The sequence below is a fragment of the Symphalangus syndactylus genome, chromosome 1 (genome assembly GCF_028878055.3).
Source record: "Symphalangus syndactylus isolate Jambi chromosome 1, NHGRI_mSymSyn1-v2.1_pri, whole genome shotgun sequence".
NCBI classification, from domain to species: domain Eukaryota; kingdom Metazoa; phylum Chordata; class Mammalia; order Primates; family Hylobatidae; genus Symphalangus; species Symphalangus syndactylus.
Genome location: NC_072423.2, coordinates 87,997,210 through 88,069,298, shown reverse-complemented (window position 1 = coordinate 88,069,298; position 72,089 = coordinate 87,997,210). Strand labels below are relative to the sequence as shown.

The 72,089-nt window shown below is 40.8% G+C and overlaps 1 protein-coding gene across 4 annotated transcripts; it reads left to right on the top strand.

Moving 5' to 3' along the window:
- Positions 1-25,579: 25,579 nt before the first annotated feature.
- PATL1 (PAT1 homolog 1, processing body mRNA decay factor) lies at positions 25,580-71,772 on the top strand. Of its 4 annotated transcripts, XM_055270992.2 has the most exons (19): positions 25,679-26,226; positions 28,152-28,263; positions 35,064-35,281; positions 35,592-35,672; positions 36,807-37,001; positions 37,929-38,030; positions 38,493-38,582; positions 38,798-39,015; positions 40,470-40,559; positions 41,510-41,690; positions 41,941-42,064; positions 42,876-42,973; positions 43,703-43,762; positions 44,904-45,052; positions 46,586-46,745; positions 51,121-51,276; positions 54,772-54,863; positions 54,957-55,106; positions 55,737-57,519. In XM_055270992.2, the coding sequence occupies exons 1-19, from the start codon at positions 26,212-26,214 to the stop codon at positions 55,756-55,758; spliced, it is 2,313 nt and encodes a 770-aa protein (XP_055126967.1). In that variant the 5' UTR covers positions 25,679-26,211; the 3' UTR covers positions 55,759-57,519. The 4 variants fall into 4 exon arrangements, with proteins under 4 accessions (XP_063485820.1, XP_055126967.1, XP_055126881.1 ...); XM_063629750.1 differs by lacking the exon at positions 38,493-38,582 and having other exon boundaries at positions 25,580-26,226; XM_055270906.2 differs by lacking the exons at positions 54,957-55,106; positions 55,737-57,519 and adding an exon at positions 71,504-71,772 and having other exon boundaries at positions 25,958-26,226; positions 54,772-54,905.
- The last annotated feature ends 317 nt before the right edge of the window (positions 71,773-72,089 follow it).

Below are 72,089 nucleotides of genomic sequence, written 5' to 3'. Positions count from 1 at the left end.
CATTTTATTGCTGTTACTGATTTCTAGTCTGATTCCATTGTTGTCACAAAAGACACTTAGTGCAATTTGTTATCTTCTTAAATATGTTAAGGCTTGTTTTGGGACCTAACATATACTCTATCCTGAAAAGGGTTCAATGCGTGCTTGAGAAGAATGTGTGTTATATCTTAATGAATATACATTCATACAAAAATACATACTTTTTAAAGTTTTTTTGTCGCTTAACTTTTATAGTAGAATTAAAAGAGATTTACCATCATCATTATAGTGGTAAAATATACCGTTTTTTCCAATATTTACCTTTACCAATGAGTTTCTTCCTTTTATTTCAACTTGAAAAATTCCCAATAGCATTTCTTGTAAGGCAGATATGGTGATAAACTCCCTCAGCTTTTGATTGCCTGAGGAAGTCTTTATCTTTCTTTCACTTTTGAGAGGCATATTTGCCAGATATAGTATAGTTGGTTGGTGTTTTGTTTTTTTTCTTTTACACTGTATATGTCATCCCATACTCTTCTGTCCTGCAAGGTTTTTGCTAAAATAAAATCTGCTAATAGTCTTATGGAATTCCTTTGTACATAACAAGCCACTATTCTGTCAATGCTTTCAAGATTCTCTTTGTTTTTAACTTTTGGCAATTCGATTATAATATATCTCAATGTAAGCCTTTTTTAATTCGTTATATTTGTTGTCCACTGGGCTTCCTGGATCTGAACATCTATTTTATCCCCAAGGCTTAGGAAATTTTTAGCCATTATTACTTTGAATAAGCTTACTATTTCTTTCTCTCTCACTTGTCCTTTAAGAACTTCCATAATGCATGTATTGGATTGCTTGATGGTGTCTCGTCAGTCCCTTAAGCTATCATCACTCTTTTTAATTCTTTTTTCTTTTTGCATGTCTGATTGGATGATTTCCAACTATCTGTCTTTGAGTTTGGTAATCTTTTCTTGCACATAACCTAGTCTTCCAATGAAACCCTCTATTAAAATTTTCAGTTCAGTTATTATAGTCTTCAGCTCTATGACTTCTGTTAGATATTTTTTTGTATTTCCTATCACTTTGTTGAAGTTCTTACTTTGTTCATACATAGCTCTCCTGACCTCGATACCATCTTTATGACCATTATTTTGAATTATCTGTGAGGTACATCAGATATCCTTTATTTCTGGAGACTTATTTTGGTCTTTTGTTTGGAACATATTTCCCTGTTTCTTCATTTTCCTTGATTCTCTGTGTTGGTTTCTGTGCATTAGATAAAACAGCCACCTCTCCCAGTCTTAACAGCCTGGGAAAGTCACAACATCATGGGTGCAGTCAAGACTTTTCCAGGGAGAAATTGTAAGCTGGGTGTTTTTGCCTGCTCACTCTGCACTGAGCCAGGAAGATTAGCTGCTGAAAGTACTCACACACTCTTTTAAAACCACCTCTTTTTCTCTGGCTATGAAGGATGCATAAATCCTAAGCCCCATTAGCTCCCAGAGTTAGGGGATATAAGAGCCAGTTCTTTGGGTGAGAGCTGTGAAAGTTGTGCTCAATGTGTGCAAGAACTCCTTCCAGGGATATGTTGGACACTTAATTTTAATCCTGTAGTGAGCTGAGGAAAGAAGACTCAAAAGTGCCCTTAGCCTGGACAACATGGTGAAACCCCATCTTCACAAAAAATACAAAAATTAGCCGGGTGTGGTGGCGTGCACCTGTAGTCCCAGCTACTCAGGATGGGGAGGCTGAGGTGGGAGGATTGCTTCAGCCCAGGAGGTCGAGGCTGCAGTGAGCCAAGATTGTGCCACTGTACTCCACCCTCGGCAACAGAGAGAGGCCCTGTCTCAAAAAGAAAGAAATAAATAAAAGAAAAAAGAAAGTGGCCTTGTGACCTTTTGGGCTCCCAGAGGATAATTAATTACCTGCACTATTGGCTTTCAGGTGCATGCTAGTTAGAAACCCAACTTTCAGGCAGAAGCTAGGGAAGTGTACAGTCAAAACTCTTCCAGGAACCTGAGTAACATAGTGAGACTTCATTCCTACAAAAAAGTAAATAAAAATTGCCTGGGCATGGTGACCCATGCCTATAGTCCCAGCTACTTGGGAGGCTGAGGCAGGAGGATCACTTGAGCCAGGAAGATTGAGGCTGCAGTGACCCTGGGCAACAGAACAAGACCCTGTCTCAAAAATAAAAAATTTTTTTAAAAAGCCTCTTCCAGGGAGAAACTGGAGCTACACATTTTTGCCTACTTGTTCTGTGCTGCTATTAAAGGAAGTGCTCATGTTCTCATTTATAACTATTTTTTCTGTTCTCTCTAGTCCTCAAGGACTTTCAAATGTTGAGTTCCATCTCCTTCCAGAGCCAGATTTAACAGCCAATCCCTTGGATGGCAACCATAAAAGTTGAGATGAGGCCAGATGAAGTGACTCACACCCATAATCCCAGCACTTTGGGAAGCCGAGGTGGAAGGATCACTTGAGCCCAGGAGTTTGAGATTAGCCTGGGCAATTAGTGAGATCCTTTCTCTACAAAAAAAAAAAAAACAGTTTTTTTTTTTAATTAGTTGGGTATGGTAGCACACATCCGTGATCCTAACTACTGAGGAGGCCAAGATGATAGGATTACTTGGGCCCAGGAGGTCAAGGCTGCAGTGAGCCATGATTGTGCTACTGCATTCTAGCCTGCGTGATAGAATAAGACTCTATCTCAGAAATTAAGGAAGGAAGGAAGGAAGGAAGAGAAAGAGAGACAGAAAAGGAGAAATGGAGGAAGAGAAGGAAGGAAGGGAGGGAGGGAGGGAGGGAGACAGAGAGAGAGAGAGGAAAGAAAGAAAGAAAAAGAAAGAAAGAAAGAGAAAGAAAGAAGGAGAAAGAAAGAGAAAGAAAGAAGGAGAAAGAAAGAGAAAGAAAGAAAGAAAGAAAGAAAGAAAGAAAGAAAGAAAGGAAAAGAAAAGAAAAGAAAAGAAAAGAAAAGAAAAGAAAAGAAAAGAAAAGAAAGGAAAGAAAAGAAAGAGAGAAAGAAAGAGAGGAAGGGAGGAAGGGAAGGAAGGAAGGACGGAAGGGAAAGGAAGGAAGGAAGGAAAGAAGGAAGGAAGGAAGGAAGGAAACGAGTTGAGATATTATATGTCCTCCAGACCATTTATTCCTCAGAGAGAATCTAGGAGTTTAGGATTCATTCATAATTGCAAGGTATTGTGCCCAGGGTGAGGTTTGTGTCACAAGTGAGTTTCAACTTTTCCCACCCATTTTGATATTTCAGTTTCTCAGTGTGTAGGAGTCTCTCAACTACTTTTTTGATTTCTCTCAGAAGAAATTGATCTAGTATAGCTGTTTACTCAATGTGTCTGTGGAAAAAAGGGAAAGTCAGAATCCCCTTATTCCACCATCTCATTGACATCATGCCTATGGATTTTGATTTTGAATAACATAAGAATGACACAGAGCAAAGAAATAATATGATTAGTAATTAATATTTTAATATAGGATGAATTAAAATATGGAGAGACTTTATGACTGTATAATTATTTTTGAGGATCTACAATATAAATAGACATTGTGCTGGATGCATTAAGTGAACATTAGCATTTTTGTCCACCCAAAAGAGCTTAACTCATGTAGAAACAATTTGAGTACATCTGATATATGAAAATGGTACAAATTTGTGTGGAATACATAATAGATTAAAACAGAATATCCTCTGTAATATTCTAGATCTTCTTTTTTTTTTCTGAGACAGAGTCTCACTCTGTCTCTCTGGCTGGAGTGCCGTGGCTCGATCTTGGCTCATTGAAAACTCCGCTGCCTAGATTCAAGAGATTCTCATGCCTCAGAGTCCCAAGTAGCTGGGATTACAGGCATGCGCCACCACACCTGACTAATTTTTTATTTTTAGTAGAGACCAGTTTCACCACATTGGCCAGGCTGGTCTCAAACCACTGGCCTCAAGTAACCCACCTGCCTAGGCCTCCCAAAGTGCTGGGATTATAGGCATGAGCCACTGTGCCCAGCCTCTAGACCATTCTATAGTAAATGATGTAGTAAAATTCTCTTCTGACGATACTGAATTTTTATATCATTCAAGAGATATGCAACTATTTTAAAATTTCAACAAACTCTTATAATATTGAAGACACATTTACCAAATGTAAATATCAAGATATCATCAAATACTTAATTGAAAACTTGAGTGGCTGCCATGTCTCTAAAAACACAGTAGAGGCCATATGCAATGTTCTTCATGAAACTCCTGATGAGCTGAGTGATGTCAGCAAGAGGGCAGAATAAAAAATACCTGACTTCGTCCCTCAACAAAAAACAAATTGAAGATACCAATAAATTAAAATAGCCGTGGGAGGGCTTAAGAGCCCCATTAAGAACCAGACATAACACAGTGATGCTAGAAAAGAGAATAAAAGTGTTTCAGTTGGTAACTAGTCAGACATGAACAGGGCAGGAAAGGGCCGCCCTGCTCCCCACCAGGAATGTCAGGCGACCATCAGGTGATGGTCAGGTGGTTGTTAACTGTCTCTCTAAAATAATAATTGACACAGCTGGCACCAGAAAAAGGCAGTCTCCCAGTAGATAGGAAAAACATGAAAATGGTGATCAGTAGTTTCCCAATGAGATCTCAGAAGTTGGGTAAGTGGGCTAACACATGCTCACGAGGGGCAAAATGGTGGAGTTTAACTGGTATATCACCTCCTCTGGATATTTGGCTGGTAAGAGAAGAATACTTCAAGTGAGCATGCATACAACTCCAGTAAACACACTGGGTTCTCCCCTCCCACACACTTGTCTGTCAAGTTGCCCGGTTGGCCCTCTTCCAAGTGTAATTTCCTTGCTTTTAAGCCTTCTTTTTTTTTTTTTTTTTTTTTTTTTGAGACCGAGTTTCGTTCTTCTTGCCCAGGCTGGAGTGCAATGGTGCAATCTCAGTTCACTGCAACCTCCACCTCCCAGGTTCAAGCAATTCTCCGGCCTCAGCCTCCCAAGTAGCTGGGATTACAGGTGCCCACCACCACACCCAGGTAATTTTTTATATTTTTAGTAGAAACGGAGTTTCACTATGTTGGCGAGGCTGGTCTTGAACTCCTGACCTCAGGTGATAGGCCTGCCTCGGCCTCCCAAAGTGCTGGGATTGCAGGCGTGAGCCACCGCGCCCGACCCTAAAGCTTTTCAATAAACTTTCACTCCTGCTCTAAAACTTGCCTCAATCTCTCCTTCTGCCTCGTACCCCTCAGTTGAATTCTTTCTTCTGAGGAAAGAATTGAGGTTGCTGCAGACCCATACAGATTCACCACTGTTAACAAAGGCCCAGAAATGATTGTTGATGATATTGGCTTAGCAGAGACATCTGAAGATGGCTAGAATCAAAACGGAAGGGTAGAGATATCTGTATCAGCCATGCAGTGGGTGCCACTGTGGTCCCCTATGGCCTGCTCTCTGGGGGACCCAAGTAGACTTTGCCACCTAGGAACTCAACAGTCTCTGTGACAGCCATAGACTATATACAACTTTCATAGTTGACCCTGTAGCTATAGCCGTGTGTGTGTGTGTGTGTGTATGTGTGTGTGTGTGTGTGTGTAGTTACTGCTACCACAGATTCCTTGCACCCTAAACAGAAGGAGGTGTTGTATCATCCCAGGAACAAGGATCCCACCTTCCCTCCAACTCCACGTATGTCCCAGACCTCAGAGCTACAGCTACTCTGTGTGCCCCATACTTCAGATCCCAGCTCCATGGCCACTCCACGTATACCCATGTTCCAGACCCTGACTCTGCAGCTGTTTTATGCATACCCATGCTTCAGACCAAGCTCCATGGCTTATATCTATTTCTCTTTATTGGCATTTAGATGGCTACTAATTTTTTGCTATTATAAGTATCACTGTAATACGCATGGTAATATATAATTCACTGTATGTAACTCCTATTTTTCTTTAGGATTAAAATATTTTCAACCTCTAGATACACACTGGCAAATTGCATTAAAAAAACTTACCCTTCCTTCCTTCCTTCCTTCCTTCCTTCCTTCCTTCCTTCCTTCCTTCCTTCCTTCCTTCCTTCCTTCCTTCCTTTCTCTGTGGCCCAGGCTGCAATCTACTCGGCTCCCTGCTGCCCGCGCCGCGGACTGCCTGGGACTGCTGGCGCGCGCCACCGCTGCCTGCTTTTTCTCCTTTGCCTGCAGGCACGCGTTCGCCATCTTCGCCACGCTGCTCGCCAGCTCTGACGCCGAGTGCTCGGCCCGCCTCAGCCTCCCGAGGTACTGGGACTGCAGACGGAGTCTCGCTCACCCGGTGCTCGGTGTTACCCGGGCTGGAGTGCGGTGGCGTGGTCTGGCCTCGCGGCAGCCTCCGCCTCCCAGCCGTCTGCCTTGGCCTACCAGGGTGCTGGGATTGCAGCCCCTGCCCGGCCGCCACCCCGTCTGGGAGGTGGGGAGCGTCTCTGCCCGGCCACCCATCGTCTGGGAAGTGAGGAGCGCCTCTGCCCGGCCACCCATCGTCTGGGAAGTGAGGAGCGCCTCTGCCCGGCCACCCACCGTCTGGGAAGTGAGGAGCGCCTCTGCCCGGCCACCCATCGTCTGGGAAGTGAGGAGCGCCTCTGCCCGGCCACCCCGTCTGGGAAGCGAGGAGCGCCTCTGCCCGGCCACCCATCGTCTGGGAGGCGAGGAGCGCCTCTGCCTGGCCACCCATCGTCTGGGAGGTGAGGAGGGCCTCTGCCCGGCCGCCCCGTCCGGGAGGAAGTGAGGAGAGCCTCTGCCCGGCCGCCCCGTCCGGGAAGAAGTGAGGAGCGCCTCTGCCCGGCCGCCCCGTCCGGGAAGAAGTGAGGAGCGCCTCTGCCCGGCCGCCCCATCCGGGAAGAAGTGAGGAGCGCCTCTGCCCGGCCACCCATCGTCTGGGAGGTGAGGAGCGCCTCTGCCCAGCCACCCACCGTCTGGGAAGTGAGGAGCGCCTCTGCCCGGCCACCTATCGTCTGGGAAGAAGTGAGGAGCGTCTCTGCCTGGCCGCCCCGTCTGGGAGGTCTACCACGGAGGCCAGAAGCAATGTGGGGGCTGGACGTGGTGGCTCACGCCTGTGGTCCCGGCACTCTAGGGGGCGAGGCGGGTTGATCACTTCGGGCTAGGAGTTCGAGACCAGTCTGGCCAACTTGGCGAAACATGAAAAATACAACAGACAAACCAACCAACCAACTCAGTGACAACAAAACAGGTCTACCCTGGAGTCATACTCTAATTTTTTCTATTTTCCTCCCTTTCTGATCCTTTATCCCACTTTCTTTTTCTTCCTCTTCCTTCTCACTCTTCTTTGTCAAATAGAAGATTGAGTTATTATCACTGATATCCATATAAAGTCCCTCTCTCATTTATTTTAACTCCCACCTCCCATTTCTATTCCCCGACTTCCCATGTGCAACCTTCCTAATATGTTTGATATGCATCTTTTTGTTTGTATGTATTTTTAGAAAATGTTTATTGTTTTTGTGTGCAAAAAAAAAAAAAAACTTACTTCTATCCCCACAAGCTATTTACAAAGTGTTCACCTTAACATTGTCAACACTGAGCTGACTAGTTTGCTTTCTCTTTTTCTTTCCTTTTTTCTTTCTTCCTCTCTTCCCTCCCTCCTTCCTACTCTTTTTGTCCCTTCCTTCCTCCTTTCCTCCTTTCCTCCCTTCCTTCCCTCCTTTCCTTCCCCTCCTTCCTTTCTTTCATTTGTCAATTTGATGGTTTACAATGTCAACTGTTTATCTTGTTTACATTTATTAATTAAATTGATCTAATCACATACATTACAGCCATTTGCAATTTTTGTGTATTTTTCTAAAGTGCTTAAAGAATTTTGAGACTGATTTTGAAGTCTGTATTTCATGTTAACACTCTAAAATGTGTGTAAAAATCATTTTGAAACTTTGTTAATTATTTTTTGTGTATGTTTTATCATTATGGAATTCAGTAATCAAAATTTTGCTCTGTGACTTTTCCACACTTATCATAAATTCTAAAATTGTATCCTGAAGTCATATAAATATCCATTCATATTTTGTTCCTGCTGCTTTATGATTTAAATTTTTACATGAAACCTGTTTATTATTCTGGAATTTATTTTGTTGTATGCTATGCTACAAATCTTGAACTTTTCTGCCAGTTGCTTTAGCACAATTTTTAAAATTATGTTTCCTTTTTCCATTGAATTGAGGTATCATCTTTATCACATACTGAACACACATTTACCCTAAGGTTTGATTATTGTTGGCTGCCTTTTGTGTTCTATAAATTAGTCTGTATATTCCTACAATTGTTCCTACAATTCCACATTGTTTGCATCACTGGTATTTTATAACATGTGTATCATAATGTCATAATCTACTTTTTAGTTTTATTTTATTTTCAATTGACACATTATAATTGTATGCATTTATGGAGTACAATGTTATGTTTTGATACATGTATACAGAGTGTAATGAGCAAATCAAAGTAATTAGCATATCTATTACCTTAAACAATTATTATTTGTGGTGGAAACATTCAAAATCCTCTCTACTAGCTATTTTGAAATATACATTATTGTAAACTATAGTCACCCTACTGTGCAAAAGAACACCAGAACGTATTCCTCCTAACTGAAACCTTGTACCAATTGACCAATCTCTCCTCATCTTCCCCCACCCTACCCAGCCTCTGATAATCACTACTCTACTCACTTTCTATGAGATCAACTATTTAAAATCACTGTTCTGCTCTATTTCTATGATACCAACTTTTTAAAATCACTATTCTACTCTATTTCTATGAGATCAACTTTTTTAGAGTCCATACATGAGTAAGATAATGCAGTATTTGTCTTTCTCTGCCCGGCTTATTTCCCTTAACATAATGTCCCCAGGTTCACACGTGTTGTCACAAATGACTGGATTTTGTTTTTTATGACTGAATAATATTCCATTTTGTATATATACCATATACTCTTTATCCATTCATCGACTGATGGATGCTTAGATTGATTCCATATCTTGGCTTTTGTGAGTAGTGCTGTTAATAATCACTAGAGTACAGGTATCTCCTCAACATAGATTTCATTTCCTTTGGAAATAGAGCCAGTAGTGAAACTGCTGGATCATATGATAGTTCTATTTTTAATTGTTTGAGGAACCTCTATTCTGTTTTCCATAATGGCTATAATAATTTATATTCCCATTATGAGTGTGTAAAGTTTCCTTTTTCTCCACATCTTCATCTTTTGTTTTTTTTTAATAATAGCCACTCTAATGAGTGAGGTGATATCTCATAGTAGTTCTGATTTGCATTTCCCTGATGACTAGCGATGTCGAGCATTTTTTTCATATATCTGTTGGACATTTCTATGTCTTCTTTTGAGAAATGTCTATGCAGGTCTTTTGCCCATTTTTAAATTAGGTTTTTTTTTTCTGTTATTTAAGTTCCTTATATATCAGATGTATACTTTGGAAATATATTCTCCCATTCTGTAGGTTGTCTCTTCACCCTTGATCATTTCATTTGCTGTTTAGATGCTTTTTTCATTTGCTGTGAACCCATTTGTCTATTTTTGCTTTTGTTGCCTGTGCTTTTGAGATTTTCTTTAAAAAAAAAATTATTGCCCAGACAAAGGTCATGAAGCTTTTCCCCTAGGCCTTCTTCTAATAATTTTGTATTCTCAGGGCTGACATGGAACTCTTTAATCTATCTTGAGTTGATTTTTTTATATGGTAAGAGATAAGGGTCTAATTTCATTCTTCTACGTGTAGATATTGAGTTTTCCCAGCACCATTTATTGAAGAGACTATCCTTTTCCCAAGGTGTGTTCTTGGCACCTTTGTTGAAAATCAGTTGGCTGCAAATATGCGGATTTATTTCTGGGTCTCATTCTGTTCCATTGGTCTATATTTCTGTTTATGCCAATACCATGCCATTTTTGTTACTATAGTTTTGTAATGTATTTTAACGTCAGGCAGTATGATGCCTTCAAAACTTTGTCCTTTCTGCTCAGGGTTGCTTTGGGTATTTGGAGCCTTTTGTGGTTCCATAAAAATTTTAGAATTTTTTTTCTATTTCCATGAAGAATGTCATTGGTATTTTGATAGGAATTGCACTGAATTGGTAGATTGCTTTGGGTAGCAGAGACATTTTAACAATATTAATTCTTCTAGTACATAAAAATAAATGGAATATCTTTCCATTCATTTGTGTCTTCTTCAATTTCTTTCATCAGTGTTTCATAGTTTTCATTGTAGAGATATTTCACCTCTTTGGTTAAATTTATTCCTAAGCATTTTATTTTGTGCAGCTATTATAATTAGGACTGTTTTCTAGATTTCTATTTCAGATAGTTTTCCATTATCATACAGAAATGCTACTAATTTTTATATGTTGAGTTTGTATCCCACAACTTCACTGAGTTTGTTTATTAGTTCTAGTAGTTTTTGGTGGAGCCTCTAGGGTTTTGTATATACAAGATCACATCATCTGCAAACACGTAAAATCTAACTTCTTTATTCCCACTTTGGATGACTTTTATTTCTTTCTCTTGCCAAACTGTTCTGGCTGCAACTTCCAGTACTATGTTGAATAGAAGTGGTGAAAGTGGGCATCCTTGTCTTGTTCCACATCTTGAACGCTTTCAGCATTCCCCCATTCAGTATGATGTTAGCTGTGGGTTTGTCAAATATGGCCTTTATTGTGTTGAGTTATATTTTTTCTATACCTAATTTGTTATCAGTAAGTGATGTTGGATTTTGTTGAATCTTTTCCTGCATCTGTTGAATTGGCCATATGGATTTTATTGTTCATTTTGTTAATGTAGTATTTTACATTTATTGATTTTATACACTGAACCATCCTTGCACTCCTGGGATGTATCCCACTTGATCATAATGAATATTTTTAATGTGCTGGTGAATTTGTTTACTAGTATTTTGTTGAGGATTTTTGTATCTATTTTCATCCAGGTTATTGGCCTGTAGTTTTTTATTGCTGTGTCCTTGTCTGGTTTTGTAATTAGAGTAATGTTGGCTTCACAGAACAAATTTGAAAGAATTCCCTCCTCTTCGATTTTTTGAAATGGTTTCAGAAGAATTTTATTAATTCTTCTTTAAATGTTGGTAGAATTCAGCAGTAAGGCCATCAGGTCCTGGGCTTGTCCTTGATAGGAGACTTTTTATGACAATTCAGTCTCCTTATTCAATATTGTTCTATTCAGATTTTCTATCTTTTTATAGTTTAATCTTGGTAAGCTATATGTGCCCAGGAATGTATCCATTTTTCTAGGTTATCTAATTTATTAGCATATAATTGTTGATAATATTCTCTTATGATTCTTCGTATTCTCTGGTATCAGTTGTAATTTCTCCTTTTTCACTTTTGATTTTATTTGAATCTTTTCTCTTTTTCTTAGTCTAGAAAAAGGTTTGTCAATTTTGTTCATCTTTTCAAAAAACTTTTGTTGATCTTTTGTATTTTTTTAGTCTCTATTTCATTATTTCTGCTCTGATGTTTATTATATCCTTCATTCTATTCATTTTTTTTCCTTCTACTCATTTTTGGTTTAATTTGTTCTCTTCTAGTTCCTTGAGGTGCAACATTAGGGTTAGGCAGCATGTAGTTGGGTTTTTTAGATAGATAGATAGATAGATAGATAGATAGATAGATAGATAGATAATAGATAGATAGATAGATATTCAGCAATTTTATGTGTTTTAATTGGGGAATTTAATTCTTTTACATTCAGGTAATTATTGATAGGTAAGAACTTATTACTGTCATTTTGTTAATTGTTTTCTAGTTTGTATTGCATATCTTTTCTTTCTTCTTCTCTTACTGTCTTCCTTTGTGGTTAAGTGTTTTTCCCTGGCAGTCTCTTTTGATTCCTTTTTATTTTCAGTATATTGATTATAGGTTTTTGTTTTGTGGTTACCATAAGGTTTACAAAAACATATTCATAACGTGTTATACTGAACAGATAACTTTGATTACTGATGTCACAATTTACATAATTTTATATTGCAAATCCCTTAAAAAGTATTTTAGTTATTATTTTGAGACAAGGTCTCACTCTGTTGCCCAGGCTAGAGTGTAGTGGCATAATCTCGGCTCACTGCAACCTCTGCCTCCCAGGCTCAAGTGATCCTGCCACCTCTGCCTCCTGAGTAGCTGGGACTACAGGCGTGTGCCACCATGCCCAGCTAATTTTTACATTTATTATTTTTTAAAGTCTTATTTTTTACCCTTAATACTAAGGACATAAGTGGTCCCCCTGCCATTGCACTATCAGAATGTTCTGAATTTTACTATATACTTACTTTTACCAGCGAGTTTTGTACTTTTAGATGTTTTCATGTTACTCATTAGCATCCTTTCATTTCAGCTTGAAGAACTCCCTTTAACATTTTTTGTAAGGCAGGCCTAGTAGTGAACTTCCTCAACTTTTGTTTGTTTGGGTAAGTTTTTATTTTTCCTTCATTTCTGTAGGACAGCTTTGCTGGGTACACTATTGTCAGTTGATAGGGTTTTTTTTTTCCTTTGGTACTTTGAATGTATCATCCTACTCTCTCCTGGCCTACAAGGTTTCTGCCGAGAAGTCAGCTGCTAAGTGTACTGCAAAAGTCCCTTTTATGTTGTTATTTTTCTCTTGCTGATTTCAGCATCCTCTCTTTGACATTTACCTTTGATGATTTTATTATAATATGTCTTAGGGTGGTCTTATTTGGATTAAATTTGATTGGTGGCCTATGACTTTTTCGTACCTGGGTATTTGTATCTTTCTGTAGGTTTGGAAAGTTTTCTGCTATTATTTCTTTAAATAAGCTTTTTTCTCCTTTATCTTTCTCTACTTCCCCTTGAACTCCAGTGACCCATACATTAGCTCTTTTGATGTTATCCTATAAATCCCACAGGCTTTCTTCATTCCTTTTCATTATTTTTTCTTGTTTCTCCTATGACAGTATATTTTCTGAAGGGGTGGCCTGCCCCTCCACAACCTGTGGGTGTTTCTCATCAAGTGGGACGAGAGACTGAGAAAATAAAGAAGACACAGAGACAAAGTATAGAGAAAGAAAAGTGGGCCCAGGGGACCGGCGCTCAGCATATGGAGGACCTGCGCCGTCACTGGTCTCTGAGTTCCCTCAGTATTTATTGATTACTATCTCTACCACCTCGGAGAGGGGGATGTGGCAGGACAATAGGGTAATGGTGAGGACAGGGTCAGCAGGAAAACATGTGAGCAAAGATCTCTGTGTCATAAATAAGTTTAAGGAAAGGTGTTGTGCCTTGATGTCCACGTAGGCCAGATTTCTGTTTGACTTTACACAAACATCTCGGTGCATTAAAGATTAGTATTGCCGCCAGCATGTCTCACCTCCAGCCAGAAGGCAGTTTTCTCCTATCTCAGTAAATAGAACGTACGATTGGGTTTTACATCAAGACATTCCATTCCCAGGGACGAGCAGGAGACAGATGCCTTCCTCTTATGTCAACTGCAGAGAGGCCTTCCTCTTTTACTAATCCTCCTCAGCACAGACCCTTTACAGGTGTCGGGCTGGGGGACGTTCAGGTCTTTCCCTTCCCACGAGGCCACATCTCAGGCTATCACATGGGGAGAAACCTTGGACAATATCTGGCTTTCCTAGACAGAGGTCCCTGCGGCCTTCCACAGTGTATTGTGTCCCTGGGTACTTGAGATTAGAGAATGGTGATGACTTTTACCAAGCATACTGCCTTTAAGCACTTTTTTTTAACAAAGCACATCCTGCACAGCCCTAAATCCATTAAACCTTGAGTCAACACAGCACACGTCTCTGCAAGCACAGGGTTGGGGCTAGGGTTACAGATTAACAGTATCTCAAGGCAGAAGAATTTCTCTTAGTACAGAACAAAATAGAGTCTCTTACGTTTACTTCTTTCTACATAGACACAGTAACAGTCTGATCTCTCTTTCTTTTCCCCACATTTTCAAATAACCTATCTTCAAGTTCACAGATTCTTTCATCTGCTTGATTAATTCTGCTATTGATGCTCTCTACTAATATTTTTTAATATTCATTGTATTTTTTAGCTCCTAGATTTCTGGTTTTCTTTTTTTTTAATTGCAATATCTCTGTTAAATTTCTCTGACAAATTTTTGAATTGTTTCTCTGTGTTTTCTTGAAGTTCCCTTTAGGGTCAGTCACTAGCATCTTATTTTGTTTGGTGAAGTCAAATTTCCCTGCTTATTCTGGATGCTTGCAGATGTGTGTCGATGTCTGTGTATTAGGTATTTATTCTAGTCTTTGCATTCTGGCGTTGTTTGTGTCTGTTTTACTTCAATAGGCCTGTCTAGAAGTTCTAAGCAGCCTGACTTGTGTTTCCTAAGCCTGTGGCTGTTGCAGCCACTTTAGCACTAGAGGGGGCCCTAAGCCCAGATTCATCACAAGTTTTGCAAGGGCTTTGAGGTTGACACAGCACCCCAGCCAGGATGGACCTGAGGAAGATTGAAGGGAGGTACCTAGGCTGTATAGATAAGCTAGCCAGGGACCCAAGCCCAGAAGCCTGTCCCAGTGTCCTAGACAGACACCCCTCCCAGCAGTTCCCTGCACAGGCAGGACAATCCCCACATGTGGAAAGAGGGGCTGGAGCTGAGACTGGGCCCCCTCAAGGGCCCCCATGGAACAGAGGTCAGCAAACCCATCCCATTGGCTTAGATGGGTGTGGGGCCAGACTTGAGACTGGGTCTCAGAATCTGCTGTTGGACAGAGACTGGAAACCCCATTGCAGAGGCTCAGATGAATGGGTAACTCCTGTGAGATATGGGCAACTTTCCCTTTGGGAAGCAATTTCCCAGCAAGTAGTACTAAGCTGGGACCACAGCTGAGGAGGGGTGGAGCTGAGCCACAAGGCAACTTTCAGGTCCAAACTGCCAAGACCAATGTCAGCAGGCTGATGAGGCTTCCCTGCTAAGGCACTGGTGTGCATGATTCTTCCTGAACCCCCTGGCAGATGGTTTTGGTGGTAGCCTCAAGGCCAGTAGGGGCTGTTGCCAAGCCCCTTAGGGAATGAGGCCATTTCCCCAGGCTTGAAGCTGGGAGCACAGTTGATGGGTCTGCCAACTGGGTATGGGTCTGCACTCTCAAAATCACCCTCCTAGGTCTTAGGCTCCATCAGGCTTCCACAACCTTCTACCTGAATCCTGAGGCTTCCACAAAGAGACTCTTGTCTGGATGGGTGAAGAATTCTTATTGTTGGGGGATAAAAGCAGGTGACCTCCTATACCACCGTCTTGCTGACATCATTCCAACCCTAGAATCTATTTATCTGCCCAGAAAATTTGCCATGATTAAAAGGTCTGTTGTTCTTCTTCAAGTAGGCTGTGGTGGTTCTATAAAATATGTCCACAAATTCTTTGAAACTCCTCCCTTTACACAGTGGAGCCTAATTCCTCTCCCTTTGAGTATGGGCTATACTTAGTAACTTATTTCTAGTACATAGAAGGTGGCAGAAGTGACAGTGTGTGACTTCTGAGGGTGGGTCATAAAAGATATTGTGGCTTTAGCTTCTACCTCAGATTACTCACTGTAAAAAAAGCTACCATGTCCTGAGGACAATCAAGAAGCCCTATGGAGATGTTAATGTAGCAAGGAACTGAGATCTCCTATGAACAGCCAGGGAGGAACTGACACCTCTTGCCAACAGCCATGTAAGTGAACCATCTTGAGCACAGATTCTCCAATGCTAGTCAAGACTTCAGGTGTCTGGAGCCCCAGCCAACATTCTGACTGCAATCTCCTGAAACACTGAGCCAGAACCACCTAGCTAAGCTGCTCCCAGTTTCTGACCCCCAAAATCTTTGTGAGATAATAAATTATTTTTGTTTTAAGTGCTTGTATTAGTCCATTTTCACACTGCTATAAAGAACTGCCTGGGACTGGGTAATTTATAAAGGAAAGAGGTTCAATTGACTCACAGTTCTGCATGGCTGCGGAGGCCTCAGGAAACTTACAATCGTGGCAGAAGATGAAGGGGAAGCAAAGCACCTCCTTCACAAGGTGGTGGGAGGGAGAATGAATGCAGGAGGAACTACCAAACACATAAAACCATCAGATCTTGTGAGAACTCACTTACTATCATGAGAACAGCATGAGGGAAATCACCACCATTATTCAGTTACCTCCAGCTCTTCTCTCCCTTGACATGTGGGGATTATGGGTATTAAAATGAGATTTTGGGTGAGGATACAACCAAACCATATCACTGCTAAATTTTAGGGTAGTTTTGTATGCAGCAATATATAACTAACAGCCTGTTAGTGAACACAGCCCCAGTGGTCTTGGGAGTTACTGAAATGAACACAGAAACCATTGACATAGTTCACCTAGTGACATCTTCATTTTTCATCTCTAAGTAGCACATAAAACACAAACTTAAACCTTAAAATTTTTTCTCATTATACTGCCAGAAATCATTTTTTGTACCACAATGACTCATACATACCACATACATACCATAGGCTAAAAAATGGATCACCAAATATTTCCACGTCCGAATTCCAAGAACCTGTGAATATATTATTTTACATTGTAAAGGGGATTTGGTAGATATGATTAAATTAAGAATCCTGAGATGTGGAGATTATCCTGTATTATCCAGGTGCACACAATGTTATCACAGGATCTTTATAACAAAGGAGCAGGAGAATGGAAGAGAAAAATATGACAACAAAAGCAGAGAGACAAAGTTTGGAAGATTTATGCTGCTGACTTTGAAAATGGAGGATAGGGCTACAAGCCAAGAAATGCAAGCAGCCTCTGGAAGCTAAAAACAAACAACAACAACAAAATTCTCCCCTAGTGGCCTCAAGGAAGAAATGTAGTTCTGTAACCCATTTTAAACTTCTGACCTATAGAAATATAATTTTGTTACAGAAACAATAACAACCTAACACCTCATTTTATTACACTTCACAGATAATTGTGTTTTTTACAAATCAAAAAATTTTGGCAACCCTACATTGAGCAGGTCTATTAGCACCATTTTCCCAACAGCATGTGTTTACTTCATGTCTCTGTCTCACATTTTGGTAATTCTCATAATATTTAAAACTTTCTTATTATATCTATTATAGTGCTCTGTGATCAGTGATCTTTAATGTTACTATTTTGTTTTGGGGCACCAGGAACTGCACCCTTACAAGACAGCGAACTTACTAAGTGCTATGTATGTTCCACTGACTAGCTTTTTCCTCATCTTTCTCCCTCTCTTTAGTCCTCCCTATTCCCTGCGACACAACGATATTGAAATTAGGCCAATTAATAACCTCATAATCACCTTTAAGTGTTCAAGTGAAAGAAAGAGTCACATATCTCTCACTTTAAATTAGAAGCTAGAAATGATTAAGCTTAGTGAGGAAGGCATGCCAAAAGCAAGATGGGCCAAAAACTAGGGCTTTGGGCCAAGAAGTTAGCCAAGTTGTGAATACAAAGGAAAAGCTCTTGAAAGGATTTAAAAATGCTACTCCAGTGAACATACAAATGGTAGGAAAGTAAAACAGCATTATTGCTGTTATGGAGAAAGTTTTAGTGGTCTGGATAAAAGATCAAACTAGCCACAACATTCCCTTAAGCCAGAGCCTAATCCAGACACCCTAACTCTCTCAATTCTATGAAGGTGGAGAGAGGTGAGGAAGCTGCAGAAGAAAACTTTGAAGCTAGCAGAGCTTGGCTCATGAGGTTTAAGGAAAGAAGCCATCTCCATAACATAAAAGTACATCGTAAAGCAGCAAATGCTTGATGTAGAAGCTGCAGCAAGTCATCCAGAAGATCTAGCTTCATCACTGATTAAGGTGGCTACATCAAACAACAGATTTTCAGTGCAGACAAAATGGCCTTATATTATTGGAAGAAGATACCATCTAGGACTTTCAATGCCTAGGTTCAAAGCTTCAAAGGGCAGGCTGACTCTCTTGTCAGGGGTTAGTGCAGCTGGTGACTTTAAGTTGAAGTCAATGCTTATTTGTCATTCTAAAAAATCTTAGGGCCATTAAGAATTATGCTAAATCTACCCGGCCTGTGCTCTGTAAATGAAACAATAAAGCCTGGATAGCAATAGCACATCCATTTACAGCATAATTTATTGAATATTTAAAGCCTACTGCTGAAACCTACTACTCAAAAAAAAAAACTGAAGGGATCAAAGTATCAACATTATCATGGAAAAACTCAAACTGCATCTTTCCTCTGCTCTCACACCACAACAATCAACACAGAAGACTTCTGTGCCCAAATATATGGGGGATTTCCCCCACCAACAAGCAGTGGAGACCAGCTGGGTATCCTCCAATTCGATTCTGACACTACCTGGAGATAGTGTCAGTTCCCACCGGTTAAGGGCTCAGTCCCCAAGATTACTCCCTCCTCCCCCCAGGCACCAGTTGCAAGTCCAGGTCTCTGGAACTTCTGACCAACCAGCTTCAAGTTGAGGTTCCCATGACCCCCTCTTTGGGTTCAATAATTTGCTGGAGTAGCTCACAGAACTAAGAAAACACTTACATTTACCAGTTTATTATAAAGGATATCACGAAGGATCTGGATGAAGAGATGCATAGGGAGAGGTATGGAGGAAGGGACACAGAGCTCCCATGCCCTCCCCAGGTAGCCATTCCCCAGAAACCTCCACTTGTTCAGCTATCAGGAAGCTGTCTTCTTGGATTTTTATGGAAGCTTCATTACATCAGCATTCCTTCCCCCAGCTCATGGGTTGGGACCCTCTCTGAAATGTGTCTTATGATCCACAATTATAAAAGCAGAAGATTAGAGTCCTGCTTTGGGGTAGGTGAAAGGAAGGCAGGTAAAAGGAAGGCAAGAGAAGGTCAAAGAGATTCTGTTTCCTGTGTACTAAAACCTGTATGTATATATATTTCATAACACTACAGACATTAACAGGACTTTGGAAGAAGTTGATTCCAACCCTCATGGATGACTTTGAGAGGTTCAAGACTTCGGTGGAGGAAGTCACTGCAGGTGTGGTGGAAATACCAAGAGAACTAGAATTAAAAGTGGAGCCTGAAGATGTGACTGAATTCCTGCAATCTCATGATTAAACTTTTAACAGGTAAGGAGGTGCTTCTTATGCATGAGAAAAGAGTTTCCTTAAGATAGAATCTTCTCCTGGTGAAGATGCTGTGAACATTGCTGAAATGATAATAAAGGATTTAGAGTATTACACAAGCTTAGTTGATAAAGCAGTGTTTGAGAGAATTGCCTCCAATTTTGAAAGTTCTGCTTCGTGGGTAAAATGCCAAACAGCACTGCATGCTACAGAGAAACTTTTCCTTCATGAAAGGGAAAGTCAATCGAGGTGGCTTACTTCCTTGTCTTATTTTAAGAAATTGCCATGGCCACCCCAATCTTCAGTAACCACTGCCTTTATCAGTAAGAGCTATCAACATCGAGGCAAGACCCTCTAACAGGAAAAAGATTAAAATTCGCTAAAGGCTCAGATGATCATTAGCATTTTTAGCAATAAAGCATTTTTTAATTAAGGTATGTACATTGGGTTTTTAAAGACATAATGCTATTGCACAGTAGGCTATAATATAAACATCACTTCTCACCATTTTACATAATAGATTCTCGATAAATACGTATTGAGTTGAATCCCCTGCAAAAAAAAAAAAAAGTTCAATAGTTTGCCAAAGTAAAACTCTCAAAAAGCTAAATAAAAATTATTCTTTCAATTATATTATGAGCATGTGTCAAAATATTTATCTTATTAATGAAAAGAAACAGCAAGGTGGTGAAGCTGATTCAAAGAAAGATACAATAAACTATGAACTATACAGAGTGGGGGAAAATGCTGAATTAAGACTCAAAAGTTAAATATAAAATTGGTTAGTGTCCTGTGTGGCAATAAAACTGTCTCCTTTGAGATGATCTTTCCCACCAAAATGAAATTATCTCCACTGGACAAAAGTAATTTGCAACTTGTTAATCTTCTATAAACTAATATCTAACTTTACTGAGTCTGGGATCTCATTAATTAATAATAAACACTAAGTCAAACAAGGTTACCTCTCTGAAGAACTTTAAATGACCTTTAGGCAGGCTTGTTAGATAATGCTCTTATTACAACATTGCAAGGCACACAATAATCCTTTTTCCTTATTTCCAAGTTTCGTATAATTTTTCTAAATGGACACATTCCCACTATCTACTAGTGAGCAATAAACTACTCTAAAACTTTGTGGTTGAAATGTATATATATATATATATATATATATATATATATATCCACATGTGGTGGCACGTGCCTGAAGGCTTGGCTACTGGGGAGGCTGAGGTGGGGGAATGGCTTAAGCCTAGGAGTTTGAGGTGGCAGTGGGCTATGATTGCACCATTGCACTGCAGCCTGTCTCAAAAAACAACAAACAAACAAAACAAACAATACAATTTGTGGCTTAAAGCTACAACCATTTTATTTTATATATATATATATATATATATATAAAACACTTCTATGGGCCAGGAATTTGGGAGCAGCTTTGCCGAGTGATTCTTCTGCTCTTTATGGCATGGAATGGAGTCACAATGTTTGGTTGGTAGCTGAGCAGGTGTGAAGAGTCCAAGACAGCTTCATTCACATACCTGGTGTCTTGACTGGGATGGTTAATAAGCTAAATACAGCTGGACCCACCTTCCTCTTTATGTAATTTCAGGGTCCTTCCATGTGATCTCTTCAGCAAAGCAGCTGGGTATTTTACATGGACTTACACTGCCAATCTTCTTAAAGGTGACCCAGAACTGGCAGAGCATGTCCACTTCCATATTCCATTAGTCAAAGCAGTCATAGCCCAGTCCAGATTCAAGGAAAAGGGAACATAGATCCTACCTCCTAATGGGAGAAGTAGCAGGGTGTGCTGGTTTGCGCCTGTAATCCCAGCTATGCAGGAGACTGAGGCCAGGAGTTTGAGACCAGCCTGGGCAACATAGTGAGACCCTGTCTTTACAAAAATAAAAAATAAATAAGCTAGGTATAGTGGTGTGTGCCTGTAGCCCCAGCTATTTAGAAGGATGAGGCAGGAGAATCACTTGAACCCAGGGGTCTGAGGCTGCTGTGAACTATAATCACACCATTGCACTACAGCCTGGGCAACAGAGTGAGCCCCATCTCTGAAAAGTAAATAATAAAAACTAATAAGTTAATTATTAAATGGGAGAACTGTCAAAGAATTTGTGGCCATGTTTAGTCCATTACAAATTTTGCCTTGTAAACAGTTAGTTTCATTATATGGGTAATTCTTTTCCCCTAAGATTTGTTGCATTAAGGGTTCCCATTACTTTCTGGGAGGTTTGTCATAACTTTTTTCACTACATGAGAAATGACCCTGGGTGCAGCCCCCTACTCTTTTCTCCCTCTATAACCCTGCAAGTACTAATGGACAATGTGGGGTTTCAAAGCGTAGTCACAGAACTAGTAGCATGGGCATAATCTGGCAACTTGTTACAAATGTAAATTCTCAGGCCTGACTTCCCTCCTACTGAATGTGAAACTCTGGGGACGGGGCTCAGTAGTCTCTGTTTTAACAAGCCATCTTGGCAACTCTAAATGCATGCTAAAGTTTGGAATCAGTGTTTTAGAGATGTAAGTTACTTGATGAAAATATCTGAAACCAGTCTCACAAGAAAGTAAATTTTATGTCATTTTTTTCAACATTTAGAAAAGAAACAGGCCAGGTGTGGTGGCTCACGCCTGTAATCCCAGCACTTTCAGAGGCTGTGACAGGAGGATCGCATGAGAACAGGAGGTCGAAGCTCAGTGAGCTGTGATCATGCAACTGCACTCTAGCCCAAGTAACTTGTCTGGTTTAAAAAAAAAAAAAAAAGTAAAAAAGAAACAATGTATACTCTGTAAATACTATAACGGCTTACAGAACCTCCAGAAAGCACAGATAATGCCAAAGAAAGCTGGTGTGGTGGCTTTCTCTAATTGATGGCCTTCCTCAGCTGTCAATAACCTTTCCCATGTACTTGGCATGCAGGAGACACCTCCTTCTCCCCCCCACTCAAGGGACACTTCCCAGAAACATCATACCTTATGTCTAAAGAATCACTTGTGAAAAGAACTTGTACCTTCTCCATCTTAATAATGGGCCTATTAGCAGCTCAAATATATATATATATAAATTATTATATATGTACTATATATTATATTATATATGTATTATATATATAATATATATATTATAAAATAATATATAATACATTATATAATATATATTATATATGTACCTTCTCCATCTTAATAATGGGCCTATTAGCAGCTCAAATATATATATATAAATAAATATATATAAATATATAAAAAATATATATAAATATATAAAAAATATATAAATATATATATATATATATATATATATATATATATATATAGTTTTTTTTGAGATGGAGTCTCCCTCTGTTGCCCAGGCTGGAGTGCAGTGGTGTGATCTCAGCTCACCACAACCTCCACCTCCCGGGTTCAAGCAATTCTCCTGCCTCAGCCTCCCGAGTAGCTGGGACTACAGGTGCGTGCCACCACGCCTGGCTAATTTTTGTATTTTTAGTAGAGATGGGGTTTCACCGTGTTAATCAGGATGGTCTTGATCTCCTGACCTCGTGATCCGCCCGCCTCGGCCTCCCAAAGTGCTAGGATTACAGGCGTGAACCACCAGCGCCCGCCTAAAATTATATTATTCTTTCAAAGGGACTTTCAGTCTCCTTCACAGACAGGTGTTGTATAAGAGAAAATGGGAAATTTTGTTGATCCTGTCTATGACACCTTGTTTTCTGCTCCTTTAATTCCTGCTCTACAGCATTTCTTTCCTTGTATTTTCTTTGGGTTTATTTTATAGCTAATTTATATTCAGGCTTCCCTATTTTCGTCCTCAGTCTCCCGAGTAGCTGCTGGGACTACAGGCACAGGTGCACACCACCACCACCAGAAATAATGCAGAGCAGCTAATAAAACAACTAACCCAGCTAATTTTTGTACTTTTTGTAGAGACGCGGTTTCGCCATGTTGCGTAGGCTGGTCTCCAACTCCTGAGCTCAAGCAATCCACCCACCACAGCCTCCCAAAGTTCTGGGATTACATGCATGAGCCATCACACCCAGCCCCTATGTTCTTATATAAACTGTTTTGTCAGTGTCCTAAATGTTTTGATACATTAATACATTTATCACTCAGTTGTAAATATTTTCTGCTTTCCATTATTTAGTCAATGAATTAGAGGGGGTTTTTTGTTTTTGTTGCTGGTTTTTTTTTTTGAGATGGAGTCTTGCTCTGTCACCCAGGCTAGAGTTCAGTGGTGCAATCTCGGCTCACCTCAAGCTCCGCCTCCCGGGTTCACCCTATTCTCCCGCCTCAGCCTCCTGAGTAGCTGGGACTACAGGCGCCCGCCACCACGCCCAGCTAATTTTTTTGTGTTTTTAGTAGAGACAGGGTTTCGCCGTGTTAGTCAGGATGGTCTCGATCTCCTGACCTCGTGATCTACCTGCCTTGGCCTCCCAAAGTGCTGGGATTACAGGCATGAGCCACCGTGCCAGGACTTTTTTTTTTTTTTTAATTTCTGAAAATTTAAGACTTTTTTCCTAATCTGTTTTTTTTTTTTTTTTTTTTTTTTTTTTTTTGAGACGGAGTCTTGCTCTCTCACCCAGGCTGGAGTGCAGTGGCGCGATCTCGGCTCACTGCAAGCTCCGCCTCCCGGGTTCACGCCATTCTCCTGCCTCAGCCTCTCCGAGTAGCTGGGACTACAGGCGCCCGCCACCACGCCCGGCTAATTTTTTGTATTTTTAGTAGAGACAGGGTTTCACCGTGGTCTTGATCTCCTGACCTCATGATCCGCCCGCCTCGGCCTCCCAAAGTGCTGGGATTACAAGCGTGAGCCACTGCGCTCGGTCTTCCTAATCTGTTTTTACTACTGGTATCTTACATAACGATCAGAAAACATGATCTGCAAGATCAGGGATCAGCAAACTCTGTAAAGGGCCAAATAGTAAATATGTTACACTTTACAGGCCACAATGTATCCATTGTAACCACCCAACTCTGACTTTATAACATTAAAACAACCAAAGACAATATGTAAATAAACAAGGTTGGCTGTATTCCAATAAAGCTTGCCTTACAAAAACAGGTGGCTGGCCAGATTGGACTGTGGGCCATAGTCTGCTAACCCTTGATCTACATGGCACCAATTCTTTGGTAATTATTAAGATGTACTGCTACTTAGTTTTTTTGTTGTTGTTTTTTTGTTTTTTTTGAGACGGAGTCTCGCTCTGTCACCCAGGCTGGAGTGCAGTGGCGCGATCTCGGCTCACTGCAAGCTCTGCCTCCTGGGTTCACGCCATTCTCCTGCCTCAGCCTCCCGAGTAGCTGGGACTACAGGCGCCCACCACCACGCCCAGCTAATTTTTTGTATTTTTAGTAGAGACGGGGTTTCACCGTGTTAGCCAGGATGGTCTAGATCTCCTTGACCTTGTGATCCGCCCACTTCGGCCTCCCAAAGTGCTGGGATTACAGGCGTGAGCCACCGCGCCTGGCCTGTTACTTAGTATTTGATGTTTTATAATGTTCCATGCATGCTTGAAAACCAATAAATCATCTTATGCCTAGCCTGCTCCACTTCTTTAAAGTTCAGGCCTGGCCCATGTCAACATTTGCTTTTGTTATTTTGGCACAGTGATTAAGACACTGGGTTTTTAATAATCAGACAAATCTCAGCTGCCAACTTTGCCACTTGCCATTGTGTGGTTGGAGGCAAACTTAATGTCGCTAATCCTCAGGTTCCTCAACCATAAACTGAGAAAATAACAGTACCTACCTCATGGGGGGCACATAAGGAAGGATTCAATGAAATAATCCATTTTATAAAGAGCCTAGCAGAGTCCCAGGCAGCCTTCAATCGTTAGTAGTAGTGTTACAATCATGAGGCAGGTGTAATTATATCCATTTTACAAGAAACTAAGGCTTAGAGAGGTTTAGGTAAGTTGCCCAAAGTTTCCTAGCCAGTGGCAAAGCACGAGCTCCCACCCAGAACTTTTCTTTACAAATTCAGCGTTTCCGGTACTCAAACTGATCCAGACAGACTAACATTTAGGGGATTTACTGTATGCCATTCCGAGGGGAGGCTGCATTTTAAGACGCCCAGCGAAGAAATGGATTGTGAAACCCACAATAATTCATTCTTTGTGGTGCAAGTTTTGTCTGACAGGAAAGGGGCAAGAAGGGCATGGAACGTGCTAGAGGTAACAAACCACCCAACAGAATTCTGGAACCAGGGGGCCGAAGCTTCTAAGCTGGACACATTACTTTCTGGGTTCGATCCTCTAAGGAAGCGGCGTCACCCAGCGGCGCACCCCGGCCCGAAGACCCTGCTGCTGCGTGGCCAGCGGCCCACGGCCGTGCTGCCCTTCAAGGCTCTGCAGCTCCTCGCGCCTAATGAGCCTGGCGCCTAAAAATACCACCCTAGTTAAACCTCCCGGAACCTGTCTTCAGCATTTCAAAAAAAAAAAAAAAACACACACACGGGCGCCGTCATCACTTTGAGCCACATAAATCACAGCCCTGACCTGCTGTGGCTTCAGCAGGCGACGAGCCGCTGAAAGTGGCGACGAACTCCGCCCCTTTCGAAGACCAGCAACTTTCCATTCTTGTTTCCCTGAGCAAGGCGCAGATCGCAACGGGGAGACCCCCGAGCAGCCTGAGTGAGTCGGACGTCGGAAAAACAGCCTGGGAATCTCCATGTTTCCCAGCCCAGGCTAAGCGCAGGATTCTTCAGAGCCATATCCTGTGACAATCACAAGGGTTTTCTCCACCCCGCGGGTGACGGAGAACTCGTGACCGGCCCCTCAGCTCCGAGCCAAGCGCCTGGAGGGCGCGGAGAAAGAGGGGGCGGAGCTGCAAGCCCAGATCACCAGGCAGCCGAAGACGGGCAGCGCGTGCGCATTCTCTCGCCACGGGACCTCCTTCCCGCCGCTGAGACTAGGAAGTGGGACGCCAAATCTGTCCCTGCGCAGCCGCCGCCGCCGGGCGCCGAGCAGGGTGGCCGCCCTGCCTGAGGCGCGCCTGCGCACGTCCCCACGCACGCTCCGGCGTACGGCGGCGGCCGGGGGTCGCGAGCCGGTGGAGGACCCGCGCGCGGAGGAGCCGGGGAGTCAGCGCTTCTTCCCTCCCTCCCCCTCTCCCCTCCCCGCTCCCTGCCCCCCTCCCCAAGAATGTTCCGCTACGAGGTGAGCTGTTGCGACCGGAAGTGACCCCTCCCTCCCTCCCGCGCCCCTCTCCCTCCGTCCCGCGCCCCTCTCGCTCTCTCTCTCCGCGCGCCGGTCCCGTGTTCCTGCGGGGCAGGGGGCTGGCGGGGGGAGTCGCAGGACTTAGCTGGACGCGACTGGCCTGGGGTCGCGGGTCTAATCCTAGGGCTGGGAGCTGGCTTCAGGGGTCGAGACAGTCCCATTAGTTGCTGCTGGGGAAAGTTGGCCTCCGTTTTGGGGTGGGGAGGGCCCGTTAAGTGCTGTAACCAGACCACACCCCCGCCCCCACCCCTAGAGGAGCCGTGGAGGATAGAACACTGCATCTACCCAGGTGCTTTTCTTAAGTAGGTGTCACCCGGGAATTCCCAGAGCCGAGTTTCCCGCTCTGGACCCGGAACCACCCGCCACCCACCTCCACTCGAATTACACTGACACACACCCCATTCACACAGGCTGCCTTCAGGTGAAGGGGGCCTGGGCTTGCCGTTGGACTAGGGCCCCAGCCCGTTTACTAAAGAGGGCTCCGAGTTGGGAGGGGGGCGTGTCCTGCAGAAGTTCCTTCTGGGCTAGTGCTGGGAGACGTGGGTTTGGTGAAGGTCCCAGGAATGTAGCTAGCAACAGACAGTACTGACCCTGTCACCAACTCACTGTGTGACCTTGAGTGACTGCTAATCTCTGGACGTAAACTTTCTGGATTTGTAGCATGAAAGAACTGATGTAAATGATCCTTAAGAATTTTTAATTTAAAAAAGCAGTGATTTGGTAAAGTAGATATTTGTGATTTGGAAGGGAGTACTGCTGGAAGTTGCCTCTGATAAGGAGGCAGTGGCATGCCTATTGGCATGTGTTTGGAAGGGCTCCAGGGGGGAGAATAACGCCCTTTGACCTAGTCTTTCCTTTGTAAACAGGGTAGCTAAGAGGTAGCCAGGCGAGGTGTATCACAAATGTAGCTACTGGTAGAATATGGAATTCTGATTCTGAATTTTTGAAAATTGAGGACAGGTATACCTGATAGGAATGGTCCAAGACCAAACTGAAAGGAAAACTTGGAGAATAAATCAGTTGAGTAAAATTGAAGTAAAGGGGGAAAATAGAACACACCTAGGATGTGGTGACCTCTAGCCTTTGTTCGATAATCTGTAATCTTTGCCCACTTTGATCGTCACAACTCTCTGCCATAGTTGGTGTTGTCCCTGCATTACAATGTAAGACATTGAGCCTTACAGCCTAGCACAGAGCCTTAGACACAACAGGTCCTTAAAAGGTATTTGATGAGTTAATTAGAAATTTTCTGAGTTGCCCATGTTGACACTGATTGTAGGAATGGAGCCAGAACTTGAACTTGTCATACCACAGCTTTTCTAGAGTTCATTTTATTGTGGTTGAAGACCTTTCTGTTTTATCACTAGAGTTTAGGCCTATAGGGAAGATAAGAAAGGTGGAAAATGAAGACAAAGCTTTAAAACGGAATAATAGTTGAAAAGATGGCATGAATATAATGAGAAAGATGAGAATTTTGCTGGAAAAGATACATAAAGATACAAGAAAATAAAGAGTTCATTTTTAGTTGTCATCACTGTTCCAACCAGTGATGTAAGGGAAGTTGTGGGCTTAATTTCTTGGTTGCATGAGGAACTGCTGTTAGTGGATTCTTGATAAAATAGAGAAATGGAATGCTGTGAGGTGGGGTAAGAATTAAATAAGGAATAGGAAATAGAAAGTGAAAGAAAGATAATGAAATCTTCCAGTGTCAGGGAAATTGGGAAGTAGAAAAAAAATGCCATCTTTACAAAAAGTCATAATGAAGCAATTATGTTCTTTGAGAAGGTAAGATGAACATTTTTAGAACATTTTTAAAATGAGGGTGTGAATTTCATGAATAACTAATGTCTTTTCTCTTTTTTTAGTCTTTGGAGGATTGTCCTCTGGATGAAGATGAAGATGCGTTTCAGGGACTGGGAGAAGAAGATGAAGAGATTGATCAATTCAATGATGATACATTTGGGTCAGGTGCAGTTGGTAAGTGACATCTTTCTCTTATAATATCATCTTAGCCTCCTGCTCTTTTCAAGTGCTGTCTTTTAGAAGTCTTTATCTTGTTAGGGGTAACCTTATTCATTAACTTGGCAAGATATTCTTCTATTCCTCATCTAGAATAGTTCATTCTTCACTGGAAACAGCACCTATCCTGCTCCTCTGGGTCTCTTTTTGCCTCACCTATAAAATCAGGTATCCTGTAAGCCTTGCCCCTTCCAGCTATATGATCTATGACTACAGGTTGCCCCTATGAGGGATTCAAATGTTTAGAGAAGTAAACATTTAAGAGAGATTTAAACTAATCCTAGATGAGAGGAATTTTTATTTGTATAACATATAACTTACGGAAAACTAGTGTGCTAGTAGAAAATTCAGATTCTAGGATGTGGGTATATGTGTTTTAAAATTTAGTCTATCACTGGTATATAATTTTGCAACTTATAGTATCTTCAAAATATAAAGCTTTTTGTAGCAAGAATTTTGGGGGTCAAGAAAAGGACTCATAAGTTAGAAAAGTATGCACAGATGAAATTTTGTCCATCCCTGGATATACATACATTTTATTTATTTATCTATTTGTTTATTTATTTGTTTATTCTTTTTTGAGATGGAGTCTTGCTCTGTCACCCAGGCTGGAGTGCAGTGGCGCAATCTCGGCTCACTGCACCTCCGCCTCCCAGGTTCAAGCAGTTCTCCCGCCTCAGGCTCCCGAGTAGCTGGGATTACAGGTGCCTGCCACCACACCCAGCTAACCAGGCTGGTCTGGAACTCCTGACCTTGTGATCCGCCCATCTTGGCCTCCCTAAGTGCTGGGATTACAGGCCTGAGCCACTGCGCCTGGCCTATAGATACATATTTTAAGAGTTGGAAAAAGTTTAAAAACTGAAGAGCCAAACTAAGCTTACAGGCCATGGGGTTATAAATACCAAGATGGAAAATTTAGGAAGTAAGCTTATATGATAAAGTTTGAGAACACATGTTACTTAGAACAGGGGTAGAACAAGGGGAGTAATAAATTAAAATTTAAACTTTTAAACTATATACATATACATATATTACGAGACAGAGTCTTGCTCTGTCACCTAGACTGGAGTGCAGTAGCGTGATCTCGGCTCACTGCAGCTTCTGCCTTGCCAGTTTAAGCAGTTCTCCTGCCTCAGCCTCCCAAGTAGCTGAGAATACAGGCGCCTGGCTAATTTTTGTATTTTTAGTAGAGACAGGGTTTCTCCATGTTGGCCAGGCTGGTCATGAACTCCTGACCTCAAGTGATCCCTCCTTGGCCTCCCAAAGTGCTGGGGTTACCGGTGTGAGCCACTATGCGTGGCCAAAACTGCATATTTTTAAGGAAATGAATAGGTAAGAGTCAATGCAGATATGTTTGCTTAGACTTGGTGCTGGAAAGCAGCAATAACAGCGTTTATGTTCAAATGTATAAATGTGTATGATTCTTTTGGAGTCACAACACTTCTGTCCGTGCAACAAATACTCCAAGTTAAGTCATAAGGAAAAAGAGAAAATTTAGCAGTAGTTGGTAATCCCAAGATGTTGAATATCAAAAACAAATAAGAGGCCTTAAAGTATTATAGTGGTCACTGGTTTTGCAGTGACCTAATAAATTTATTAAAGCTTAGACTGAGTTGAATAAACTGGCAAAAATGAAGGTGTTTTAATATTATCAGTCCTTTGTAAAATTCAGTAGAGAACTAAAACTTTGTTATGATTAGAAGCAGCAAGAAAAGTGTTGAAAGTAGCAGCTAGACTCATGATGGAAAGGAATCAAAGACCTTTTGGATTATAGGCATGGGCTAGGAGATGAGATTGTCCAGGAGGATAACATGATCCTAGATGCTATTATCTCTCTCCATGGAGATCACAGGCAAAGCGATGTAGAGTGGAATTACAAAAGCAGGAAACTGATGTGAATTGCAAATTATATTTGGAAGATAGTTTAGTGATAATCAATAAGACACAATAAGCTATTTGTGGTGCCTCAAGCCCACAGCTCTCAGCACTTTGGGAGGTCAAGGCAGGAGGATCACTTGAGGCCAGGAGTTCAAGACCATCCTGGGCAACATAGTGAGACTCTTTATCCACAAAATTTTTTTGAAAAATATCCAGGCATGATGGTATGTACCACTTAGGAGGTTGAGGCTGAGGCTGGAGGATCCCTTGAACCCAGGAGTTCAGGGCTGCATCAGCTATAATGGTGCCACTGCATTCCAGCCTGGGTAACAGAGCGAGACCTTGTCTCTAAAAAGTTAATTATCAAATAATTTAAAAATAGAATACCATAGAAGCTACCAACATGTGCTTGTTTCTAGAACTGTTTTTCTATTAAAATACTGTACTGAATGTTAACCGTTTTTTCAACAAATTCTTCAGTATTAAAATGAATTAGCTAGAATTGATTTATAGACATTAAAATGAGGCAGCATTGTACCATGTTCTCAGTTTTCAACCTGGACAGAAGAGGAAGAGTCATGCCTTCTCATTGGCTTCCAGAGTGCTATGGACAGTCTTTTTTTCCTGAGTTTCTATTTTTTCTCATAAGATGGGAATAATATTGCCTTAAAAGGATGTTAGAGTGTCCAGAACGGTATTTTATATGATGGGAAAGAAGAAAAGTGCACACGTGCTAAAAAAGCCATTAGGTTTACACAGTAAAAGAACAGGTAGTACAAAGTTAAGGCAATTAAATAGCATATGATTAGCCCACTTTGTACCTTAGGGCCAAAGGGTGATTAGAAAGGATTTTTTGGCCAAGAAAGTTTATAATAATATAGAGAAAAGATTTCCAAAGATGAGCCCTTTCCCTTGAGAGTGTAATGTACTTGAATTGTAAAGTGAAGATCTTAATTCCTCTTAACAGCCTGGTGTAAATACTATAAAAAGAAAATTGTTTTCCAAGTCAACCTGTGACTTCTTTGATACTCCTCTGCAGGTTGATATAAAGCTGGTATAGAGAGTTTAAATCAAGAGGTGAAATGTCAGACCTTTGACATTTGTTTTGATTTTATGATTTTTAATTCATATAGCAGGCATCTTGAATAATACCTGCTAGTACAGTAGACATTTTAGGTCACTGGCTACAAATGGTCACCTTTCCTTAAGAAACTAGTCTTCTGCATGAAAAAATGTTTGCATCATCTTAGAGCAATAAATAGTGTTGCAGTAATCCCAACTCCTTCTCTAAAAATAAAAGCTTACTCTTAACATGGTGCTTATTATGTGCTAGGCACCATTCTAAATGTTTTACATATATTGTTAATCCTTATAACAACCTTGTGAGATAGGTGCTATTATTATCCTCATTTTAACAAATGAGGAAGAGTGACGGGTTAAGTAACTATAGACACAATTACTGCAAACTACTAGTTATGTTAAATAGTTTTTGAGGAGTCTTTGGAAATCTCCTGCCTCCACTTGGAAGGAATCACCCTCCTTCCTACCTCCCTGTTATTGATAGCTACTATAGTCTTTAGAGATTGAGATTGCCTTAAAATTAAATCACTTCTACTTCCTTTTTATTTTGTTTTCATTCAAAACTCCCTGAGACAGGCTTCAGGGGTTATTACAAGTATAAGTTTATAGAAGCAGCCAGGAATTCAGTAACCCATATCAGAGTACAGGTTAGTTCGTTATTACGGATAATCTCTTTCCCTTCATTTCTCTGTTATTCTTTTGCCTACCTTTTATCATTTTGACCAGTAATGGACTCAGGTCAAGCACTGGCATATCTAAGTAACTATATTTTTAGGTCATTTGAAAAAGATACAGGGTGAAATATTGTTTTATAGTAAGGGCACAATATCTCTAAAATACTACTTCAGATAATTTTTTACAAGAGTAAGAAAAATCTAAAATGATGATGATGGTATTTTATGGCATAGATTCCTTTGGTTACATGTTTGAAAATGTAACAATCAATTCACCAGAGATCTATTCTCACAGAATATGGCGACTTAACCAATATTTTTAAAATATTATTATTAAGGGGAAATAGATTATCCATATTTGATAGGATTTGGTAAAGTTAGCAAGCATGAATACTGGAAGTTGTGATAGAAAAGCATGCAAATTAGAACTCTACTGCATTAGAACAAATCCACTAACAAATTAACTTCTTAAATTTGGGAAGTAAATGTTTTGACAAATCCCTCAATTCAGGATGATAGATTCCCACTCTTGTGGCATTGCTAAGTTAGTAAAGTTGCAAAAAAAAAATTTATCCTGTCTCAGCTTACTATTCCTTACCAAGGAAAGCACAAATATGAATGTCACATTTGGTTTTTAATTATATTATTCTTTAATTATTTTCTTTCATATGACTAGTCATTTAAATTAACAGTGTAATTTTCATTTAAAGTGGATTTTTCCATTTTTTGGAGCACATCAGGATAGGCTTATCAGAGACCATCATCATAAAATGGCTACCTTAAATTCTTTTCTGTAAGATGACAGTTTACAGGAAGAGCGCCACCTGACTAGTCACTCAGGTAAGAGGAAGCTGTTGGGTGGGAAATACCACATAATTATAAAGAAGACCCATGTCCCGGAGGCTTAGGTAAGGATATTTTTATAGCTTTTGCCCACAGCCTTTATCCTAGTGATGGCACAGTGATCCACAACTTAAGGAATCCCTTACCACAACTAATACATAAATCTACCACAGTGCCCCCAAACTAGGCAGTGGGTCCCATGATACCAAAATTATATATCTGAAAGTCGCACTTCCCTCACTCTTTGGATCACTAGTATTATGTGATACGTCGTTGTATGATTAAAAAATATATATATATAGCAAATTTTAACTTAATATAATCTGATTCTAAAAGGAAATTAGTTTATTTAAATAGTCACATAAAATGTTAAGATATGTATGATGTTTATTACAGTATTAATTATTATACTGGAAAATTGTAAATAATCCAAATGTTTACCAGTAGGGGATAAATTACATTATAGTTTAGCAATAAAATGCAATCTTATGTAGGTGTTAAAAAGAATGAGTTAATGTCAGTAGTTATGCCTGTGTGCATGCATGAAAAGATGTCCAAGACATATTGCTTAAATAAAAAGAAACAAGTTAACTTTATAAACTTAACACAGCTTAAAACTGTTTAAAACTTAACACACCTGTGGAATTACGGGGAACTTTCACTTAAGTTACATGTGTTTGTGGTGTGTGAATTTTTTAAACACGTATTTTCTTTGAAAGCAGAAAAAAGAAAGTCTCTGTTTCTGTGTTGGTTATAACCTGTTATCCCCGTCTGTTGAATTTTATAAAATATATAAAGGATGTAACTAAAAACAGAATACCATATAACATATACAAAATAATACCTTTTGTGGGTTAGAAAGTAGTGCATATTGAGATGAGGTAAAGGAAGAAATAAAATGAAAGGATTATTTAGGAGTAGCTCCAATGAGGAGGAAGAAGTTTCGCATTTGAATACCTGAAAAGAAAGGCCGGATGCAGTGGCTCAAGCCTGTGATCCCAGCTTTTTGGAAGGCCGTTGCAGGTAGATTGCTTGAGCCCAAGAGTTCAAGACCAGTCTGGGCAACATGGGGAAACCCTGACTCTACAAAAAAAAAACCAAAAATTAGCCTGGTGTGGTGGTACAAACCTGTAGTTCCAGTTACTTGGGAGGCTCAGATAGGGGGATCACCTGAGCCCGGGAGGTCGAGACTGCAGTGAGCCAGATCACACCATTGCACTCCAACCTGGGTGACAGTGAGACCCTGTCTCAAAAAATAAAAATAAAAAAGAATACTGAAAGGAGCAAAACTATGAGTACAGCTTTCATGATGGAAGCAGAATGGAATAAGATTGGAGAGAACTGGAGTGAGATGTGATGGAAGTAAGGTCTAGCCCCAGAGCAGCTGATAGAGGGTTCTGAAGATTGTAATCTCTGCTGTAATGGGATTCCAAAACAGAAAAAATGATGCCAACATACCAAATGCAAAAACAACCTTAGTGTCAGTGCTACAGACTTTATAGTAGTGTGCAGTAATAGCAGACATAGTTAAAATAAAAGAGGAAATGTCCCTTCTTCTTCCCTAGCCTGTTTTCAGCACAGCAGCCAGAGTGATTCTTTTAAAAGTTAAGCCAAATGAAAATTTCCATTGGCTTCCCGTTTCAATCATAGTGGCCCAGAATGAGCTCCCTCCTCATGACTTCTTGACCTCATTTTCTTCTGCTCTCCCCACCCTGCTCATTCCATTCCAGACACAGTCCTCCTTGCCGTTTCTGTTTGAATTTTATTCCTGGTATAATGTTATTTGCTTTTACTTGTAAAAAGCATGCTTTATGTGTCCCTTAGTTTAAACCTTATTTCCTGTTTCTAAGTGGAAACTTAACTTTCTACCTATCTTCTGGAATTATTCATTTGGTTAGCAGAAGAATTGTGTAGGCCGGGCGTGGTGGCTCATGCTTGTAATCCCAGCACTTTGGGAGGCCAAGGTGGGTGGATCATTTGAGGTTAGGAGTTTGAGACCAGCCTGGCCAACATGGTGAAACCCCCCCTCTACTAAAAATACAAAAATTAGCCAGGTGTGGTGGTGGGCGCCTATAGTCCCAGCTACTCCAGCTACTTGGGAGGCTGACGCAGAGAGTCACTTGAACCCAGGAGGTGGAGGTTGCAGTGAGCCGAGATCACACCTCTGCACTGCAGCCTGGGTGACGGAGTGAGACTCCGTCTAAAAAAAAAAACAGAATAATTGTGTAAAACTTTTTTGTACCACTATGAACTATTTCTTACATGAACTGTGTCATCTTATAGATGATGATTGGCAGGAAGCACATGAGCGCTTGGCTGAACTGGAAGAAAAGCTACCAGTGGCAGTTAATGAACAAACAGGCAATGGAGAGAGAGATGAAATGGACTTGTTGGGTGACCATGAGGAGAATCTGGCAGAAAGGCTCAGTAAGATGGTGATTGAAAATGAACTAGAAGATCCAGCTATCATGAGGGCAGTGCAGACCAGGCCAGTTTTACAAGTAAGTAAGTTACTCTGATTTGAGAACTATAGCAGACTAAAAATTAAAGTGAAGTATTGAACTTTGCCATTTTATTTTTATCTATTCTAATGTGAGATTTACATATGCCATAGAAAATTGATAATATATTTCCTGATGATAGCAGTTCTAGAGATAAAGTTGGGGAATAGTGTATATTCTGGAGCCCTATAATTTCGTATTCTAAAGCAACTTGAGGCTCTTTTGGAACGTTGTTCCCCAACAGCAGATAAGTCACCCAGAGAGTATACAACATTTCAGACTCTGTGTGTATGTTTTCCTTTTTTGTTAGTCCCAACCAGGAAGTCTGAATTCCAGTATCTGGGATGGATCTGAAGTTCTGAGGCGAATTCGAGGACCACTGCTTGCTCAGGTATTAAATATTTTCTCTTTCTATAAAATTTATAATATCCAAAAATTTTAAGTTCCCGTTGTCATCCTTTCCTTACTGAAGGGGTTTATAGGTCTTTCATTTGCTAGAATTATGTCGACTACTGCATCCAGCACTTAGCTATGCCTTTCTTTAGCCTCCAGGGTAAAGGTTGCAAGGGAGCCGTTGGAATTTAAATTTGTTAGTGTATGACTATGATTTGAATCACTTAAAAAGTCATTTCTGAGCCAGGCATGGTGGCTCACGCATGTAATCCCAGCACTTTGAGAGGCTGAGACGGATGGATCACTTGAGGTGAGGAGTTCGAGACCAGCCTGGCCAACATGGTGAAACCCCATCTCTACTAAAAATACAAAAATTAACCAGGCATGGTGGTGGGCACCTGTAATCCCAGCTACTCAGGAGGCTGAGGCAGGAGAATCACTTGAACCTGGGAGGCGGAAGTTGTAGTAAGGCAAGATTGTGCCACTGCACTCCAGCCTGGGCGACAGAGTGAGACTCCGTCTCAAAAAAAAAAAAAAGTCATTTCTTTGCAAAACTATAGGGACAGAGAAGTCATCAGTGTTTACTAGTGGTTGGACATGGCAGGAGGGGTTAACTGCAGAGGAACAATACAATGAAATTTCTGGGGAGTGATACAACTGTTCTTGCTCTTTTTTTTTTTTTTTTTTTTTTGAGACCAGGTCTTGCTGTGTCAACCAGGCTAGAGTGCGCTGGTACAGTCATAGCTCTCTGTAACCTTGAATTTCCGGGCTCAAGTGATGCTCCCACCTCGGCCTCTTGAATAGCTGAGACTACAGGTGCATGCCACCATGCCTGGCTAAGTTTTTTTATTTTTGTATAGATGAAGTCTCGCTGTGTTGCCCCGGCTAGTCTCAAACTCCTGGCTTCAAGTGATCCTCCCACCTCACCCTCCAAGGCGTTGGGATTTCAGGCATGAGCCGCTTACTTACCAAAGTCAGAGAACCATATACCAAAAAGTGAATTTTACTATATGTGAATTAAAAATAAATAAAAAGTTAAAAAATTTCTTAAGGTATTTTTGGCATCTGTAGAAGTTACTAAAGCATATCAAGTTAGTTAATTTCTATTTTATTTTACCACTTCCTCAATTAGGAAATGCCTACAGTGTCTGTATTAGAATATGCTTTGCCTCAGAGGCCCCCCCAGGGTCCAGAAGATGATCGGGACCTTTCTGAACGTGCATTACCAAGGCGGTCAACTTCACCTATCATTGGCAGTCCTCCTGTTAGAGCTGTCCCCATAGGCACCCCACCTAAACAGATGGCTGTACCCAGCTTCACCCAACAGGTACCTCTCATTAACAAGCACACAGCCCAGGATATTGGGAATCTGGGCAAAATTATTTGGAAAATTGGTGATGTTGGGTGGAGGGTGGAAATTTTGGGTAGGCATTAGATTAGAAAGAAAAATAGCTAGTTAGAGGAGAAATTAGTACAAATTAGAGACACATTCCCTGATACCCTTTGCTGCTGCTATTGCTGCTGCCTTTTCATTGGGGGAGAAAAAAGGGTAGTTAGCCACATTTAGCACATATATCCTTTTAAAAGTGTTTTGCTGGCTGCCCAAAACATTGTCAGAGAGATAACTGAAAGCCGGGGGGAGTGGGAACACACAGCATTGTCCACATCCCTTTTTACCTTTAAGATATCCCTGCTTTCCCTAGAGCCTGTGCAGTCCTGTTCCATAGACTTTCCTCCACCTGAAACCAGCAGCTGAAAAGGAAGGCCAATTTGGAAGGTATGGGGGGAGGGTGGTGTTGGTATGGCCTAGTTAGGCTCAACATCCTATGAAATGGTGGAGTCACAATGTATCACAAAAGTGCTGAGCATGGCGGCCATATCACAGGGGCTTCAGAATAGGACTTAGTTAATCCTCCAGCTTTCTTATCATTCCTTCTCCCTCAGTGCTACCAAAATATATCCTCTTGGAGAGAATTTGCAAGTCAGACTGCTGGTATCTCCCTCAGACAGCATGGAAGGGTGGGGATAACTGGAGAATTAGCTAAATCTTCCTCAGTTAATGCTGACACTTTACTTGATTTGTGAGAGAAAGTGGCCCAAGGTTCTGTATTTGAACCTGTAGCCATAGCAATTTGCTTAGAAGTAGGGCTTTGCATTGAGTTCTGTGTCTCTACCAGTACTTGAGGGGAGGGAGTATAGGTGGAAGAAAAACTGATTTCATTGAGTGTAGTTGTATATATGTTTGTCCTGATAGATTCTGTGTCCGAAGCCTGTCCATGTTCGGCCTCCAATGCCACCTCGTTATCCTGCTCCCTATGGTGAGAGGATGTCTCCAAACCAGCTCTGCGGTGTCCCGGTATGTCACTTTAAGCCTAACAAAAATGTGCAGTATGTATTTTCTGATCACTATTTGTAAGATCACTGCCAGTATTTAGATTTGCTGACATCTCCTAAATTATACCTATTTTTTATAATCTCATTACTTAAATTGCTGCATCTAATTGTCCCCAGGTCAGAGGACAGTTGTTTCTTACATCAGCTCTTTTCTTATCTTTAAAAATCTAAACTCATTGTGATCATCTGGTTCTTGCCATTTCAGTCCCATGTTCTGCTGCTTTCTTTTTCATGTCACATGGTCATGGTGTTTTTATAATTTCTAGCATTGCTCTTTTTTTATATTCCAGAGCTTGACTCTGTAATTTGAGAGTTTTTATATCCAAGTTTATACTGCATTTCTGCTGAGTTTCCTTATATTGATGTACCCCGTTTTATAGCATATTCTTTTTTTTTTTTTTTTTTTTTTTTTTTTTTACCTTAGAACTCTTCCCTCCTGGGTCACCCTTTTCCTCCTAGTGTTCCTCCTGTTCTCAGCCCCCTCCAGAGAGCACAGCTTCTTGGAGGAGCACAGGTAAGCCTGTGATTAGCCCTACCCATAAAGAACTCTCCTACTTTCCTAAAGTTCATTAGATGATAGCCCCTTTTTTTGCTGTTAATCACTACTTTTATTTTTGCCTTTAGTTTTTCAAACAAAGTTATTGATAGAAAACTGTATTCACTTTTCTGTAGACAAAAGCAAGGGGACTTGCTGATTGTCTAAATCTAAGATCTTCTTCCTCTTTGTAGCTACAGCCTGGACGGATGTCTCCCAGCCAGTTTGCACGGGTCCCTGGATTTGTTGGTAGTCCACTTGCTGCCATGAATCCCAAGTTGCTACAAGGGCGAGTTGGGCAGATGCTTCCCCCAGCACCAGGCTTCCGTGCCTTCTTTAGTGCTCCACCCTCCGCTACACCACCTCCACAGCAGCACCCTCCTGGTCCAGGACCCCACCTGCAAAACCTAAGGTATACAAAATCAATGCCACTGTTTATCAGTTATCAGCCAAGTCTCTTGATTGTCGATGTGTAGTTTTATAAGTCTCTTGATATTTGCTAACTAATAAATTTTAAGATGTTATTGGATCCTCAAGTTGGCAAACATGGAAATGTTTGATAATCTCCAGGCTGTCTTGTGAATCACATTTTTCTCACATTACCAGAGGGTATAGAATAGAGCGACAGATGCTGAAAAGTCAGCTAATCTTCACACTAGCTAAGCTGTTTGCTTTTATCCTCTGGTTTTATAACAAAAGGGGTTCAAGTTCCTGTTTCAGTGAAGTTGTGTTTTATTACATATCATATTGTGTCAGTCAGGATTTTCAAGAGACACACAAGAACCAGTAGAGGAAAGAGAGCAAGAATGTTCATGTGAGCAGGTTTTATTTTAAGAAATTGGCTCATGTGATTGTAGAGGCTGAGAAGTTCGAAATCCATAAGACAGACCAGCAGGCAAGAAATAAAAGTAAAAGCTCAAGTTGCAGTCTTGAGTTTGAAATAAGTATAGCAGGTCAGCAGTCAAGACACTCAAGCAGGATTTCTGTGTTCCAGTTTTGAGGCAGAATTCCTTCTTCTGGGAAACTTTAGTTTTGTTCTTAAGGCCTTCAGCTGGCTGGATGAGCTCCACCCACGTTATTGAGGGTAATCTCTTTTGTAAGGTCAACTGATTATAAATGTTAATCACATCTTTACAAAATACCCTCACAGCAACATCTAAACAGTGTTTGACCAAATAACTGGGTACTAAGGCCTAGCAGTATTAACTATCACACATACATCTTTAATGACATTCCCACATAGTTGAAGCTGAGTACGTTAAACCTACTTAGAGACTTCTGTTAAACAGAAGCAAAAAGAAAAAGAATTATATTGCTTTACTCCTAATTCACTCAGATTTCATGATCACCCTTGTAGAACTTGGTCTTTGTAGAAGATATGTAAAAATATGACTGTCTTTTGCTTCTAAAAGGTCTCCTTAGAATAGACTCTTTTTTTTTTTTTTTTTTTATGTTTTTGAGACAGAGTCTCACTCTGTCTCCCAGGCTGGAGTGCAGTTACCCACGCGATCTTGGCTCACTGCAACCTCTGCCTCCCAGGCTCAAGCGATTCTACTGCCTCAGCCTCCCAAGTAGCTGGGACTACAGGCACCTGCTACCATGCCCAGCTAATTTTTGTATTTTTAGGAGAGACAGGGTTTCACCATGTTGACCAGGCTGGTCTCGAACTCCCGACATCAAGTGTTCCACCAGCCTTGGCCTCCCAAAGTGCTGGGATTACAGGCATGAGTCACCGCACCCAGCCCGAATAGACTTTTGTAGTCCCTTAAGTTAACCTGTGTGAAGTTATCCTGTACTGACAACATTCTTTAAAATTTCAAATCATCAGGATGACCAAACTGAGAACCTCTTTTCCGTTTTTCTTAGATCTCAGGCCCCAATGTTTAGACCGGACACAACTCACCTTCATCCACAGCACCGTCGACTCTTGCATCAGAGACAGCAACAGAATAGAAAGTAAGTACTCATCCGATTCCTTTATGGCTTTTTAATTTTGACAGTGTAACAACATGCTATTTAGTTGTTTTGTTTTTTAGTAAGTTTACTTCATATCCATAAACCTGGATGTACTATCAACATGTAAATATGAAAAGCATAATATTGAGTAAAGAAGCAAGGAACAGAATTATATGTACCATTTATGTAAAACTAAAAGGCACACGGAATAATACTGTGTAATATTTAAAGATAGACACACAAGTAATAAACGTACAAAAACATTTCAGGGAGGATACATACCAAGGGCATAATAGTGGTTCCTCTACGAAGGAAGAAAAGCTGGAAACTGGGTCTAGAGGGGTACAACAGGGCCTCTGTCAGTGTAACACTGTCATTTTAATATTACTTTAAAATATTTGAAGCAAATTCAACCAAATACATTTTTTTCTATTGGGTGTCTAGGTGATGGCTAAATGGATATTTATGATAGTATTTGCTGGGCTTTTTCTCTGCACTTGAAATATTTCGTGATTTTTAATGAGTTAAAACAATTTATGTAGACTTCAGAGTTAAATCGCCTGTGTTAAAATCCCTTAGTCCACCACTAGATGTATGGTTTTGGACAAGTTACTTGATCTCTCTTGGCATCGATTTGTTGTCTTAAGTGGGGAAGAGAAAACTACCTACCTCGCAGAGTTATTCTAGAGCTTATACAAAAGTCCATAGGTGAATATGCTTAGCATATGGTAAGGTACTCAGATCTTAGTTTTATTTCTTCATTATTTATCACATAGCTCTTTCCTCTTAAATTCTATTAAGACTTAGTTCTTTTTCACTCCCCTTTTAAGAAAAGCAAAGGGGAATCTTTTAAAAAAAAAAAAAAAAAAACTGGCCTGGTTTATTCCTCTGTTGTTAAAAAAGCGTAATTAATTTGCCCACTTGGAGTGAATGTGGTGTATGTTTTTCAGTCAGCATCGGAATCTCAATGGTGCCGGAGATAGAGGAAGTCACCGGAGCAGTCATCAAGATCATCTCCGAAAGGATCCGTATGCTAATCTCATGTTGCAGCGGGAAAAGGATTGGGTCTCTAAAATCCAGATGATGCAACTGCAAAGCACTGATCCCTACCTGGATGATTTTTATTACCAGGTAAATACTCTGTACTAGTTTTGAGGATAATAGTTTGGTCCCCTACACTGGTGAGGGTATTCATTTAAATATTGGTACAATTAAATATTTGTAAAATTTTCTTTTGAGGTACTTAGCCTCTTGCACTATTCACTATCAGTATATTTCTAGAGCTGAACTTGTTTTACTGTCACTGGCATAAATTATTTGATGGTAAACAACAGTCGTATTCTGTGCTTGTGTTACAACTGAAATCATCTTCTCGTGGTAGAATTACTTTGAAAAACTGGAGAAACTGTCAGCTGCTGAAGAAATACAAGGTGATGGCCCTAAGAAGGAGCGCACCAAGCTTATCACCCCTCAGGTGGCCAAACTGGAGCACGCCTATAAGCCAGGTAAGGTCCTCATAAGAAAAATGCCCATAATAAAAGAAATTTGAGAAGCTGCTGATGTGATTAAATATAGACAAGTATATATGTGGAAGGATATGCAAAGATGTTTCAAAGTGATTTTAAAAGTACCATTGTCCTAAATAAATGCAAAAATCAGCCTTTATTCAAGCCTGGACTGGACGCTTTGACGTGTGCCTTTTTAGGTCCTTTTCTACTTGAGATTTCATGATTTTTTAAATGTGTTATAATTTTCAATACCCCTAACATAAATAAGGGGGAAATACTTTAGATTTTTATTGTGATAATTATTGTAACAAAGAGAGAAAGGATAGATTTTGATAAGGGTAAGGGGTTGCTTTAAATAATACATCGAGTTTTTGTCTTTTTTTTTTTTTTTTGAGAACCTTACTCTGTTGCCCAGGCTGGAGTGCATTGGTGCCATCTCAGCTCACTGCAACCTCCACCTCCTGGGCTCAAGCGATTCTCATGTCTTACCCTCCTGAGTAGCTGGGATTACAGGCGTGTGCCACCACATCCAGCTAATTTTTGTATTTTTAGTAGAGGTGGGGTTTTGCCATGTTGGCCAGGCTGGTCTCGGACTCCTGGCCTCAAGTGATCCACCCACCTCGGCCTCCCAAAGTGCTGAGATAACAGGTGTGAGTTACCACACCCGGCCTAAATGATACATTGAGTTTTGCAGTAAGTTATTAGACTATGAGTAAGGGACAGAGGAAAGTAAAAATCTTCTTTGAACACTGCCTGCCTGCATTGCTGACTTTTTATTTTGTTGGAATTTTTTTTTTTGTCTTTGCAGTGCAATTTGAGGGGTCTTTGGGAAAGCTTACCGTTTCTAGTGTGAATAATCCCCGAAAAATGATTGATGCTGTTGTGACATCTCGGAGTGAGGATGATGTAAGTGTCAACACAATTATCTGTTTAAGAACATCTGATTTGTGACCACTTCTTTTGGGGTCACCATGGAATGAGATCAGGCATGGTAGAGGAGTTTGTAGTCTAACCCGGGGCCTCCCACCTTGTCATGCATTCTAGTTTTCCACAGATGTGCTGCAATATTAACACCTTCATTTCTAAGGCAGCCAGGCAGGGACTAGGGTGGCAGGAGTCTTTGGATTGGGTAGCTCTGGCTGCAAACAGCATGTATTTACTCTAGTTTGATGTTTAAAAAAATTATCATTTTCTATGTGTTTTAAGATTTTCAGGAAGAGGATCAGAAAAAATAATTATGGGACACTAGGCTTAGTACCTGGGTGATGAAAGAATTTGTACAACCCCCATGACACAAGTTTACTTATGTAACAAACACATGTACCCTATAACCTGCACGTGTACCATTGAACCTAAAATTAAAGTTTAAGAAAAAAAAGATTTTCATATTTCATATGATTTCCTTATCCTCTACTAAGATTACCCTTTGCCTGTCTATGAATGGAATTTAATAGTTTGTGCATTGATTCAGTCAACTTTGACCTTTGTTCATACTAGGGTTGTTTTAGATTATTAACTTTCAGAGAATCAATTATCTTCTCAAAGTATTGTCACAAATGAACCTACAAATGGGCACTTGGTAAATTATTTTAACAGAGATAAAGAATTTGCATTGAATAGTCTTCTCTTTTTTAGGAGACAAAAGAAAAACAAGTTCGAGACAAGAGGAGAAAAACCCTTGTTATAATTGAGAAAGTAAGTGTAGAATTTGTTGCTGTAGTTAGTTTCAAATATGGAACTGTCAAATGTATGTATACACTAGAACTGAAACAGTGAGCAACTAGTCAATGTTCTTTGGTTTTAATTCATGAATATATTCTTGGTAAGTGACTATTGTGTACCAGATAACTCTGGAAAGGATTATGGTATGTTTCACCTATTGGCATCATGGAAAGAACACTGCAGTTAAAGTTGGAAGTGTGCTGGGTTTTTGTCCAAGCTTATTCAGTTAATAGCTGAGTGTCTGGGCAAGTCACCTTTCTAAGCCTGATAAAATGGGAATAAAAATTACATTGTCCTACCTATGGATTAATTTAGTTCACAGATATTTACTGGGCACTATTCTGGGTGCTGAGGAAAATAATGGATATTAATAGTGGATTTGTAAAATGTAAATACCACATTATAAGGCCATACACTATAGTGGTTAAAAGTGTGGACTCTAGAACCAAGCTGCAAATCATGTCTTTTTCCATTTCTGAGTCTGTAACTTAAGGCAAGTTATTTAACCTTTCTATGCTGTCCTCAGTTTCTTTATCTGTAAAAATGGAGATGATAGTAGTAGTTTTGTCTTTGGATTGCTTTTTTTTTTTTTCCTTTTGAGATGGAGTTTCTCTCTTGTTGCCCAGGCTGGAGTGCAATGGTGAGATCTTGGCTCACTGCAACCTCCGCCTACCGGGTTCAAGTAATTCTCCTGCCTCAGCCACCCGTGTAGCTGGGATTATAGGCATGTGCTAATATGCCTGGCTAATTTTGTATTTTTAGTAGAGATGGGGTTTCTCCATGTTGTTCAGGCTGGTCTTGGACTCCCGACCTCACGTGATCCGCCCATCTCAGCCTCCCAAAGTGCTGGGATTACAAGCGTGAGCCATCGCGCCCGGACTATTTTACTATCTTTGCCTGCTAGAATAGAGGTCAGAGAGAGACAAAGAATGGTGGTTTGAGGAATTTTTTAAGTTCTTTCATATGGTTTCCTACTTAAAAAAAAATCTCAGTCTTTCTATAATGAGTTTTTATTCTTTTGTCTTTATCTAGTAGTCCTAAACTGTGAAATTGTTTAACTACTACTGTGGTTCTGACCTAGCATGCTGTGGCCTGCTTTTGTCTCCCTTCTTAGACGTACAGCTTACTCCTTGACGTGGAGGACTATGAAAGACGTTATCTCCTAAGTCTGGAAGAAGAGCGACCTGCCCTAATGGATGAGAGAAAGCACAAAATTTGTAGCATGTATGACAACTTAAGGGGGAAATTGCCTGGACAAGAGAGGTAAGCATTGTGCACTTTGAGGAAAACATTAACTGGACTCCTTCCTCTGTCATAACTGGATTTCATACATTTTTGCCTTTTAGGTACACTTCCCTACCATCTCTGTAAACTCAGAATCGATCCTTTTAGCCTAACTCAAATGCCACTTCATTTAAAATATGAATTATCTTTTCCAGTGAGGAAAGAAAGAAAAAGTCTTTATCCTGAATTTATTCGTTCAACAAATACATAGTATCTGCTAGGGACAGTGCTAGGCACTAGAGATACAGTGGGTAATGTTATTGGGTTTTTGTGCTTAGAGATTGCACCTGATTTATGATTACTAGCATGTTTAACCTTGTAATCTTTATGTATTTCCTTTATTACTAAGATCAGATGTACAAACATTTATACTTCCTGGGATTTCCACAAAATATTTATATCCTATCGAAACCCTTCAGTCTTCCAATGGGGAATCCCTCTCCTACCCCATTATCTGCAAAAGAATCTTGCTAATGTTAAATGTTCTGTAAATCCTGAATACTTATTTGATGTATTCAAGAGAACTACAACTTCTAATAACTCCCTTTCTTTTTACCCGTTCAAGAGAATTGCTGATCCTTCTAAGCCAGGACATACACAAAACCAAACATAAGAATAAGCACTTTCTTTTCAACACACCTTGTCTGGAGTTAGGCTGACAGGAAACTGGTTGAATAAATGGTTTATCCATAGATTGAATGTTATGCAGCCATTAAAATGTATGTAGTTGAAATATATTTATTGACATGGAAATAAGTTGTTGAGTGAAAAAAGTCAAGGTACAAAACCATATGAATTATATGGGCCCATTTTTTTATGAAAGAAAAAATAATACGAAGCAAAATGTTTAAAATGGTAACACTAACTCTGAGTTGACGAATGTTTTTATTTTCTTTTTTCTTTTTTTTTTTTTTAAGCTGTTGCTGTTAACCATATGGTATTTGTGTGGTTACTTAAAAGTTAAGAGAGGAAGCCAAGCACTTTGGGAGGCTGAGGTGGGCAGATCACTTGAGGTCAAGAGTTCAGAGACCAACCTGGCCAACATGGTGAAACCCTGTCTCTAGAAAAATACAAAAATCAGCTGGTCGTGGTGGCGGGCATCTATAATCCCAGCTGCTCAGGAGGCTGAGGCAGGAGAATCACTTGAACCCAGGAGGTGGAGGCTGCAATGAACCAAGATAGCGCCACTGCACTCCAGCCTGGGTAACAAAGCGAGACTTTGTCTCAAAAAAAAAAAAAAAAGAAAAGAAAAGGAAATTAGTGCATACAGTTGGCCAAGTTTTTTTTAACCATATAATTTGTGAAATGATGATTTTCTACATTTGTAAAACCTGAAAATTTACTTTTTATTTGGTTGAGATTTGGAGAAGTGATTCCTACTATTTTATAGTACAGGTTATTATAGAATGAAAATGAATGCAGTATATTCATTCAGTAACATCTAAGAGGAAGAAAATGAGGGTTTCTTAATTGTTCTTGCTGACCTAAGTTGGCATTTTTCTTCCGTTGCAGACCTAGTGATGACCACTTTGTACAGATCATGTGTATCCGAAAAGGGAAGAGAATGGTTGCCCGTATTCTTCCTTTCCTCTCCACAGAGCAAGCAGCTGACATTCTCATGACAACAGCCAGGAACCTCGCTTTCCTCATCAAGAAGGATGCACAAGATGAGGTGACTATGCAAGACGGGACATCTTTCCTTTGAGTCTTTATAAGTGATAAGATTTCTAGAATGCAAACTTATTTTCCTCTCCTCTTCCCTTTTGTATTTTTGTCTAATCTTTGGCCGTGTGATTTGATTGTTTAAAACAAAACCTTTAGTATTTCAGGCCTATATTTTTAATCCCATATTTGATCGAACAGACTATGTTTCTAAACATGAGAAAAACAATTCCCTCTTACTTGACATAGTTGTGAAGATGTGGTCTGTATCAGAATTACTTGCGTAGATAATTCAACTCCACCCCAAACTGCTGAATCAGAATTTACAGAAGGATTAGGGTTTTTGTATTTTAGTCTCCAGCTGAATCTGATGTTCACTGAAGTTTGAAAAATTTTAGTCTTGGTTACTTTGCTAGATATAAAGTATCATTCATTGGTCTGTTATCAGTAGCTTAACATTAGCCTGTAGACTTAGTTAAATGATATCCCACAGCAACTGAGCTAGTCCCCTTTTTTTGTTGTTTTGTTTTGTTTTGTTTTGTTTTGTTTTGTTTTTGAGACAGAGCAGAGTTTTGCTCTGTCACACAGGCAGTAGAGCAATGGTGTGATCTCGGCTCACTGCAACCTCCGCATCCCAGGCTCAGGTGATTCTGCCACCTCAGCCTCCTGAGTAGCTGGGACTACAGGCATGCGACACCATGCTCGGCTAACTTTTTTTTTTTTTTTTTACCTTTTGTAGAGATAGGGTTTTGCCACATTGCCCAGGCTGGTCTCAAACTCCTAGACTCGTGCAATCCTCTTGCCTTGGCCTCCCAAAGTGCTGGGATTACAGGCTTGAGCCACTGTGTCCAGCCTGAGCCAGCCCTTTAAATAATTTTTATCATGATCTAAACTAGGCTGGAATTTTAACATGGTTATCACATGTACAAGTTAATTCTTGGTTAGAGTTTTTCTCTCCTTATCTTTGTCATAGCACACCTGAAAGATGAGCAAAATTTAGAATAGTCTTAAGTTCAACATAAGAAACTGATAAAAGTGGGACAAAGGATGAATATTAGTGCAAGATTCAGAATAGTAGAATATATGGGAGTGAACCTGTTATAGACTACAAGTTGAGTAATAACCATCTAAGTAATGAGTCCCCAGAAAATACAGAATACCGGAATACCTTATAAATGGTATGCTATGAAAGGGAAATTATTCTTTCATAGATCCTGGAAATGTTAGCATCTGCAGAAGAAATGAATGAGAAGTTTAGGTCTCATTGAAAAAAGTGAAGTGAGTTGGGACAAGTATATATTTAAAAGATTTGGCTGGGCACAGTGGCTTACGCCTATAATCCCAACACTGGGAGGCTGAGGCAAGTGGAGTGCTTGAGGCCAAGAGTTCAAGACCATCCTGGGCAATATGGTGAAAACCTGTCTCTACTAAAAATAGAGAAAAAAAAAAATGAGCGGGACACAGTAGTGTATGCCTGTGGTCCCAGCTACTCAAAAAAAAAAAAAAAATTCCACAAATGAAAAATGAGTTGGGGAAAAGTTCCAGTATTTGAGGTTTATCCTAGAAAATAGAAGACCAGAATAAAAAAGTAACAGCTACCTTAGAGCATGTAATTTGTAAGCAGTGTAATGGGCACTCATAATCCCACCAGACCTCTTGTGTGGAAACAAGTTTGGGAGATATTTGCTGAATACTTCTATGTGCCAGGCACTATTTTACCTCCTAGAAATACAACACCTAGTTCTAGGTGCTAAAAGATAAGAATGCAAAAATGCCTGCTTTTGTGGAGCTTACCTGCTAGGAAGAAAGCTTGGCTAAATACCGAGGCTGATTTTTACCTGTATGTTTTAAGGAGTAATAAACCACATCTCTAAATACCATTTTCCTGAAGTAATAGCTGGTTCTAGGTCTGAATCATGAAATGTACAAGATATCCTGGAATATCTAGTGCCAGAAAGCAAGGAAGTTAATAGATTATACTAGAGTCCTGTCTAAAGGATATACAAACCAACTTCAAGGGACTCATACTGGCCAAAAGTGGAATAATTTTCATCAGAAAGAACAGTTACAGCAGTAGATTGAAATATATCAAATATATTTAATGAGTTAATAATGTTAAATATATATTGATCACCTTTGGAGACTACTAGGCCATCAACTCACTGTTCAGAAAATTGGTAAATAAAAGAAAAGCGTTTATCCTACCTTTCCATTACAACCAAATGTCATGGTAATCAGAGAGTTGATAATACAAAGTTCTTTGTAGAAGAATTTTAGCTAATAAATACAAAAGAAATGATAAAATTAGAAAATAACTGTTTTTGCAAGCCTCAACAGAAAAGCAGTCAATCTAGACAGCGCTCATTACTGGCTGCTAAAAGCATTAGGTAAAAAGTGGATGGGGAACTTTACAGTGGTTGGAGCAGCCTGGCAACACCTGAACCCATTGATGAACTCAACACCTCTAAGAGTGGGACAACCAAGCACTGTGCTTTTTTTTTTTTTTTTTTTTTTTTTTAAATAAAAGGAAACGAAGTTTCCCTATGTTGTCCAGGCTTGTCTTGAGCTCCTGGGCTCAAGCAGTTTTCCCATCTCTGCTTCCTAAAATGCAGGGATTACAGGCATGAGCCACCATACCTAGCTCTTCTTGACATAATGCAATGGAAAACACGCAGTTCTATCCATGATGTTTTCTCACATGTCCCTCCCACACCCTACTGAACCTGAATCAAATAAACCTGTTATTCTGACTATCCGTTTAGGAGGTAAACAGAGGATAGCAGAACCTGCTAAGTGACACTGCCAACATGCAGTTTGCCAAATTCAAACTATAGAACCACAAATGACCCAGTTTCTTTAACAGATAAATAACAAGAGAAAAGGGCCAGTGGCAGAAGACCTGTTAGATTTTAAAAACCTTACCAGGCAAATGCAATGTGTGGATCTTGTTTGAACCATAATTAGCCCAATAATGGTTCTAATACAAACAGCTGCTAAAAGATATTTTTAAAGGCATTTGGGGGAATTTGAATTTGAAACAGATACTAGATGATATTTTAAAATTATTTCCTGAGAAATGGTCTATGAAGAAAAATTATTGTTTATTTTGTTAGGCATGATATTGTGAGAGATTTTGTTAGAAATACAAACTGATGTATTTTGGGATGAAATGATATACAGAAGGAACGTAGATTTAATAAGATTGGCGAAATGTTGATAATTTGGTTGATGTTGAAACTGGGTGGTGAGTACATGAATGTCATTATGCTGTTGTTTGTATTTTCGTGTATGTTCTAAAATGACCATAATAAAAGTTTTTTTTATTTATAGTGGTAGACCACAAAAAATATTTTACTCACCATTTGCAGGTGCCATTTAAAGTAAAACCAGCCATCACTTTATACCATTGGCATTGATTGTCTGGAAGCACTTTTGATTTCCTTTGTTGTGTTATAACCTAGTTATTTATATTAATAGTTCTGTATTTTAACCTTCCAGTTGGCTACATGACAAAAATAAATAAATGACTAGAAGGCTGGAATTCAACAGCCTTGGGTTCTGGCTCTAGCTGTGGCTATGTAACTCCAAACACTGAGTTTCTGATCACTTTATAGATTCTCTAAAAACCTATAAATATTGGCTAATTATTTCTTTTCTTCCTCATTGAGCTTTTATAAAAATAAAAGAAAATACAATTAAATCTGAAAACACTTCTTTTGAGACAGGGTGAGTCTCACCCTGTCACCCAAGCTGGAATGTGGTGGTGCAATCATAGTTCAATGTAACCTTGAACTCTTAGACTCAAGCAAACCTACCACCTCAGCCTACTGAGTAGCTGGGGACTACAGGTGAAATTTTTTTATTTGTTGTAGAGATGAGGTCTCGCTACGTTGTCCAGACTAGTCTCGAACTCCTGGCCTGAAGTGATCTTCTGCTTGGCCTTTAACCTATCTTGGAGTGCTTCTCACAGTATATTGAAATTGCCAATTAACCCGTATCTTCTCCACTATACTTTAGATCCCTGAGGTTCTGTGTCCTTTTGCCATTTGTTTTTAGCCCATGGTGCCTGGCACAGTGTAAGCATTTAAATATTTATGGATGAGTTAAAATATTGATGTTTTAGCATAAATCTTGGTACGTATTTGGGAGTGATTTTTTTTTTACACCTTTGGTTCACACAAGTCATGGTGTTTCCAATGCAAATTGAGATGAAAAAGTTCTCAGTAGATAGCTTAGAATTCATTGTTAAGACTCTAGTCATATCTGCCAGACTTGTGCCTTAAGTGGTGGAATATACAAATGAACATCCTTCCATCCATGCCCCTGATGGAGGGTAACTGAAGTAACACATGCCAGGATATAATGCTTTTATTTGTTTTTTGTAGGTGCTGCCATGCTTACTGAGTCCCTTCTCTCTCCTCCTCTATCATCTTCCATCAGTGACTATCACCAGCCTTTTGCAACAGCTAATGAACCTACCTCAAAGTGCAGCTACACCAGCACCCTCCAATCCTCACCTCACTGCTGTGCTCCAGAACAAGGTGATCTTGCCCTTTTAAGTCCTTGAACTTTGTGAAGTGTCTTAATTTGCATTATAGATTAAAATAATGGTTGCTATATCTCAAGCAACTTGGGAAAAAGGCTTCTTTCAGTCAAGAGTTACATTAAGCTCCTAGTAACAGGCTAGAAATAACAGTGTTTTCAACAAAATGGGATTTTATGTATCTAGTGTGAAATAAATTTGATTTAGTAGCTCCACAGAGTCATCAGGAATCCAGGCTTTTTCACTTTTTTTCCTCTGCCGTTCTTACCAGTGGCTTTCATGTTCATTATTCCTCATGGTCCAAGATGGCTGTGGAATTCAAGATTCAGCTTTACATCAAGAAGGACGGGTGGATGTGGAGGGCAAAAAGGTGTGGACCAGCCGTCCATCTTCCTTATTGAGACCTTTTCCAGGAGTTCTAACCAAAAACTTCTACTTACTGTTAATAGCCAGGACATTGTCACATGGCCACACCTAAGTGCAGGGAAGACTGGAAAATAACTTGTAGTTTATGCCATTGTCATGACATATAAGAGTTCTGATAATGGGTAGGAAGGCATATTAGGTAGGCAATTAGCAGTCTCTGTCATAACACTATGAATAGTAGAATCATCCATTTCATATTTTATTTGCATCAGGTTAAAGATTCAGAGATTCCTAAGGGAAACATAATATGAAATAAAGAATATGAATTTTTAGTCCTTCCCTGCTACTGTCTAGCTTTGTGACCTTGGACAGATGATATCACATTGCTGTCTGTAAGATGGAGGTGACTTCATAGAGTTGTCCTGGTACTTAAATGAGATAACAGTTGTAAGTGGTTCGATATAATGCCTGGTACATAGTAGTTACTCATTAAGGGCCATTCTGTGTACAGTAGAGATGAAAAAGTGGTCTCAAGGCCTCTTGCCCATTTGCACTAGAAAACCTGCCAAAGCATGACACTAAAGGGCAGTATATCAGAGGCAGAAGAGGTGACAGTGCCTCTAGGGTTCTGGAGTGGTCAGGAATGTGCCTGTTATTTGGTCTCTTAGTTTTAATTTTAGTAAAGGCAGTAGTATTTTTTTTCTGAGAATAACATGAAAAGGGATTTTTTTTTTTAAATCAGGGTCTGCTCTGTCACCCAGGCCAGAGTGCAGTGGCAAGATCTCGGCTCACTGCAACTTCTGCCTCCTGGGCTCAAGCCTTCCTCCCACCTCAGCCTCCCAAGTAGATGGGACTACAGGCACATGCCACCACGCACAACTAATTTGTGTATTTTTTGTAGAGGTGGGGTTTCGCCATGTTGTCCAGGCTGGTCTCTCAAACTCCTGAGCTCAAGCTATCAGCCTGCCTCGACCTCCCAAAAGTGTTGGGATTACAGGTGTGAGCTACTGCAACCGGCCATGAAGGGAAATTTTGTGGAAAAGTGAGTGAGCCTAGAAAGTTGGGATGGAATCCCAAAGTACTGCCAGCCTTCCTTTTATGATCCATTTATAGCTATGAGTCATATATTTAACCTAGACCTTCTTGTCCCTATTTGTATTTTCTTTTTCGAGACAGGATCTCACTCTGTCACCCAGGCTTCAGTGCAGTGGCATAGTCACAGCTCATTGCAGCCTCAACTTTCTGGACTCAAAGCAATCCTCCCACCTCAGCCTCTTGAGTAGCATGTGCCACCATGCCCGATTGACTTTTTTTTTTTTTTTTTTTTTTTTTTTTTGAGACAGAGCCTTGCTCTGTCACCCAGGCTGGAGTGCAATGGCGATATCTTGTCTCACTGCAACCCCTGCCTCCCAGGTTCAAGCAATTCTCCTGCCTCAGCCCCCCAGGTAGCTGAGATTACAGGTGCCCACCACCATACCAGGCTAATGTTTGTGTTTTTAGCAGAGACGGGATTTCACTATGTTGGCCAGGCTGGTCCGGAGCTCCTGACCTCACGTGATCTGCCTGCCTCAGCCTCCCAAAGTGCTGGGATTACAGGTGTGAGCCACCACACCCAGCCTCCAATTGATTTTTATATTTTTTGCAGAAACAGGGTCTCACTATGTTGCTCTGGCTGGTCTCGAACTCCTGGACTCAAGCAGTCCTGCCTCCACCTCCCAAAGTACTGGAACTACAGGCATGAGCCACCACACCCATGCCCAGCCCCCTGTTCATTTTTTTTTTTCTCTTTTGAGACGGAGTCTTGCTCTGTCACCCAGGCTGGAGTGCAGTGGCGTGATCGCAGCTCACTGCAAGCTCTGCCTCCTGGGTTCAAGCCATTCTCCTGCCTCAGCCTCCTGAGTAGCTGGGACTACAGGCACCCGCCACCACGCCTAGCTAATTTTTTGTATTTTTTAGTAGAGATGGGGTTTCACCATGTTAGCCAGGATGATCTCAATCTCCTGACCTCTTGATCCACCCGCCTTGGCCTCCCAAAGTGCTGGGATTACATGCATGAGCCTCCTCGCCCGGCCCATATTTTTATCCTATGCCCCAAAGACTATATTTCCTGATTTTACTGTCCACTAAATAAAACACATTTTTATATGTTACTTTTTTTTTTTTTTTTTGGAGATGGAGTTTCACTCATGTTGCCCAGGCTGGAGTGCAATGGTGTGATCTTGGCTCACTGCAACCTCCACCTCCCGGGTTCCAGCAATTCTCCTGCCTCAGCCTCCCAAGTAGCTGGGATTACAGGCATGTGCCACCGTGCCTGGCTAATTTTCTATTTTTAGTAGAGACGGGGTTTCACCATTTTGGTCAGGCTGGTCTCAAACTCCTGACCTCAGGTGATCCACCCACCTTGGCCTCCCAAAGTGCTGGGATTATAGGCATGAACCACCACACCTGACCATTTTTATATATTTCATACTCTAAAGCATGTTGCTGAATTTTAATTATAGATACGGTGTATACGTCTGTTTACCCTTTCTTTTTATTTTTTAGATTTTTATTAACATTCTCTCTAAGACTTTATATTTCCAGATAGAGATGTGCTTTTTAATGAAAAGTTTCTCTTTATACCATGTTTATTTCAGTTGTCCTTATTTGTATATTTTCCTACAGTTTACACCTTATTTCTCAATTCAAAATATTTTACTGTATTTAATGCTTTTTTCTTATTTTTTCCTGATTTTTAATTTCTGTACCAAAATTGGTCTTCATTGACTTTCTTTTTTAGCCTATTTCAGTTCTCATAAATAGGAGAAAAGTCAAATTCTTCATTATCCATGGCAAGGAAAAACCATCTTTTAACCTCAGCATGGGGAACAGAGAGGCGTGTTGGACACCATGACTTTCCCTTTCTGTTGACTGTGCCTGGTCATTGCTATGCCAGAATAAAGCCTGGAGGGAGACATAGCCTTTCAACTCATGCTTGTCTGATCTTTGCCTGGTTTCACAGAGAAGCACAGTAGTGAGGTTATTTTGATTTAGAGCTGTTCCCCATCTGATGCCAGGATCCCTTCAACAGTGGTGGAGGAGGTTTAGACGTAGTGTTGAGTTTGATTCCCTCTGTCTTCTCTCGTAGTTTGGCCTGTCACTGCTCCTCATCCTCCTGAGCCGTGGTGAAGACCTACAGAGTTCAGACCCTGCCACAGAATCAACGCAAAATAATCAGTGGTCAGTGTGGACTGTTTCTTCTCTTATTTTAAGTTCTTTGAGGTAATTTTTAAATTTTTTTCTCGTAATATTATTACGCGTCTTCCCTGTCAGGACGGAGGTGATGTTCATGGCAACACGAGAACTTCTACGGATTCCCCAAGCAGCCCTCGCCAAGCCAATCTCTATACCTACAAACCTAGTGTCCCTCTTTTCTCGCTATGTTGACCGGCAGAAACTGAACTTGCTGGAGACAAAACTGCAGTAAGTTTGAAACCGAAGAGTTTCACATCTCACTAAAGTTGGGACTTTAGAAGTTATGGTTGGGAGGCTGGGTGCAGTGGCTCACACCTGTAATCCCAGCACTTTAGGACACCCAGGCGGGTGGATCACTTGAGGCCAGGAGTTCCAGACCAGCCTGACCAAAATGGTGAAACCCTGTCTCTACTAAAAAATACAAAAATTAGCCAAGTGCGGTGGTGCATGCCTGTAATCCCAGCTATTCGGTAGGCTGAGGTATGAAAATCATTTAAACCCAGGAGGCAGAGATTGCAGTGAGCTGAGATCACGCCACTGCACTCCAGCCTGGGTGACAGAGCGAGACCCTGTCTCAAAAAAAATAAAAAGAAGTTATGATTGGGGTGGAGGGGGGAATAAAACTGAATTTGGTGGAAGAGATTGACTTTTTATTAACTATTTGTGTGTCGGTTAGATATAAAACACTGAGCTGGGTACAACAGAGCCTTTATAAAAGATGACCAAATGCTAAGGGAAGAGAAATATCTCGGGTGTTTTGTTACGAGAAGTCTTACAAAGATGTAACTGTAATATGAAAGATTGCCTTCTATTTTAACTCATTTATACAATTTTCCTTTCTCTCCTTTGTACCCCTAGGCTAGTTCAGGGGATACGATAAAAGATCTCCAAATGTGTCCTGTACCTGCACTGCTGCCATCACCAATGGAGTGTTTTTAATGAGGGAGGGAAGGTAGCTTTTTCCCCAAAGCGAAGTCTTGTAGGATTGATTCCTGTTTACAGGGGTTGTCTCTCTAAATGTCAGATATTTCCCCACTGCTCTATGAAATTTGGCTGGGTGATACTTCTGCTGGTTTCTTTACCTTCTATGTTACAGTTCTGCATGTCCTACTTTTACTCAGTTCTGTTTTGCATTTTCTTTGCCCTAGAGACACAAGTGTAATCTCTCCCTTTATCCCTCCACTACTCCACCTCAGAGTAGATTGTAGCCTGCCAAAGGATTCCTTCCCTCATCCTATTGAAGTTGTTTTTTCATTGCCCCATATTAATATGACTATAGAAGAACCAATTAAGTAGAGATCAAGATATACACACACACGTAGATACACACACACACACACACACCCCATACATGTATTTATGTGGTCTTCAGAGGGTCCTTAAAGAATGAATTTTAGATTGAAAAATATTTAGTTGTCTCATTACCTCTTCTAAACACAAACCAGCTGATGTATTTTAATCTGTTTCTGTTCTATCTTGTAATTAATTTGGTGGGTTCTACTTGTTTTAACATAAATAAAGAGTATGCAGCACGTTTAATAAAATCAGAACTCTTAATTGGCTTATGCCCAGGTCTAGGCTGAGAAGTCCTTTTTCTTCTTCCCACCTTTATTTCCTTAGTTTCTGTCCACCTTAATCGAAACAGCACATGGTTATGTCTTTTTCCTGCTACAATTACAGGGTACTTGAGCCTTTCCCCTCAAGTGCATTTGAAGTCACCCAGGATGATCCTCACTAGTAGCCTGCTTTGGCAATGTGGCCTTTTGCACACTTGCCCTGTCTTCCTGAGACTACTTCAGTAAGCCATGCTTCCTTCTTCCCCACTTTTATTTGGTGTCATGAATAGAAACTTCCATATGTAACCATGGAAGCTAAGTTTGGCCTGCTTTGCTTTTTAGTCTCCACACCATGGGCAGAACTGCTGTCTTTACTATTTCATCTCACCCAAGTCTCGTTCCCAGGGAGCCAGGGGCCTGGGTTTGAATAATTGCAGGGCCAGCCTGCCGTGATCTTTCTCACTTACTCCTCTCCCATTCAGCAGTCAACCAGACTAAGGAGTTTTGATCCCTAGTGATTACAGCCCTGAAGAAAATTAAATCTGAATTAATTTTACATGGCCTTCGTGATCTTTCTCACTCCTCTCCCATTCAGCAGTCAACCAGACTAAGGAGTTTTGATCCCTAGTGATTACAGCCCTGAAGAAAATTAAATTTACATGGCCTTGGTGATCTTTCTGCTGTTCTTACCTTTTCGAATGTAGTTGGGGGGTGGGGGGGACAGGTTGTGGTATTTAAAGAGAATAAACATTTTGCACATACATGTATTGTACAACAGTAAGATCCTCTGTTAAAACCAGCTGTCCTTGTTCTCCATCTCCGTTTCTTCCCATGCTGTAACCCCAGGCTCCGCCAGCTGTTCCCCAGTGATGTTACCTAGCTTCCCTCTACCATCATCTACTGACCATTTCCACTACACGCCTTTCCTACCTTCCCTTCACAACCAATCAAGTAAATACTTGATTATTATCTCCTCCTTACTGTGCTTTATCTTTTTTGTTTGGTTCTAATTAATGAAAATAAAAGTTTCTAAATTTACATTTTTATAGGGTATTGTAAATAAAAACAAATTGTATACTTAAAAATGAGTGCCTGCATTTCTACTTTGAGTTCATACTCTGAAAATGATTTTTATGTTTCTAGCATATTTAGATAGACTGGCAACTTCTTGATGTTGGGGATTAAAGATATTATTACCTATATTTTTAGGTTTTTAATTTTGTTGCAAAGGAGACAAATATTTTTATATAATAACTTTTCTTTAAAAATCGAAGATGCTTTCAGTTTCTCCTCCCCCCATTTTAACTATACGACAAAATTATAAATTGTAGTAGATAAACTAATTTGTCTTCTCCATCCTGCCCATCTCTAGGCATTGAGGAATCTGTCCCCCTTTAAGAGACTCTTGTAGCCCAATGAGGCATTCAGCTGCCTTCATGGATAGTATTTACTTAGTTCTGAGCATATTGTATTTCAAAACTCATCTCTCCAAAGGAGATGGGAAAAGGTCATTCTTTATAGTAAATTTATTTTTATTATTTCAGACTTGAGTATCATTTTTACTCTAAAATGCTCAAGATAAAAGATTCAGCAAACACATAGAAAGGGGCAAAAAAAAAGTGGGGTTTTGTTTTCAAGACAGGGTCTCTGTCGCTCAGGCTGGAGTGTAGTGGCACAGTAGCACAATCACCACTCACTGCAGCCTTGATCTCCCAGGCTCAAGTGATCCACCTCAGCCTCCCGAGTAACTGGGACTACAGGTGTGCACCACCACACCTGGCTAATTTTTGCACTTTTTGTAGAGTCGGGATCTCCCTATGTTGCCCAGGCTGGTCTCGAACTCCCAGGCTCAAGTGATCTTCCCACCTTGGCCCCCCAAAATGCTGGGAGTACAGGCGTGAATCACTGCACTCAGACTGAAGGTTTTTTTCTTTTTTTGAGACAAGTTTCTCTGTCACCCAGGTTCCAGTGCCGTGACACAATCATGGCTCACTGCAGCCTCTACCTCCCAGGCTCAAGCAGTTCTCCCACCTCAGCCTCCCAAGTAGCTGGGACTACTACAGGCGGGTGCCATCATGCCCAGCTAATTTTTTTTATTTTTAGTAGAGATGAGGTCTCGCTACGTTGCCCAGGCTGGGCTCAAAACCCTGGCTCAAGGGATTCTTCTGCCTTGGCCTCCCAAAGTACTGGATTACAGGAGTGAGCCTCCAAAGTTTTACATGATAAAGAGGAAATAATTTAACATTATTAGGTGCCTACCTACATAAAGCTTATTTTTCTTCCTGATGAGGAGATGGGTTCCTTGAGGTTCAGTAGCTTGTGGAGGTGATACAGGTAATGGGCAGCAGAGCAGGAAACTCATACAGCATACTATTGCTGTAAGGAAATAAAATTATCTTCCAGTAAAAGATTTATTCACACCTCTTAACATGAAACAACACAAGGTGTTATTAGATAGCCCTGCTTTGTTAGAGTGGACTGGGCCAAGGATGCCCCTACCTTCACAGAAGACTAGACTGTAAATGTCAGACGTGAAGAAATTCCTAGAGATCATGTAGCCCAGTCCTCACAATTTGAGGAAGCCAAATCTCTGAGAGTGCAGTGACTTGCCCAAGGTGCCACAGGTGGCTAGTAGTAAAGCCAAGAAAAAAACTCATGTGAGGCCAGGTGCAGTGGCTCATGCCTGTAATCCCAGCACTTTGGGAGGCCAAGGCAGGCGGATCACCTGAGGTCAGGAGTTTGAGACCACCCTGGCCAACATGGTGAAAACCCATCTCTACTAAAATTACAAAATTAGCCAGGCATAGTGGCACATGCCTGTTAATCCCCACTACTCGGGAGGCTGAGGCAGAAGAATCAACTTGAACCCCAGAGGTGGAGGTTGCAGTAAGCTGAGATTGCGCCACTGCACTCCAGCCTGGGGAACAAGAGCAAAACTCCGTCTCAGTCTCAAAAAAAGAAGAAAAATTTGTACATGGGATTTTACTATGTTGCCCAGGCTGGTCTCAAACTACTGGGTTCAAGTGATTCTCCTGCCTTGAGAATCACTTGCCCAAAGTGTTGGGATTACAGGCATGAGCCACTGTGCCTGGTCACAAATGCACAAATGACTTTTAAAAGTCCTGAGCCACTACACCTGGCCCTGGGCAACATAGTAAAATCCCATGTACAATTTTTTTATTATTTCTTAAAAAGTAATTTGTAAACCTCAGAGTAACTAATGAGGACAATAGTAACTTCCAAAAAAAGTGATGCACTAAAGTAATTTACAAGAATATGGCACAGAGTTGAAAACTGATACTAATGCATGTAATGTCCTATGTAAGAAAAAGAACCTGATAAATAATACATAGGTAATAAACTCTAATGGGTAATAGGCCTTGTGAATAAACGTTCACAAAATAAAGTGCAAGTGAATAATATTAAGAACCTCACCCCCACTGGTAATCAGAGAAGTAAAAAGTAAATGTTTTTATCCTACCAAATTAATAAAAACTTTAAAAATAATGTTAGTGAGAATTTGGGGCTGCCACTCACTGGCGGGGGTAAATGTCTACGTTTCTGGAAAGTGCTTTCACAGTGTGGAGCACTTCAAAGTATTCTTAGCCTTTGAACAATTACTTTGGCTTTAGAAATCTAAGAAAATATAACAAAGCAATGGTACTTACCACAGCTTTCCTTATTTTTATTTTTTGAAGACAAAATCTTGCTCTGTTGCCCAGGCTTTGGTGCAGTGGTGCAGTCATAGCTCACTGCAGCCTTGAACTCCTGGCCTCAAGCAATCCTCCCACCTCAGCCTCACAAGTAGCTGGGACTACAGACACATGCCACCCTGCCCAGCTAATTATTTTATTTTTTGTAGAGACAGGGTCTTGCTCTGTTACCCAGGCTGGTCTCAAACCTGGCTTGGCCTCCCAAATGATTCATTAGAGGCATAAGCCATTTCACCCAGTCAGCTTTACTTACAATAAAAAAATTAGAAATAATCTAAATGTTCAACATTACAATAATGGTTAAGTAAACAATGATCCATGTGTTGTGGACAATTAGGCAGAATATTGGGCTAGGTGCAGTTGCTCATGCTTGTAATCCCAGCACTTTGGGAGGGAAGACTTTGCAAGACTTTGTCTCTGCAAAAAAATTTAAAAATTAGCCAGGCGTGGTGGCATGTGCCTGTAGTCTCAGCTAACTCAGGAGGCTGAGGCAGGATTGCCTGAGCCCAGGAGTTCGAGGCTATGATAAGATTCAGCCTGGAAGACAGAGCAAGAAGACCCTGTCTAGAAAAATTTAAAAAGGCAGAATATTTAATCATGGAAAATATTTTATATAGTATGGTGAAGAAACATATGCTTTGAATCCAATTTTTAAGAAAATGCATATACGAAGAAAATATTGGAAAGATATTTTTCTAAAGATTACTGGTATCTGTAGGTGATGGGATTACGGAGAACTTTCTTTTCCTTTTGGCTTTTCAATAATTTTCAAAATTTCTATAGAGAAAACGTATTATGTTCTTAGAAGAAAAAATATTTTTCAAGAAAAAGTTGTTTTTGAAGAATTTAGTTGCATAGGAAAATGTGAGAATATAACGTTAAGTAAAAAATAGGTTCTGTATATGTACATGACAATCTCTGTGGAGTAAAAAATATACGGGAGGCTAGGCGTGGTGGCTCACGCCTGCAATCCTAGCACTTTGGGAAGCCAAGGCAGGCAGATCACATTAGATCAGGAATTCGAGACCAGCCAGGCCAATATGGCAAAACCTCATCTCTACTAAAAATACAAAAATTAGCTGGGCATGGTGGTGTGCACCTTTAATCTCAGCTACTAGGGAGGCTGGGGCTGATAATCACTTGAACCCAGGAGGTGGAGGTTGCAGTGAGCCAAGATTGTGCCACTGACCTCCAGCTTGGGCAACAGAGTGATACCCCGTCTCAATATATGTATATAGATAGATACAGATACAGATATACATATAGATATAGATATATATGGGCGAGAAGAGTGAAATCAAAGATGACCAAATAGTGGTTGCCTTTAAGGGAAAGGGCTGTGGAGGATTTTGTGTGTAGGTGATTGTTCCTGCTTTTTCATATTTTCCCAATTTGTCTTCAATGAGCATGTATTATAACCTTAAAAGGGGGATATTATCTTAAAACTGCTAAACATAGTAGCTATTTCTAGTGAAAAAATAAGTCCTAACTTTTTTTTTTTTTTTTTTTTTTTTGAGACAGAGTCTCGCTCTGTTGCCCAGGCTGGAGTGCAGTGGCGCGATTTCGGCTCACTGCAACCTCTGCCTCCCAGGTTCACGCTATTCTCTTGCCTGAGCTTCATGAGTAGCTGGGACTACAGGCGCCCGCCACCATGTCCGGCTAATTTTTGGTATTTTTAGTAGAGTCAGGGTTTCACCATGTTAGCCAGGATGGTCTCGATCTCCTGACCTCGTGATCCGCCCGCCTCGGCCTCCCAAAGTGCTGGGATTACAGGCGTGAGCCACCGCGCCTGGCCAATAAGTCCTAACTTTTTAATGATCGCCATTCTGACTGGCGTGAGATGGTATCTCATTGTAATTTTGATTTGCATGTATCTAATGACCAGTGATGATGAGCAGTTTTTTTTTTTTTTTTTAGACGGAGTTTCACTCTTTTTGCTCAGGCTGGAGTGCAATGCATGATCTTGGCTCACCACAGCCTCCACCTCCTGGGTTCAAGCAATTCTCCTGCCTCAGCCTCCTGAGGCATGCACCACCATGGCCGGCTAATTTTGTATTTGTAGTATAGACGGGGTTTCGCCATGTTGGCCAGGATGTTCTCGATTTCCTGACCTTGTGATCTGCCCGCCTCAGCCTCCCAAAGTGCTGGGATTACAGGCATGAGCCACTCCACCTGACCTCTGCTATAAACATTTAAGATGATATACCAAGTGTGAGATCAAAGAACCACTTTAACAAATCCCCAAATACAGCTTCTATATTTACACTAAATTGCATTTTTTCCAAACTGTGGCTGTTAAATCACCCAAGTTGCCCTGCTAAACATTAGGAAGGACAAGGCATGACTTTCTGAACTTTTTTTTTTTTTGAGACAGAATCTCACCCTGTCGCTCAAGCTGGAGTGCAGTGGCATGATTTTGGCTCACTGCAACCTCTGCCTCCTGGGCTCCAGCGATTCTCCTGCCTCAGCCTCTCGAGTAGCTGGGATTACAGCTACTGAGATTATGCCCAGCTAATTTTTGCATTTTTAATGGAGATGGGGTTTCACCATGTTGGACAGGCTGGCTTCGAACTCCTGACCTCAAGTGATCTGCCTGCCTTGGCCTCCCAAAATGCTGGGATTACAGGCATTAGCCACTGCGCCTGGCCAGCTTTCTGAATTTGACAGCCATCTACTTTTTGGGGGCTGTGAAGTTCATTGTGTGAGAAGCAAAACTGGGAAGACTGAAGGGGTGTTGTATTTTTCCTCCCCTCCCAGCTATGCTTAAATACATTTAATATTGTGGTCCCTGAGAACTTAGTATGTGGGTTTTTAGGAAACAAGTCTTAGTCTGGGAAATCAGTATCTTAAAATCACCTAATAGCATTTTTACCTTCTTCCTTCTTGCATCAGAAGGCAAGTTGTGAATAGATTGCAGGTCTCATGACAGCCTCTGCTTTGCTTCTTATTTTGCAAATGTTGCATGTAAGGCTGTTCTGAGGAACTTGTTTATTATTCAACATGACTCTCCAAGCTCCCAGTTCAGCCAAGTTCGTTCTCCAAAGCAATATTAACCAAAATTAGACTTCAGATCTGTGAAATATCTAGCAGGGAGCTAGGTAATCAGTGACACATGTACTTTGCCAGTTGTGAATATAAAATTTATTAAATTGCTTAGATTGCACTACTCTAACAAATGAGAAACAAATCTGCATATAACTAACAAAAGGAAGGTTTCTCAAATTTGACCCCCCAGAAGAAACACTGCTAACAGTTTAGCGTATTGTTCTCCAAGTGATGTGTGCATGTACATGCATACATAGATAGAATTATAGTTTTACATTTTTCTCTCTTAATACATCACGGGCATCTTTCTGTGTTGGTATATAGAGAGCTACCCTGTTCTTTTCTTTTTGATACAGGGTCTTGCTCTGTTGCCCAGTCTGGAGTGCAGTGGTGTGATCATGTCTCACTAGACCCCCAACCTCCACCTCAGCCTCCTGAATAGCTGGGAAAAAAGATGTGCACCACCATGCCTGGCTAATTATTTTATTTTTTGCAGAGACAAGGTCTTGCTTGTTGCCCAGGCTGGTCTCAAACTCCTGGGCTCATTCAGTCCTCCCAGCCTGGCCTCTCAAAGTGCTGGGATTACAGGCGTGAGACATTGTACCCAGTCCCCTGTTCTTTTTCATAGTTGTATAGTATTCCACTGTGTGCCATTATGCCATCATTTATCTGATTGTTCTCCTGTTAATAGGATTCAATCTTCAAATACTTTTTTTCAGTTACTGTTGTTCATCTAACAGTAACAAAGGTAAACCCACAATGTCACATTTCCATAGTTATTTTATAGTGTACAAAGAACACATTCATGTTCCAATTCAGTCTTCTCTATAACCTTTTGAAGCAGGATGGGCAACTATAATTGTACAGTACCAAAACTAGATCAGCAAGACCTTCCAGCTGGTAAGGTCTAAAACTGGGATTTAAACCTTAAGTTTTGAGCTCCATTTCTAGTGTCTTGGCTGCAAGAAGGCTCCTATTCCTAGACCCAAGCTTCAGAGGAGCAGCTGAAAAGCTGCGAGGCTTTAACATTGCATCTGCAAACTCTTCTGATTGAATTTTAATGCCTTCATTTGCAGTAAGCAGATTAGACAATTGCCTCTCAGTAATGTCAAAAAGGGAGCAATTCAGGTTGTAATTATCAGAACGAATTGCAATATATAAGGATCAGAGTCACAGCAATGCAGCTGTCAAGCATCTCTATGGTCTTTTTTATTTAAACATCATCTAGGGAGGGAAAAAAAAGAGCTCCTTGCCTCCACTCTTCCTCATTCCCAGTATTTTGAAATGTATTTTTTACATTAGATATATTGTCACAGCAATTATTTTTTCATAAATTCACTGCATTAATATGGGAGCTTCACAAATACGGAAATAGTCTGTCTTGTTCACGGCTGTACTGCAAAGCCCAGCACAGAGTCAACACCTCGCAGACATCCAACAAATACCTGGTCATGAAATAGTTTTGTTATTAAGAAACAAAGCTGTCCAGACGCAGTGGCTCACACCAGTAATCCCAGCACCTGTAATCCCAATTTAAAATTCAAGGCTGGGCACAGTGTCTCATATTTGTAATCCCAGCACTTTGGGAGACTGAGGTGGGCAGATCACTTGAGGTCAGGAGTTTGAGACCACCCTGGCCAATATGGTGAAACCCTGTCTCTACTAAAAATATGAAAATTAGCCAGGTATGGTGGCTTGCACCTGTAGTCCCAGCTACTTAAGAGACTGAGGCAGGAGAATCGCTTGAACCTGGGAGACAGAGGTTGCAGTGAGCTGAGATTGCACCACTGCACTCCAGCCTGGGCAACAGGGCAAGACTCCATCTCAAAAAAAAGAAAAAGAAAAGAAAACGAAACAAAGCTTAGCTGGGTGCAGTGGCTTACCCTTTTAATCCCAGCACTTTGGGAGGTTGAGGCAGGAGGATCACTTGAGCCTAGGAGTTCAAGACCAGCCTGGGCAACATAGTGAGACCCCCATCTCTACAAAAAATTTTTAAAAATTAGCCAGGCATGGTGGCACATGCCTATAGTCCCAGCTACTTAGGAGGCTGAGGTGGGAGGATCACGAGCCCAGGAAGTTGAGGCTGCAGTGAGCTGTGATTGCTCCACTGCACTCCAGCTGACAAATGAGACCCTATCTCACAAAAACGAAGGAAGGAAGGAGGGAAGGGAGGAAGGAAGGAAGGAAAGAAGGAGGGAGGGAGGGAGGGAGGGAGGGAGGGAGGGGAGGGGAGGGGAGAGGAGAAGGCTGGGCATGATGGCTCACACCTGTAATCCCAGCAATTTGGGAGGCCAAAGCGGTGGATCATATGAGGTCAGGAGTTTGAGACCAGCCTGCCAACATGGTGAAAACCCGTCTCTACTAAAAAGATAAAAAATTAGCTGGGCATGGTGGTGGCAGCTGTAATCCCAGCTACTTGGGAGGCTGAGGCAGGAGAATCGCTTGAGCCTGGAAGGTGGAGGTTGCAGTGAGCCGAGATCATGCCACTGCACTCCAGCCTGGGTGACAGAGTGAGACCCTGTCTCAAAAAAAAAAAAAAAAAAAAAGAAAGAAAGAAAAGAAAAGAAAAAGAAGCAAACAAACAGAGCTTAAAGAGATTATTTAGAGAATAGAGCTCGATGTAATAAATTGGTCTGTGTTTATGAGACTCATTTCAAAATACATTGTCACTCATTTTATCACAACAACCCCTAGATCAGGAACAATTTGATCATATAAGTCAGTTAAGCTCTTGTATGTCCCACATTACTCCAGATACAGTGGTGACAAAGACAAACTAAACCCGTATTCTGGTGCAGTTTGCATTCTGAGGGGGATACTTACAATGATAAGTGCTAAGAAAAGAACAAAGTGATTCGAGTGGGGGAGATGTGCTTGTACTGTAGACAGAGTAGCAAGGAAGGGCTCAATAAGCAGGTGACATTCAAGCAGACATCTGAATTATGAGAAGAGACAGATATGCAAAGGTCTAGGAAAAGCATCCTAAGCAAAATAAAGAAGGTAGCCAAGCCTCTGAGATGAAAATGAGTTTGAGTTCAAGGAACCACAGAAAGTCAACGTTGTTAGAGCGAATGGAGTGGGGCAGAGAGTGACCACACAGGGTCTTGAAGGGATTTATTCTTATTGCAATGGGAAATCTTTGCAGAGTTTTAAGTAAAAAACACAAAATGTCCTATGACTTATACTTTTAAAGATCACTCTGCTGTATGGAGATGGAAATAAACAAAAAAAGGGAGCACTTATCAGAGAGCCTCATATTATCACTGGTCTACAGGATGAATCTGGGCCTTTAAAAGGCAAAGTGACTGAGGGAACAATTTTTTTAAACATAGATTTAGCAACAAGCAAAAAACAAATATTCCAATTTAAAAATGGGCAAAGGACATGAACAGATACTTCTCAAAACAAGACAGAAAAATGGCCAACAAACATGAAAAAATGCTCATCATCATTAATCATCAGAGAAATGCAAATCAAAACCACAATGAGGTACCATCTCACACCAGTCAAAATGACTATTATTAAAAAGTGAAAAAAAATATCAGATGCTGGCAAGGCTGTGGAATGCTTGTACCCTGCTGGTGGGAATGCAAATTAGTTCAGCCACTGTGGAATGCAATTTGGAGATTTCTCAAAGAACTTAAAACAGAATTACCATCTGACCCAACAATTCCATTACTGGGTATATACCCAAAGGAATATAAATCATTCTACCAAAATGATACATGCACACAAATGTTCCTCTCAGCACTATTCACAATAGCAAAGGCATAGAATCAACCTAGGTGCCCATCAACAATGGTGGATTGGATAAATAAAATGTGGTACATATACATCATGGAATACTACACAGCCATGAAAAAGAGCAATATGATGTCCTTTGCAGGAACATGGATGCATCTAGAGGCCATTGTCCTAAGTGAGTTAATGCAGAAACAGAAAACCAAATACTGCATGTTCTCACTTACAAGTGGGAGCTAAACAATGAGTACTCATGGACATAAAATTGGAACAGTAGACACTGGGGACTTCCAAAAGTGGGGAGAAGGGTGGACATGGGCTGAAAAACTATTGGATACTATGCTCACTACCTGGGTGACAGGATCATCTATACCTCAGACCTCAACATCACACAATACACTTGTAACAAACTTGCACATGTACCCTCTGAATCCAAAATGAAAGTTGGAAAAAAATACATTTAAGACTGGCCGGGCGCGGTGGCTCACGCTTGTAATCTCAGCACTTTGGGAGGCCGAGGCGGGCGGATCACGAGGTCAGGAGATCGAGACCACGGTGAAACCCTGTCTCTACTAAATGTACAAAAAAAATAAGCCGGGCGTGGTGGCGGGCGCCTGTAGTCCCAGCTACTCAAGAGAGGCTGAGGCAGGAGAATGGCGTGAACCTGGGAGGCGGAACTTGCAGTGGGCCGAGACTGCGCCACTGCACTCCAGCCTGGGCGACAGAGCAAGACTCCGTCTCAAAAAAAAAAAAAAAAAAAAAAAAATACATTTAAGACAACAGTTACTTTTGGAAGTGTTTAGGGGCTGGTATTGGGATAGGATGTAGCAAACTGGTCATTTTGTATTTCTTATGTTGAGTGGTGCATTAAGCAGTATTGCTTTGACTATTGTGCTTTGTAAGTTTCACATATCATATGTATCCTCTGTATGTTATGGGCTAAATTGTGTCCACCCTCAAAACTCTTATGTTGAAGTCCTAACCCCCGTACCTCAGAATGTCACTCTATTTGAAAATGGGTTCTTTAAAGAGTTAATTAAGTTAAAATGTAATAGGCTTCTGTTTGAAGGAAGGAAGAAAATAAGAGAGAGAGAACACGTACATGATGTGTCCAAGATTGCAGTGAGTGAGCGGCAGACAAAGAAAGCCTGATTACAATCATTTTCTATCATTTCTCTATCCCACAAAGAATAAGGAGACATGTTGTGTGTGACTTCCAAAAATTCTCCCTAAGGGGAAGGCACTACACTTTTGTCCTCTTTACTTCCCTCTTCTTGCTGCTTAGAATGCAGATGTAATGACTGAAGCTCTAGCAGCCACTCTGGGGCAAAAGGTAATAACAGAAACAACGTACAATGGGGAGAAAGAAGTCTGTGTCTGGCCAGGCAAGGTGGCTCAGGCCTGTAGTCCCAGCACTTTGGGAGGCCAAAGCAGACGGATCACTGGAGTCCAGGAGTTCAGGACAAGCCTGGGAAACATAGCAAGACCCCATCTCTACTAAAAATGCCAAAAAAAAAAAAAAAAATAGTCATGAGGCTGAGGTGGGAGGATCCCTTGAGACTGGGAGGTCGAGGCTGCAGTGAGCCAAGACTGAACCACTGCACTCCAGCCTGAGCAACAGACTGAGACCCTGGCTCAAAAAAAAAAAAAAAAAAGCTATGTCTCTGAAGACTTCCTTGAGCCACCATTCCAACCTTGAGCTTCCTATCCTGGGATTTCTTTCCTGTATGAGAAAAAACTATTATGGGTTTAAACCAGTGTAAATTGGGCCTCTGTTACTTCCAAATAAACCTAATCCCAATTATTATGAAGGACTTTTTCAATCATTTGGTACAGGTTGAGCATCTCTAATCTGAAAATCTGAAATCCAAAATACTCCAAAATCTGAAACTTTTTGAGTGCTGACATGGTGCTCAAAAGAAATGCTCATTGGAGCATTTCAGGTTTAGAATTTTCAGATTAGGGATGCTGAACCAGTAAGCACTCTATATATAATGGAAATATTCCAAAATCCAAAAATAAAATCAGAAATCTGAAATTCTTCTGGTCCCAAGCATTTCAGATAAGGGCTATTCAACCTGTATTAGAGTTCATTAAGTGTAATTAGACAATTTTTTTATTTAATTTTATTTTATTTTATTTTACTTTATTTTGAGACAGGATCTCACTCTGTCGCCCAGGCTGGAGTGCAGTAGCGTGATCTCAGCTCACTGCAACCTCCACTTCCCGGGTTCAAGCCATCCTCTCACCTCAACCTCCCAAGTAGCTGAGACCATAGGCACATGCCACCATGCCCGGCTAATTTTTTTTTTTTTTTTTTTGAGATGGAGTCTTGCTCTGTTGCCCAGGCTGGAGTGAAATGGGGCCATCTCAGCTCACTGCAACCTCCACCTCCCGGGTTCAAGCAATTCTCCTGCCTCAGCCTCCTGAGTAGCTGGGATTACAGGTGCCCGCCACTGCACCCAGCTAATTTTTGTATTTTTAGTAGAGACAGGGTTCCACCATGTTGGCCAGACTAGTCTTGAACTCCTGACCTCAGGTGATCCACCCTCCTTGGTCTCCGAAAGTGATGGGATTACAGGCCTGAGCTACCGTGCCTGGCCTAAGTTTTGTATTTTTAGTAGAGACAGGGTTTCACCATGTTGGCCAGGCTGGTCTCGAACTCCCAACCTCAGGTGATCCACCCGCCTCAGTCTCCCAAAGTGCTGGGATTACAAACGTGAGACACTGTGCCCACCCTTGAATTTTAAGTTATTACAAATTCTAGGGAATTCTAGCAGCTCTAGCAGCCACCTTAGGGCAAAAGGTAATAACAGAAACAATATACAAAGGAGGAGAAAGAAGTCTGTGTCTGGCCAGGCATGGTGGCTCAGGCCTGTGGTCCCAGCACTTTCGGAGCCTGCATTTTCTCTGTGAAGTGCAAAGCATGATTATCAGCTGTGAAACAGAAGGGTTTGTGTGACATTTGGTTTAATTTTGATGACAGAAAATATAATACATCTCGGCTCCTAATTTAACTATTTGAATTGTTTTGTTTGTTTTGAGACGAGGTCTCACTCTGTTGCCCAGGCTGGAGTGCAGTGGCATGATCTCAGCTCACTGCTGCCTCCATCTCCCAGGCTCAAGAGAGCCTCCCCCAGCCTCCTGAGTAGCTCAGCCTCACAGGCATGAGCTACCACACCCGGCTAATGATTTGTATTTTTTGTATAGATGGGGTTTCACCACGTTGCCCAGGCTGAGCTCGAGTGATCTGCCCACCTCAGCCTCCCAAAATTCTGGGATTACAGGCATGAGACATTGCACCCAGCACCTCGAATTGTTTGTTGTTGTTTTAAAAATGACTCCAAGGCACAAGTAATATCGGACTATAGCCCTATTCATATCTGTGTTTGAGTGTTAGCTTCACCTTTGCAAGTTACTTTATTCATGAATCTCAGTTTCTCTCCCTGTAAAAGGGGTGGTAGAACAAGTGGGATTATGTCAAAAAAATCAATATTTGTGAAAGTGCTTAACACTCAATAAAAGCTGGCATCCATTCATTATATTATTTTTACCTCATATAAAGTCCCAGTATTTCCAGGTTTTTCTATGGTATGTCTAATGCCCTCAAGAAAGACATGTCGGTCCTCTTAGGGTTAGTTATGTTGTGCTACAAAGATAGTCTTGCATAATTAGTAATTACAGTCAGCATTTATGATTTACCATATGCCAGACACATTTGATGTATTTTTATTTAATCCTTCCCCAAAACCTTGAGAAAAAGATGCTGTTAGTACGGTCATAAGGAAACTGGTGAGAGGTTAAGTAAACAGCCCAAGATTGCATCACTTAGCCAAAACAGGATTTGAAGCGAGGTGGTCAAGATCTGTGGTACATCTACATAATGCGATACATAGAGGAAACTTAAATGCATACTACTAAGTGAAAGAAGCCAATTTTATTTTATTTTATTTATTTTTTAAAACAGAGTCTCGCTCTGTCACCCAGGCTGGAGTGCAGTGGCACGATCTTGGCTCACTGCAACCTCCCCTTCCTGAGTTCAAGCGATTCTCCTGCCTCAGCCTTCTGAGTAGCTGGAACTACAGGCACATGCTGCCACGCCCAGCTAATTTTTGTATTTTCAGTAGAGACGGGGTTTCACCACGTTGGCCAGGATGGTCTCAATCTCTTGACCTTGTGATCCACCCGCTTCAGCTGCCCAAAGTGCTAGGAATACAGGCGTGAGCCACCAGGCCTGGCAAGAAGCCAATTTTTAAAAGGCTTCTTTTCAAACTATAGTCAGCCCTCCATATCTGTGGGTTCTGCATCCACGAATTCAACCAAGGATCAAAAATATTCTCCCAAAAAGAGATGCTTGTGCCTGTACTGAACATGTACAGACTTTTATCCTGTCATTATTCCCTAAACAATATAGGATAACAACTATTTACATAGCATTTACATTGTATTGGGTATTAGAAGTAATCTAGAGATAATTTAAAGTATAAGAGAAGATGTGTATAGGTTATATGCAAATACTGTGCCATTTTGTATAACAGATTTGACCATCTGTGGATTTTGGTATTTGCAGAGAATCTTGGAACCAATTCCCCATGGATACTGAAGGACAAATGTATGTGTGTGATTCAAACTATAAGACATTCTGGAAAAGGCATAACTATGAAGACAGTAGAAAGATCACTGGTTGCCAAGAGTTAAGGAAAAAGGAAGAATGAATAGGTGGAGCAGAAAGGTTTTTTAGGACAATAAAACTAATCTGTATGATATTATAATCCTGGATAAATGTCATTATACGTTGTCAAAACCCATAGAATTTACAACGCCAAATAAACACTAATGTAAACTATGGGTTTTGGGTGGATAATGATGTGTCAGTGTAGATTCATCAATTTTAACAGTTACACCACTCTGGATGTTGGTAGTAGGAGAGGCTGTGCATGGAACTCTCTATAATTTCAGCTCAATTTTGCTGTGAATCTAAAACTGCTCTAAAAAATATAGTCTATGTAAAAAAAAAAATCATGAAGGCAAAAATATCCAATATATTGGAGTCTGGCAGGTGAACCAGTATGGACTGAAAAGAGTTGTAAAAAGCGGGACAGGAAAGCATGATTAGGACCTGGTAGGGAAGGGCCTTAGATGGCAAAGTGAGCTAT

Excerpts from the sequence above, each read along its gene's own strand:
- PATL1 (XM_055270906.2), top strand. Across the intron at positions 28,264-35,063 it reads ATTTGGGTCAGGTGCAGTTG|ATGATGATTGGCAGGAAGCA; the intron begins GTAAGTGACATC and ends GTCATCTTATAG. Across the intron at positions 54,906-71,503 it reads CTTATTTTAAGTTCTTTGAG|AGAATCTTGGAACCAATTCC; the intron begins GTAATTTTTAAA and ends TGGTATTTGCAG.